Raw genomic sequence first — 72,089 nt, forward strand, 5'->3', positions numbered from 1 at the left:
CTCTTCTTCATTCATCCCAGCAAGTAACAGACAGTGCCGTGATCGTCACGTCAGTTTTATTTTCACTGCTGAAAAGAACGTTAATCATTTATTTTAATGCAAGAATTGACGATTCTTTGTCAAATAAATTAAGTTTACTCTAGCGACATCGCGTTGCTTAAAACCTGAACTACATTTGTCCTGATATCAATACGCCATCGGTACGTTATCATTTCAAGGTGTAAGTCGTGATCGCGAGTGGCATGCCGCACGTCCACGGCAACTTATGGAAAATCGGCAAGTCTCACGTGCGCATTGATTTCAGAAATTCAGTTGACTCATTTTCCAAGTATTGAAATCGGCGTTCAAATCCGCGTTATCAAGGAGGACAAAAATGAAACACTGGACGGACATTGTTACTATTTTTTGTGAAACCCTCACGTTAGTCAGACTTCAATTTCGGTAGTGGGTGAAATACTCTCCAATACTATTTATTAAAAAGTACAAGCCCAAGAGCAGATAGGTGTAAAGCACTTCCAACACAACGAAATTAATGACATACAGACGCGTGTTCCAATGATGTACGGCGACGTATCTTACGTCCTTTCTAAAATACGGGCAATATGTTCGACTGAAAAAACGTTCGGACTCGTACCTCGTGTTAGGAATGACTCGTTAGACCATCGAAATTTTTTTTCTCGAGTTATTAAGAATATTAATATTGAATGTAAAATAGATTGTCATTAAACTCAGTTTTGACTCGGTTTGAATAGCTTTGGGTTGTTTCTCTTCAAAGTGTGTAAATCAGGTAAAATTGAAGTCACATAAAAGTCTTTCTGTTAAATTTTACGTTTACATCGTTTACATGCGCGTTCAATGTAAAATAATAATAATAAATATGATTGTATTAAAAATAGATCGTACATTTTTTTGTTTTTCTTTAAAGTGATACACCATGTACCGGAGTAGACACTAACAGGGTTTATCAAATACACAATATGAGACAAACTATTGTTATTCTGATACTTACCTCCACATGGCGGTCCAATCAGTGATCCGATGGCGACGAAAAATGTTGTTATGCCAGCACCTGCTGTTAAGAAGTCAGAACCGACGATATCTCGGATTACTTGTGGTATCAGTCCGAAAAATGTGCCGACAGGAATTCCCAGAACGGATGCGTAGATCATGTAGGAGACGTAATTCTTCGCCAAGGGACTTGCAAGGTTACACAACCCGGCAAAACACAAGGTGAGCGCGTACACTTTAACCGTTGACATGCACTTTTGTGTGAAATGTAAAATCAGTGGAATCACAAGTCTTCCGATTATTCCCGCCAAACCCATCACTGAAACAATAAGGGCAATATCTGCACCGCTACCAAACTTTTTATTCTCTGCACGTGCCACAAGATGTGCCGGTAGTCCATAATAACCTATTCCAATTGATATGGTGCTGGCAACAGTAAACAGGACGAAGGTAGGGTACATTTTAAATATTCCAAAATCACAGGTGTCTGCGGTGCATGACAAGAGTAATTTAAGGCTTTTTGCTTCACCAGGTGTCTGTTCTGGTTCATCACTCTTGCTATTTTCCTCTTCTGGAGCTCTGAACAAGGCGGCAGATATTCCCATCTGGGCATTCAAGGCGGAGAACACAATGACAGATCCTCTCCAGCCGTAGTTGTCGATCAGTATTTGTAACAACGGAGGGAAGATGAACACAGCCAGTCCAGCTCCGCATCCAGCAAGCACATTTGCAACTGCGAATCTTTTACGTATGAAATATGCAATGATGCCAATGCATGCAGGTGTGATAAGTGCATAACCGAACCCTAGAGGAAAGAAAATAGTTCAGAAAGAATGTATCATAGTTATGTGATGACGTTACAACATCCAATGCAAGAATCTGAATCTCGTTTTCGATCGAACATAATCACATGTATTAACCAGCAGGTCATGTCAGTGACACCAAACATAATCTATTATTAAAAAGCTGATTTACTTCATATTTAAGTTTCGGTATTAGAGGACACAAGGTCCAATTACTTTGATGCGGATCAAAGTTGCTATACACCCTTGGCGAATCTCGCAAATACGCTAGGAATCATGGGGAAAGTTGGTGCGAAAAATCGCTAGGCGACTCCTATTTTCAGGCAAAAATGACCAAAATGTGAAAATGACCAAAATATCTTTCCAAAGAGAAATCACCAGGTACATTCATTGCACTTGCTGGGGTAAATTTTTGTGTGTATGATTTAGAACGCAATGCAGGCACTCATGAAATAACTTTTGGCACGGATGTGCGAGTTGGTCCTCGTAGTACCATGGCAGCCGCCCACCATATTAGGAGCGCTACTGTCAGGAAGGCCGGACGCTCCAGTATGCATCACTCGCTACTCACACTATTTCGACCGAGTGCAGATTTCACTGAAAGATGAACGAGTACAGTTTTAAATCGTACACACTAACACTAAACCCAGCAAGGCCTATGACGTACCAGTTGTTCGCATTCACTTCACATTTCGGTTATTTTTGCCTGCGAATTAGAAATTGTCTGGTGTCTTTCCATATTTCCTCGATCCCTAGAAACTTCGCGAGATTCGCAAAGTATGACTTGGACTCTATTTGACCTTTGACCTCATACCACCTTTACGTCAATATGGGGGGAAAAAGAGAGGATTTTACATATTTTACAAAAAGTATATATTTAAACATTCAGTACTTCATGGAGTGACGTCCAAAACGTTAGAGGGGGCGGGGGTGTTACCTAAATTGACATATAATTTCTCATTTGATCTTTGAACTTTTATGTATTGCGAATTTTGACCTTGCAGTATTGGGTTCCGGATGGGTATGATTGTGATTATTTTCAAAGAATACTTTTTAACCTTTACAAATAATCACTTTGATGAAATTCCAATATCATATTTGTTGTTCACATATACTCAAACGTTTATTAAAGCACAGATTTATCAAGTTTTGTACTGTAAAAAAAATCATAGTTTCTTCATAGACTACGAGGTATAGTGAATCACCATCGCGGTGAAATTCCAAAATCAAATTTCTTGCACACATATGCATTTTTAACACCCTAGTCTAATCAAGTACATTAATATCAATAAGCAAGCGTCTTTAAATGCACAGTTTTGGCTAATTTTGTATTGGAAAAAATTGTTAGTTTATACTCAGAGACTATAATGTATAGTGAATCAACATTTCGGTGAAATTTTTAAATCAAATTTATGAGCATGTACATGGTGCCAATATCTCATCTTACACTGATATACAGTCACTGGCACATCATTGTCCTCCGACTAGTGGATGAAGAGTTGACAGAATATAGACTGGCTTACCATCCATCAGTCAATACCTGACAGTCAGTCAAAGTTAGAAATCTTCTCAACACAGTATTTTCAAAAATTGGAGCTATTTTCCCAGTATTCAAAGTGTTATAAAAGTTATATTATGAACATGGCACGACACTTATTTCTCTTGGTCAACTTAAAAATTTTATTTTTGTGAACAAAAGTGCTCTTTTCTGCTTGTTATCACCTTTTCAGACAGAATAAAACCATGTTCGTATTCTGTTTTATATTCTTTTTGTCAATTCTGTTGAGTTTTGTGCCATAACTCTATACAAACATTCGTAAAATTTGACACCACCAATCATTGATTGTAAAATGTGATCCCCCTAAAAAGGTTTGTACAAGTCAACCTCCGTGATTTCAACCCACCATCTCCCTGTAAAAAACGAAAGCTCCCTTATCCATAAAGACACCTACCAACTGCAAGACCCAAACTGAAATAGAGGATTTCAATTCGATTGGCGAATGCACTCAAGAAGTAACCAGTCGACGAGATGATTGTACCCAACATTACAGTCATTCTGAAGCCAATCTTCTTCACGCATACATTTGACAGTGGACCTGAGCGAGAGAGAGAGAGAGAGAGAGAGAGAGAGAGAGAGAGAGAGAGAGAGAGAGAGAGAAAGAGAGAGAGAGAGAGAGAGAGAGAGAGAGAGAATTAATTGTACGTTTTGATAGTTAAAGTATGCTATTTTACCTGGTCATTCTTACGGTATTCGTATTAAATTGTATAAGTCCTATAAAATATGATTTTTGAGCTCATCCTGACTTGAAATATTCATTTCAATTAGCAAAACAAAATTTAGAATCATTATTTTCATTATACATGTAGTTCTTGGAATATTGTCTGCTTTTAACGATTCGTGCTCCAAGTTTGCGAACCACGTCCGTTTAACGAAAGGGCCAGGTAAGGCGGTCAGGGAATAATGGAGAGGGGCACACTTTCATGGGCACAAACTGCGCCCCACTTCTTGCAGACTTACTTTTGTATTCGTATGAAGCAGAGTTCGTGCAATCACTTCAGAAATCTGGGTGTAAAAGGATTGCCAAGCGATTTAACAACACCCACAGATATATTGATGATCTCATCAGTTTAACAATCCTGGTATATCCAATTATCTACACCACATCTACCCAGATGATTTAGAAATAAAAGAAACAACTGAAAGTGTGGACTCGGCATCATACCTAGATGTATTGTTTGAAATTAGACACAATACACTATATACTAAGCTGTATGACAAAAGAGACGATTTCAATTTTGAAATCATAAACTTTCCCTTTTTGTCGAGCAATATACCATCATCTCCAGCTTATGTTGTGTATATTTCACAACTCCTCAGATACAGTAGAGCATGCCATTCATATGAAGACTTTCGAGTTAGACACAGCCTATTAGCTCAAAAGTTATTGAGGCAATGATTCTCAGAAAGTAGATTAGTGAAATCATTTAAGAAGTTCTACGGTAGATACGGAGATGTTGTATCAAAATATGACCTGTCTGTTTCTCAAATGATGAGTGACAGCATACCAAATTTTGACTCACAAAAGTATTTTGGTGAATTCACCAAAAAACAATGAATTTGTCGCTTTGGGTCAATCTTGACGGGTGCGGCTAGCTGGCAGGGTACGCTTACCCATTCCGGACACCTGGTACCACCACTATTTCGTGGTTCAAGATGGCCCCATTGCCTTTGTCATCATCTATATGTTCCTTGGACCTGGTAAATTTCACAGTTTACCTTGAATGATAACGATTATTGGACCTGATTTGATGTCTATTTCAAAGAGCTTAATGGCGATACCGCATTGCATAATGTCTATACCTTTAGTTCTCGGATGCTCCCATTCTTTGTGATTGTATGATAAGCTTATGGATCGATTGATGGCTGGCCATTGTATTGGTGCGTGAGCATTACATAGGATATTTTTAGCTATTTTAGATACATCAGATAGTTTTTTGTACCAACTCTATGTAAACCTTAGAAACATTTTTAAAATGGCGACCAGAATATTGGCAAAACGAGGCGCCTTAACTTACCTAAGAGAAATTGAACAGAGATGAGAAATGCGAGTATCCATGATGTACGGGCCGAGCTCTCTTCGAAATGCCTTTGAACTACAACAAAAAGCGGGCCTATAGCTTGGATAACACCAAATACGAATAGATTGCATACGTGAGAGCCGAGAACAACCAACCATCCAATACAGCCACCGTCTCTGGTCTGGCCATCGAAAGCGGGATCTTCCGTATCAGTCGCAACGTCTCTTGTCGACAGCGAAGCCATCATGCCGCTGACAAAGAAGTGACAACTTTGACCTTCAATCGCATGCTTTGAGTCCTTATTTGCATATGTATCTGTGTGCTTCTTACATGGTCCATACAGTGGAACATTTGGTACTGCCGGAAGCCGTCACTTTCATTATGTCAAACTTTGCATACCACCCTTAGGGGATGGCAGTCATCGTCAACTTTGATGAGGCTTAACTGAATGACAGTTGGAAGGAATACGAAGTGCGATATAATTCCTGAATACAAAAAGGACGAGTACGGTATTTTCAGTGCAGAATTGAGTGAAAGAGAGCGTAAAGCGTGAAGAATACGATGGCGGACTGTATTATCCGTACAAAATGGCAATATTTTCACTACACAGGTGGGTGACATACTTTCACTGCAAAATAGGGCGAATGACAACGTTGTTAGACTGCGTTCACAAATAAAGGTGAGGGGGCCCGAAGGAATGGCGATTGAAATCTTATTTTTTCATATCCCTCCTCATACCCTCAAAATGTTTTCAAGTCCCCCGTCCATATGATCAAAATTTTTCGAGTCCCCTCCACAGCATATGGCAAGGAAGAAATATAAACATATATTGGGCAGCTCTGCCCGCAGATGTTGGACAATACCTGTTATTAGCAGATTGTAGAGAATGAAAAACTTGCTATATTTGTGCTTAGACAGACGTTGAATAATTAACATTATTGTACGTGATTAGAATATGATAGTTAAAGGTGCATATTATGCATACAAGAAATCTGATTTTGGAATTTCACTGAAAATGTCCATCCACTATACATGGCAGTCTGTGAGGAAACTATGAATGATTTTTTCAAATACAAAAAAATGGGTAAATCTGTGTATTTATGAACTGTCGATTATTAATATTAATGTACTTGATTAGACTAGTGTGGTTACAAATGGATATTTGTGCAAGAAATTGGATTTTGGAATTTCACCAAAATGTTGATTCGCTATACATTGGAGTCTATGAGAAAACTATGAATAATTTTTTTTACAACGCTAGACTAAATTAATTTGTGCTTTTATAGGTGTTTGATAATTGATACAAATGTACTTGATTCAAACAGTGTATTTGAAAGTTCAGATGTGGACAACAATTATGATATTGGAATTTCACCTAAAAGTATAATTTCACTTTCCATGGTCCTAGTAGTCTACAGGTAACTGTTTAATAATGTCCCTGACAAAACTTGCTATATCTCTAACATGTAAGTAATAGGAATAATTCCGAATTGTTCATTGCCTTCAGTGAGCTCGATTTACAATAAGACAAGCCTCAGAGTTCCCTAGTCAAGATGATTGTGACAGATAATTATATTTTGTTCAGATTTACAGTCAAATGACTTCAGAGAATGAAATCATGCAGCGAATCATTTCCATCTCTCAGAATATTTCTGAACACTGAAGCTGCTTTTTGACGGGACGGATACTTATGAAAATTAAGTGACCCCCCTCTGAGCTGTTTGAAAAATACATGACCCCCACTCTCTTTGCGGTTTTAAAATTTAAGGTGACCCACCCCCCCTGGATTTTGCCGGCCCATCCCCGGCCGTAATAACTGAACGCTCCCTAAAACCTCGAAGCTGCTCTGTGGTGGAGAACCACTACCACCGAGATGGTGGTACGTTTCGACTCTCCCCTGTTCGCTGGTCGGATGTGAGTGGAAATCGAAAACCACCAGATCACGGTGGAATGTTGTTCTCTTGCTTAAACTGCCATCCTCGACGGACTATAACACCGTGGCGAGGGAGCCTTGTCTATCACAAACACCAAATAGTGCAAAAATGTTCACATAAACGGATCAGGAAATTTGGATCACAAAACAATTTCGTCATCAATGGTAACCGTGCAGAATTGGAATACCCCTCTATCGAAATAAATCAAACTTATGGCAGATAATGATGCGTAACTGCCCAGGTTTGGGAATTAGTGTTCGGATAAGACTTCAAAAAATATTCTACGTCAATCAACCCAGTAAAAAACGAATAGTACATGGAATGTTGTAAATTGTGAAAGAATGAAACAAGAGTATCAAAGGCAAGAAGAATATTTACCTTCACACATTTTCACCGTCGCTGTACGGAATGACAAAATATGTGGCGTATGTTCACCAGTTAGTTTGAAAATTCGGTCGTTCTTTGTGAGTCTGTCAGCAACGATGTACAACATTATCCAAAATCGCGACAACACTCACGGTCGTCTGCCCGTGTACTCTGACCTGCTTGCTTTGTAGTTCAGTCCTTGTGTTACTCATCGTGCCATTGGATAATATTTTGCGTGGAAAGAATGGCTGTTTATCAGCCAATCAGAGATCGTGTAATATATACTGCAGCGTGGGACGATTTCTGAGAGTGTGGGATAGATTTTTCCAACATCGTCGATCCCACACTCCCAGTGACCAAGAATGTGAGAACATAGGGCGACAGTGGCAGCGATGAAACGTCTTCGTTGATTGCCGAGGCTGGCCAGCTGACAAGAAAGCAAACGGGACTGATCTGTATTTAGACGGCGACGCCGATAAATACTATCAACGCTTGTCTGATGCTATAAAGAACGACTTTATGGCTTTGGAAACTGCCTTCATTGAGCGGTTTGCAAAATGTGGTCCCTTGTGACTATACGGCCAGAAGCTCTACGTGTGTGTGTCTTTAAAGTTCGTTGTGCAATTGTTCCGTACAGTATATTGTTTTTAAGATTACATCTCGCGCTGTGAATATGTCATCGTCGGGGGTTTTTTGTACAGTTTCGAAATGATTTACTTGTTTATACCTGTTTCCTCGGTTTTCTGTAGACATTATGTAAAAATGAAATACTTGGTATATTCTTTGGTCACTATATTTACTCATATCTACAGAATTCTGCGCTTTAATGCCAAGTTGAGTCATTTTAAAGTAAACCTTTGCATTGTACATAAAAAACGGTTTATTGTCGAAAAGTGTAATCCGATTGAACCAAATTCGCTACAGTGTATCCTACTTCGTGGCCATCTAGTATTCCGTGTCACTAACGCGAGCTCCGTGGCGAGTTCCACTACCGATACTTCAACTTCTGCTACGGACGAGATATTCCACCAAGAAAATGGCTACTATATGTTCCAAGTGGCGTATGTTCACCAGTTAGCTTGAAAATTCAACCGTTTTTTGTGAGTCTGTCACCAACGATGTACAACATTATCCAAAATCGACAACGCTCACGGTCGTCTGCCCGTGTACTCTGACCTGCTTGCCTTGTAGTTCCAGTCCTTGTGTTACTCATCGTGCCATTGGATAATATTTTGCGTGGAACGAAAGGCTGTTTATCATCCAATCAGAGATAGTGTACATACTTGGTATATTCCTTTGGTCACTATATTTACCAATATCTACAGAATTCCGCGCTTTATTGCCAATTTGAATCATTTAAAAATAAACCTTTGCATTGTACATAAAAACGGTTTATTGTCGAAAAGTGCAATCCGATTGAACCAAAGTTTCTACAGTGTAAGATTAATTTAGGATCTGCCTACGTCCAGGTGCCTCACCTAGGGTCATGGTGGCACTACGAGAATTGAAATTGTCCCGCTCAGGGACACACTATTGCAGTCATTTCAAAAGTAATAAAGTTTCCTACTTTTGAATCAGAGAGGGGGTCACTCTGGCCGCTGCACGGTGATATTACAATATACTTCTTCATTTAATATTCATTTAAAGAAGGTTGCAACAGAAAAACATACTTACTTTTCCAATTCATCACATTTATATAACACTAATAATAGATAATATAAAAGCGAGCCACAGATACTTTCTAGTAATTTCCCCGTTTTTATTTCCAAATGAAAGTTTTGTAAATATATTTCTTGAATAACAGGTGCACATTAGAAGAGTACAGCAATGGTACAGCTGTTAGTATGCCTATCTTCAGCCAAAACATGCAACCTGTCATTTCCGCTTTGCTGATTAAAGCGTAGACAGTAGAGAAACTACTGTCTATGATTAAAGCTACGTTAAGGCAGAGTTTGTTTACTTCCCGAGACAAGATGCTGGAAGAAAGTAAATATTAAACGTTTATCGGACGTTAGTGTACCGACTTCAGAGATCTAAAACATGTAGAGAAACCTCATTGTTCAATAAACAAGGCTCATCTGTACTATGTGAAGAAGTCTTACTTACTCTGGCACTTTTCCAATTTCAGATAACCCCTGGGTTTTGCCTGGTGTAAAAACTGTAAGTTCCCCACGCAAAGAACTGTTTGTTCATTTCAAATGTTCCTGAACCTATTACGGAGCCATATACCGTTTGGCCATAAATAATTGAGCTGAATGAGAGATGTTTACTGGAAGCCGTCGCTGTAATGCATAAACGTTATTCAAACACGTGTATTATCGACTTTACACACACTGAAAAAATAAAATTATAAAGCTAACAATCAAATGGCAATCAGAGTAACATTGACTGACTTTGGCACAGGTGCAATGAATTAAGGTAGCGGTAAAGGCTAGAGCGTCAGTTATAAACTTCAATAAAACTATTAAAATATAAAAGTAGTCAACATTCTCTGTGGAATAAAAAACTAGACATTTGGGGTCATAGCATTGCAGAGTTATAGCCCGTTGAAACTTCTGAAAAACTCATGACCAAATAAGAGGAAGTTGGGGAGTCCTTAGTGTATTAACTATGGTAGAGGTCCCCTAGCTTTCAAAAAAATGTTTGAAAAGGGAAAGTCACTTTTTACTGTTTTTCAGGATAGTTTGACAAGGCAGTGCTTGCATTCAGAATGCGTTGCTGCTATTATAAATGCATTTTTAGATTCTTTGAGTATCAAAGAGGTGTCAAAAGTGAGATTAACGAAAAAGACTGCCTGTGACTTCAAAAGAGGGGTGCAAATATGACTTGTTTTCAACATTTTTGACAGGATAACAGTTTTCCTACATAATTTTATACCAATTTAATCCAACCTTTAAAATGAGACATGGACATGGAATTTTTACAGTCTATTAACAAGGTTACAGATAAGATTTGTACGGCACTTTTTCCTGTATTTGAAGTACTTTTTGAAAAATCACATTTTGAAATTTCTAAGAATTTTTAATAATTTTTTGATATGTAAACCAATGTAAAATCATAAAAACAAATTTTATTTACAAATCCTGCCGTACAAATCTTACAATTAATAGTGTCAACATATTTATAACTAATTTGGTAATATTAATACTATCCAATTATTATTAAATTCAAATATGTAAAAAAAAATATGAAAAATTAAATTTTAATATTGACTGGTGTCATATTTCAAAATCATGGCTACAAATATACAGTTTTTATATTTTTGGAGAAAGTATTAACTAAGGGAGTTATCCTGAAAATTTGAACTAAATATCTTGATTCTAACACTTGAAACTTGACATTAACTCTGAGAAAAGAATTGGTGCAAAAATAGCCTTTACCGCTACCTTAAGTTGCCCATTGTCCTTGCCATGTAGAAGGTTCGGTTGAAATTCTGCATACATGTTTGGTTAGTACAGACTGAATAACAGACGATGTACAGGAAAAGAAACAAGTTTATACGAACATCTGAAATTTGAAGAATGTTCTAAAGTGTGCAGAAATAAAATTGCGGACAATAGCAACTGCAAACAGCACAGAACAATCAGGAATTCACACCAGTTTGTGTTGCCACCTCGGCGACACATACTTTGTCCAGGTCAAGGTTACCCAAGGTCTGTCTTGTAGTGCTCTCAGCTTTCCGTTGGCGTCTTGTTGTGTAAGGCTCTAATATGATTATCATCAACCCTCCAACAGTAATGAGACTTCCATAGAAATAAAACGAGTTGTTGTAGTCGGTAGTGACGTCATATATGTAACCTAAAGGACGCAAACAAGGAAAACAATTTTGCTAAGTCAGCTACGTAATCCTTCTCGCCTCCTCTTCATTCATCCCAGCAAGTAACAGATAGCACAGTACTGTAGATTTCCCTTAATTCATTATGATTTGTATCCTCGGAGATCCCTGAGTGAAGTCTACCATGTCTCCCATGTGTAGACAAATTCACAGACTATTTATAAAATTTTTGAAAACGTACGTTTATGCACACAATTCTTCTTAATTCTCATTTTGAATAATTTGGAAAATTATGCATAATTGAGAGAGGAGATAGCATTTTTGTAAAATTTGCCAGAGATTGTGTCATCAGCCATACAGAATAATGTGATGGAAAGTAGGGAGACTAGTTGCACCTGTTTTATGAAACAAAAGGATATTGATTTTTTGCAATGGAAGTGACAAAAGAAATTTGCATGCTAAGTTTTCTCAGAGAATGACCCCTTCAGTTCGTCACAACTTGCTGCCCAAAAAGCGTGGCATTTGTAGTACCTAAAGAATGTGACTTTTATGGTTGTTTAGTGGTTATTTTCAAACTTTCACTTAAATATCTAAACGTACTTTTACTAGATATTATTTAAAAATTATTCTTATGCTGCACATTCTGAGTGCTTACATGCAGGCCTGAAAAAGTTTTTAGAAAAGTAACCTTCAAGGATACAAATCAAAGAGAATTGTGGGTAATTCATTGTACTGTGGATAGTGGCGTGATCGTTACGTCACTTATATTTTCCCTGCTAAAAACAACATTAATCACTTTAATGCAAGGATTCACGACTCTTTGTTATATAAATTAAGTTTACTCTAGCGACATCGCGTTGCTTAAAAGGATAAAGTCGCCCATTTTTTCATGAGTTTTGTTTGATACGAGATACTATTTATGTTGCTTGACATTTTGAAAGATGCTGAATGAATGGGTGACCATGCATATATTCGAGCCTGGTTTTAGTCAAATTAAATGAAACCATCACGAAAATGAATTAATGGTCATGACCATCAATTCTTTCCCGTGTTGGTTTCATGTCGCGTGTCTAAAACCAGTGTTGAATATATGCATGGTCACCCATTCATTCAGTTATCTTTCAACATGTCAAACAATATAAACTACATTTGTCCTGATATCAATACACCATCGGCATGTTATCACACATCATTTGATGGTGGTCGCGATCGCGAGTGGTATGCCTCCCGTTCACGGCAACTTATGGAAAATCGGCCATTCTCGCATTGATTTCAGAAATTCAGTTGACTCATTTTCCAAGTATTGAAATTGACTTTCAAATCCGCTTTATCATGGAGGACATTGTTACTATTTTTTGCGAAACCTTCATGTCAGTCAGACTTCAATTTCGGTAGCGGGAGAAATACTCTCCGATGCTATTTCTCGAAATCTACCAGCCATATAGCAGGTAGATATAAAAGAAGTTCCAACACAACGAAATTAATGACATACAGACGCGTGTTCTAATGATGTACGGCGACTTGAGAAGAAATCGTATCTTACGCCTTTTTGAAAATACGGGCAAATATGTTCGACTGAAAAAAGTGCAGACTCTTACCTCGTGTTAGGAATGACCCAGACAATCGAAAAAGTTTTATCTCGATTTACTTACGAACATTTAATGTAAAATCGATTGTCAATGAACTCAGTTTTGACTCGGTTTGAATAGCTTTCGGTTGTCTGTAAAGTCATTCAGATAGTGTTCTGATCAATTTTCTCTTGAAAGTGAGGAAATCAGCTAAAATCGAAGTCACATTTGTGTCTTTCTGATAAACTCTACATTTACAGACGTGTTGAATGATAATTGATAATAATAATAATAATAAATATGATTGTATTCAAAATAGATCGGACATTTTTGTAATTCTAAATTTTCTTTAAAGTGATCCACAATGTTTGGGAGTAGACACCAAGAGGCTTTCTCAAGTACAAGTAGAATGGAATTAAAAACAGAGCATGAGACAATTTATTGTAGTTCCGATACTTTACCTCCACATGGCGGTCCAATCAATGATCCGATGGCGGCGAAAACTGACGCTATGCCAGCACCTGCTGTTAAGAAGTCAGGACCAACGATATCTAGGATTACTTGTGGCATCAGTCCGAAAAATGTGCCGACAGGAATTCCAAGAACGGATGCGTAGACCATGTAGGAGACGTAGGTCTTTGCCAAGGGACTTGCCAGGTTACACACCCCGGCAAAACACAAAGTGAGAGCGTACACTTTAACCGTTGACATGCACCTTTTCGTGAAATGTAGAATCACTGGAATCAAAAGTCTTCCGATTATTCCCGCCAAACCCATCACTGAGACAATCAAGGAAATATCTCCACCGCTTCCCAAATTTTTATCTTCTGCACGTGCCACAAGGTGTGCTGGTAGACCATTATAGCCCATTCCAATTGATATGGTGATAGCAAAATTAAACAGGACGAAGGTGGGGTACAGTTTAAATAGCCTCAAATCACAGATGTCTGCGGTGCGTGACAAGAGCAATTTTAAACCTTTGGATTCACCAGGTGTCTGTTCTGATTCATCACTTTTGCTATTTTCCTCTTCTGGAGCTCTGAACAAGGCGGCAGATATTCCCATCTGGGCATTCAAGGCGGAGAACACAATGACAGATCCTCTCCAGCCGTAGTTGTCGATCAATGCTTGCAACAACGGAGGGAAAATGAACACGGCCAGTCCAGCTCCGCATCCAGCAAGCACATTTGCAACTGCGATTTTTTTTCGTATGAAAAATGCAATGATGCCAACGCATGCAGGTGTGATAAGTGCATAACCGAACCCTAGTGGAAAGAAAATAGTTCAGTAAGAATGTATCATGGGAATGTGATGACGTTACAACATCCAATGCAAGAATCTAAATCTCGTTTTCGATCGAACAAAATAACATATTGGAGATAAGTATTAACCAGGACATGTCAGTGACACCATACATAATCTTATTATACACCTGGGTTACGTCGTACAGTAAGTTTCGGTATGAAAGGGCGCAGAGCGCAATAACTTTGACGCGGAGTAAAGTTGCTAAACAGCCTTTGCGAATCTCGCAAAGACGCTAAGAACTTTGGGAAATTTGGTGCGGAAAATAGCTAGCTATTTTTCACGCAAAAATGGCCAAAGTATGAAATGAAGACGTATGTTACAAACAGAGACAGCTATGTAATTTCATGGCACTTGCTGGGGTAAGTGTTTCTGAGTTTCATTAAGAATGAAATTCAGACATTCATGAAATAACTTTTGGCACGGACGTGTGAGTTGGTCCTGCGGGCCGCCCACCTTATTGACAGCGCTACTGTCAGGAAGAACGCGGGATCAAGTACCCGTCACTCGCTACTCACAAAATCGGACCAAGTGCAGATTTCTCTGAAAGATGAACTAGTGCAGTCTTAAATCGTACATGCACACAAACACTTACCCCCGCAAGGCCTATGAATTACCAGTTGTTCGCATTCATTTCACATTTCCTTTTTTTGTGCGTAATAATTAGAAATTATCATATACCTATGCCCTGTATTGTGTCTGTACTGAGTTCAGTGACATGATTTATCATGTTGATTTGCATGTCAAAAAAGTGATACGCCTTGTTGATTTGCATATGAAAGGAATGATCAGCGCGTCTTTCTTTTATTCAACTGAATATTTGCACATGAAAAAGTGATACGACCTGTTGATTTACATAACAAAGCCTGATACGGCCTGTTGATTTGCATACCGGACTACTTACATGGTGGCGCCCTAATCAAAACAAACCATCTATTGCCCGTCTATTATTTTGACTTTGACTACGATATCAAGTCCGATCTCAAAAAGTGGCAGGGTTTTGAAGCATTTGGAAATGCGGGGTATCTAAATAAAACACATGTGTCGATATCGGATTAACCTGCTAGTAGTGCTACCAATTTGAACAAATTAAAGAGCAGAGCATCACACCGTACGGGCACTGACAGATCGATGACAGACCAGCTGTTCCGTCCGTGCATAAGCACAGACGCGCAGACGACAAGTAAAAGTGCTATCGGACATGTCGGAGGACCGGCAAATTCAAAAGCACAACTTTCAAAAATATCATGTATTCATGGTAAATGCGTTCTGGAAAATAATACCAAACACAACACTTGCATGTACCGTACCGATTCGGTAGATATCCTACATGTTTGATGACAGAGTTCAAGCATTTCTCTGCTCAACCGTAAAATAATTGTCATTGAGCCAGCTGATAGATTACGTCAGACGCTAGTATATCAATCCGCCTTAGCAAGATGACGCAAACAAATGTAGTCCATCAAGAAAAACCACAGTGAAACGTATAATATTTTAATATACGAGATTGATTCATTCAATAACGTGGGCATAGGTATATGATAAAGAGGTTATCCCTCGATATCACCTCTTGGTGGGGTCGTATTGCTGCTCGTGCGGTTGTGGGCCGCATCACACTCGTCTTCGACACGTGTGATGCGGCCCACAACCACACTCGCAGCAATACGACCCCACCAAGAGGTGATATCAAGGGATAACCTCATATTGTGTTTTTCGGCACCAAATTTCCCTTTATTTCTGGTGACTTCGCGAGATTCACTAAGGATGTATTGGACGCTATTTGACCTTTGTTTTCATAACGCCTTTAAGTCAATACGAGGGAAAAAGAGAGGGTTTTACATTTGTTACGAAAAATATAATTCATATAGTCCCTATTTAAATATTTAGTGCTTCACGGAGTGATGGTCAGATCAAAACCTGTGAATGTGGGTGAAATTATGTTGCTTAACTGCACTTTCTACCACGTCACTGCGCCGCACTGGTTGAAGTTTCGTCCTGTGCACTTGGAGGACGCGCTGAGCGCGTTTCCAGACTTTTCGCGATCGCGCACGGCACTGAAAACGCTTCATCTTCGACTTTTTCTAGTAAAATTTGACTAAAAAAGGAGTATAATAAAACAAGGTTATTTACAAAATACCAGGATTTATGTCCTTGTACATCGTAGGCTTCGGTATTGTCCTGGACCCTCTGTGTCTCACCTTAACTGTACTGCCAGTGTGTACTCTGACATAAATTCCGGTATTTCGTGAATAACTTTACATAATAGATGTGGCAGTCTTACTGAGTAGCAGTCTAGACACATAATGACAATAATTCAACAGTAACTCCATCCAAGTAACACGCAGGTACGATCACATCGGGATAATTGAAAATGAAAGTTATGGAGCATTCGTTTTTAAGGGGAAGGGGGGGGGGGGGGTTGGAACTTAAGCTACAAATCAAATTCAAAAAGCGACCCCTTCCAAATTGAATTTCTAAAATTTAGCCCCCAATAGATCAATTGTAAAATGTGACCCCCACTCTTTCATCTGATTTGATTGATTAACCTTTTCACCCAATGGCCCTGGGGTGGAGTTGACATTTGGAAGTACCATGTGACAGGACTTCTGATTCTGAAAAGATCAAAGATTGTCCCCTGGGGGAAGAGTCGGTGTTTTTCAAAATGACGCTTCACGAAACATAGTGACCCTTCAAAAGTGTTCGGAGGAAAATGAATGACCCTTTCCAATTTTCTTGCCCAAAAAATGATATCTTAATTGACATGTAATTTCTCATTTGAGTTTCAAACGAATTTGACGTGGTATTATTGGAGTCCGGATGGCTATGATTATGATTATTTTTCAAAGAATGCTTTTTACCTTTACAAATAATAACTTGGGTGAAATTCCAATATCATATTTGATGGTCACATCTGCTCTTTCAGAGACCCTATTGTCATCAGTACATTATATCAATTGTCAAACATTTAATAAAAGCACAAATTTAGCAAGTTTTGTATTGTAAAAATATCATTCATAGTTTCTCCATAGACTACAATGTATAATGAATCATCATTTCGGTAAAATTCCAAAATCAAACTTCTTGGACACACATGCACTTGTAACCACCCTAGTCTAATTAAGTACATAAATATCAATAATTGAGCGTCTTTAAATGCACAGATTTGGGTAGTTTTGTATTTTAAAAAATATTCATAGTTTCCTCATAGACTACTATGTACAGTGAATCAATATTTCGGCGAAATTCCAAAAACAAATTTATGAACATCTACACGGTGCCAATATCTCATCTTATACTTATATACAGTCACTGGCACACCATTGTCCCCCGACTGGTGAATGAATAATTGACAGAAAATAGACTGGCTTACCATCCATCAGTCAAAATGGCTCATCAGAACCGAGTAGTAAGTTGAAAATCTATCGAACACCATTTTTCCAAAATTGGAGCTATTTTTCCCAGTTTTCAAAGAGTTATAAAAGTTATACCATGAACATGGCATGGCATGATACTTGTTTCTCTTGGTCAACTTGAAGATTTTAGTTTTTTAAACGAAATGCTCTTTTCTATTTGCCATAAGTCCATACAAACCTTCGTAAAATTTGACCTCACCAATCATTGATTTTAAAAATTGACCCCCTAAAAAGATTTTGTTCAAGTCAACCCCCTTTTTTCCACCGACCTCCTCCCTGTAAGAAAAAACGAAAGCTCCCTTATCCATAAAGACACCTACCAACTACAAGACCCAAACTGAAATAGAGGATTTCAATTTCATTGGCGAATGCACTCAAGAAGTAACCAGTCGACGAGATAATTGTTCCCAACATTACAGTCATTCTGAAGCCAATCTTCTTCACGCACACATTTGACAGTGGACCTGAGCGAGCGAACGAGAGAGAGAGAGAGAGAGAGAGAGAGAGAGAGAGAGAGAGAGAGAGAGAGAGAGATCATAAATTGTACGCTTTGATAGTTAACGTGTGCTATGTTACCTGATCATTCGAACAATATTTGTATTAAACAGCACAAGTCTTAGAAAATATTGCTTTTGAACTCGACCTGGCTTGAAATATTAATTTGCAAAACAAAATTTCGAATCATTCTTTTCACACTTCTTTGAATATCTTCTGCTTTTAACGATTCTTGCTCAAATTCGCGAACCACGTCTTGTTTTTCTAAAGGGTCAGGTAACGAGGTCAGAAAATAAAGGTGAGGGACACATTTTCAAAGAGCTTAATGGCGATGCCACATTGAATAACAGCATAGTTGTACCTATTTGTCCTCGAATGCTCCCTGTCCTTGGGATTTTTTTGAATTCTGTTATATGGATTGATGACTGGCCATTGTATTATTTTGTACAGGGGTATTTACATAAGATATTTTTAGGCTATTTTAGCTACATAGGATATTTTGTACCAATTCTATGTAAGGCTTACTAAAGAAATACTTTTAAAAATGGCGACCAGAATAATGGCAAAACAAGGCGCTATAACTTACCTAAGAGAAATTGAACAGAGATGAGAAATGCTAGTATCCATGAGGTACGGGCCGAACTCTCTCCGAAATGCCTTTGAACAACAACAAACAGCGGGCCTATGGCTTGGCTGACGCCAAATACGAACAGATTGCATACGTGAGAGCCAAGAACAACCAACCATCCAATACAGCCACCGTCTCTGGTCTGGCCATCGGAAGCGGGACCTTCCGCATCGGTCGCCACGTTTCCTGTTGATAGTGAAGCCTCCATGCCCGGGGGGTCACTTCCATTACTTGCCTATATGTATACGTGCCGCCCAATGGGGTGGGTATTTCAGCAACTTGGTCTAAAATGGGGGTATCAATTCCACTGTAAACCAAGGTCTAAAATGGGGTTGATTTTTGAGTGCCACACAAGAACAAATTTCAACCGTCTGTTCCCGTCTCGCTCGCAGGGTTCTGAGCTGCACTTTATAAGCATCGATATCTTTTTCTGTGGCAGGGGAACCATTAAAGAGACCCCCTGGCTTACGCCAAAGTAAATATCGACTTGGTTGTCAAACACTGTCACTGATTGGTCAGAACTCCATATATGGAAGATTTTTGCCCAATAGAAAATACCCAAACAAAGTGGCTCCTAGTATTGATCATGACAGACAGGTCAACCATGGCCACATTAAGTAGTGTTGCTTTACCGATAAACAGCGAGGTTTGTTGTGAATTGCAATTTCAAAAAACCCACTAGTTAGACTGTAACTGCAGATAATTGATAATTTGTAGAAGCTTGACCAAAATTCGGTGAGGGTGAAAGACAAAATTTTCTTTCATCAAATTTTTTTGGTATTTCCTTTTGGAAATCATGGTTTGGCCAGCAACAACATAGTCCTAAACGCGGTACAGTGGTAGGCTTTGCCGGGGCAAATACTTGCTTTTTCCATTTTAAAAATTTTGACGCTTTGACTTTTGACCTGGGTCAAAGGTCATAAAGGTCTAAAATGGGGTCCTAAAATAACGGGATGTTAGGTCTAAAATGGGCCCTTGGTTTTATACCTGCGGCCGCACACCCCTACCACTTCTCTGAACAGGTACCCCCCCCCGGGCCTCCATGTCGCAGACAAACAATCAAGTGACAACTTTGGCCTTCAATCGCATGATATCAGTCCCCATTTGTACATAGTATCCGTGTGCATCAAAATTGTCCACACAGTGAAAAATGTGGTACTGCCGGAAACCGTCCCTTTAATTATGTATATAGGTCAAGCTTTGTGTACAACCGTCCGAGAATGAAATTCGTCGGTACACCAACCTTGTATCAGGGTAAACCGAAGGACTACGAACGACTACGACGGACTACGAAGGACTGTATTCCTGAATACAGAACGATGAGAACGGTATATTCAGTGCAGAATTGAGTGAAAGAAAGCCTAGTGAATGAAGATTAGGATGGTGACTGTAGATGTGAACTGAATGTGCTCATGTGTTATACAACAGGTTCATTAATAGTAGTACGCTTCACAGAACAATTATATCACTATATGTAGCAGGTTTTTCTCGAGGGTCTATGGTTTTATCAACTTCTCACAGTACTCTAAGAGTTAAATCACTATTTACAAAACTTTATTGAATATGCAAATGAGCTGTTAATTATATTGACACTGCTCAATGCTTCATGGGACAATTAGATATCCATCAGATCAACATTTGTAATGCTGTAATTTTAGAGTAATATCACCAATTACAAAATTCATTAAATATGCAAATGAGCCCTTAATTAACTTGACACTGTTCAATGTTTCTAACATTACGGAAAGGCTACGCTAATTCATGTACCTTGCTAAACCCGACCAGCTCTTTGTCGGTCTCGGGTATTAAATATTGACGTTTGATCTACTAATCTGTGTACACTTGATCAGTCCTAATCAAGATATTGTGGGATACGAACTGATGCCTGTGACTAATCACTCATGCAAAAGCTTGCACAGAGAACTATACACCCTGGGTTGGGCAGAAAATTGGCCTAAATGATATAAAAATAAGTCATCTTTCTTAAAATAATTGTGTATTATTAATCAATGGCAATTATAGGGAATATAGCATGATGATAATTTTGATGTATGATAATCTTCACACTCTGGTGATCGACCTCTTCACTGCGCATAGTTATACATATTTGACCTTTGACCACTTGTAATTCAGCTTCAAATACAACAGCATGGGCAGCCAGTTACCAAGTGTGTCTTAACAGAAGGCACACTCACTTATACTCTTCGCAAAATATTGTTTAGTCTCCCTTACAACGCATTTATTGCTAGTGTTTTCGTCAACTATACCAGTATGGCCACTTTCACATATACTTACGAGGGGAAATGATCGAGGCAATCGATCATGCTTATCGATGGCAGGTTGCTCGAGTTTTGGACCTAACAAATGACAGAAGAGATATTTATGTAACGTTTCCTGGCTGGAGCAACAAGTTAAACCTTGCGCTTTCTCCAGACATGGTTCTACAAACAACCATTGCAGTATTTCCGACAGTAAGTATATATTTCTGTATTTTTTGTATTTTCGTGTTGATTTATCTGACACCAACATGTGGATGGGACATTCACTCGACCCCAGCTGACTAAAGCTGACCCTGACAATAGTATTAGTAGCCTGCTTTGTGACTGTAATCACATCAAACCTTGCCTGGTAGGATTGTGCATGTTTACAAAGATACACGGCTGGTTAGTAAATGTAGTAAGTATTGAAATGCAAAATTGCCTACAGTTTTCGCCTAGTGTGTTGATCCTAAGCATTGATGTTTGACTAGTTATGTAATCAGTGTGGCAATGTTGAATTTTGCGCCTAGCGGTTGCAGTTTGCCTTTCAAAACTCATATACTGGTTATTTTAATCACAGTATTCTTGACCTAAGTAGAAAACCTTCATCCCCAAACTGACTGCCGTAAGTGTAGTGACAATGTAAAGAATGTGTTGGCAATCTTATTTATTCAATGGTAGTTTGACGTTCAACAGTGGGCTAGTACCATTTTCTTAGAGGCTGGAGGTGGTTAAAATTTCTGGGAGGGGATGTGTTTAATTTCATATAAGCTTATTTCTAACTGGTATGATTCAATTTACTATAAATTACTTTGAGTCACCTCTTTTTTTTTTTTGGGGGGGGGCGTTATTATTGCATAATTAGTCATTCTCATCAAACATTACAATATTTCATCATAAATTTTTACCTTTTATGCTATACCTATATATCTTAGTGGAACTGCACCAGCCCTCGCTAAGTTGACCTGAAAACTTTTGTCTTGATGAAACAAACATATACACTACCTGTATACATGAAGAGCATACTTGTCGGAGCAATATGTACTGGTGGCAAGTTTTTCAGACCCGACATGTAGAGTACTAGACTTGCTTGTTGATAGAATGACCCAGAACATCACTCCATATTAATCTCTGTGTTTGATATTTATGAAAATAAACACCTATAGTACTTGCAATACTGGCTTACATACTGTATGACCGTACAATTCTAATTGTTTATGATCAATAACAATTTCTGTACACTTTACAATTTGCAGTTACTGCGGAGCAACTGACCCAAAAGAAAGCATCTGATGTTTTTCCAAGCACAGAGCTGTATGGAAGAACATTGCAAATCAGTTTCCTGAGGTCACAGAGGTCATCCAAGATGGTCTAATCTTGGAGGCAGTAATCAATGAAAATGGCACAGTGATCAAGTGTGGCAAGCTCTACACTACGGTAGGAATTACATTCCATGTAATAGTATCAAGACCGGGAAAGATGACCCTTCCTGTTCTGGATAACGTCTACCATCACAACTCCAGAGTCAACAGTTGCTTTATCATCATACAACTGCTAACAGCAAACACAATATTGCTGCGGAAATCAAGAAAGATGAATGGAAGAATGTAATAGCAGCTTTGCAAGTAGAAACTGATAAAAACTTCTCCATATTTGTTAGGAGTTCATGCATCTTAAAAAAAGTACAATATGGATAGCTCTCCAATGTACAAGAAAAACATTTCAAATATAAGTTTTAAATGATTGAGTGGTATGATAGCAAAAAAGGAACAATTCAGTTATGGTAGCAACATGGAAGCACACACCTTTTCAAAATTTGACAATTTTATCACGCCAATGTTTCTGTACAATATAAAAGACATGCTTTGTGTGCTTACCAGTTATGTTGCCTACACTGTTTTAACTTGATAGCACTAAGTAATATAGCGAGATTGTACTATGCAGTCTGCTTCTATTTCAAAGTATTATTTACTCTTGTTTGTGCAATTTATCTCAGGTTTTAAATCTAAGGTTTTGTTTCTTCGTTCATTGTTCAGTGTGCTTTTTGGGAGTGTTACAGGGTGTGTTGTATTTTGTAACACTTCATTATTTTTCATATCCATTTTAGGATGTATTTTTAATATTATTTGTTGAACATTAATGATCAACATTGTCATTACTATTTTGTCTAACATGTTTGCATTGTATTTCTACATCATCATCACCAAACATGTTCTTACATTTATTTTCCTGATTTTAATTTTGATACCTAAGGCTAGAAGACTGCTGTAATTTTGCTATCTTTTCAGCAGTTCTGATGTAGGTGTAGATTGGTTGAGGTTTAGTGGCTTTTGTAGTCTAAAAGTTAGTTCTATTTTCCTATATTGTCAAAGTCCCAATTTTTTAACTTGATCAACGTCTTCTGCGTAAAATTTACAGATTTTGAATGTACAATTAAAGTGATTCACATTCACAGCTTAGTGCTATCAAGGTAAACCACCTAAATTTTGTTCTCAGCATTTTCAGTGCTTAACAATCAGCTACCTCTTTCTTAACTCAGGATTTTCAATGCTTGACACTAAAAAATGCCTCCCTTTTTAACTCGGCATTTTTAATATGTAACAACTGATATGCTGTCTTTTGTACTCTTCTTTGTCAGTACATAACAAGCAACAAGCTGTTCCTTTGTTTAACTGAAGATTTTCAGTGGTTAACATAAAATTACCTTTTACTCAGCATTTTCAGTATTTAACAACTGACAAACTGCCATTTTTGTACTCTGAATATTCAGTATTTAACAACCAAAACTCTATCGCTATTTTGGATTCAGGATTTTCAGTACTCAAGTCAAATTTTGCAACAATTTCAAAGTTGCATGTTTTAATGAATTGAAATAAACATGGCTTAAAATGAAGCACATGCTTGGTCTTTTGTTGCACGGAGAATGTGTTGATTGGTATTCTCACTGTGAAAGGAGAACCTAAGCAGTAGTTCTTTTGTCATACTGAAAAGATTGATTTAGGAGATCACTGTCCCTCCACTACATCTCTAGTGACACAATGGCACACCAGTGTACAGGATGTGAGTGAGTCACAGATAATCACCTTGAAAATAGTCCGGTCCTTGAGAGAACTGTGTACTCTATAGATAGTGTAGATGACCACTATCAAGATATGAGATATAATCCCCTGATAATTTGCTGATATCCGAGCGCTGAAAAGCAGGCACAGTTTTTAATGTAGCCTTTCCGTCATGAGTATAATAGCACAATTAAATATTTATCAGATCAATATCTGTAGCAGGTTTCATCAAATTTGGTGCCGTAATTTCAGAGTTATATACCTAATTACAAAGTTTATTAAATATGCAAATGAACCCTTAATTAACTTCACACTACTAAATGCTTTACAACACAGTCAGATATCTGTCAGATCAGAATATGCAGCAGTTTTCATCACATTTAATGCAGTTATGTCGGAGTTATATGACTAATTATAAACTTCATAAAATATGCAAATGAGCTATTTATTAACTTCACATTGCCAAATGTTTCTCAGTACTATTAGATATTTATCAGATCAATATCTGTACCAGATTTCACTGATTTGGGTGCCGTACTTTCAGAGTTATATACCTAATTACAAAGTTCATGAAATATGCAAATTAACCCTTAATTAACGCCACACGAAAAAAGGCTTTACACCACAGTTAGATATCAGTCGGATCAGTACCTGCAGCAGATTTCATCACATTTGGTGCAGTTATATAGGAGTTATATGACTTATTACAAAACTTCATAATATATGCAAATGAGCTATTTATTTACCTGACACTGCCCAATGCTTCTAAGAATAATTATCTATATATATATATATATATATGTATATATATATATATATATATATATATATATATATATATATATATATTATATATATATATATATATTATTATATCTTTATTTCGGACTTGAGCGTCCATATAAAAGTCAAATTAGGCAATAGTATGAAAATTCAGTTACAAAATTAAATTATGCTTGAAAAGATACTTTATATATATATATATATATATATATATATATATATATATATATATATATATATATATATATATATATATATATATATATATAAGATCAATATTTGTTGCACGTGTCATCAAGTTTGGTGCAGGAGTTATATCACTTTGTTTTGTTACACGATGACTGAAAAACGCTTGAACAGATTCAAGTAAGATTTGGTAGACAGGTACCATATGCTACTTGCAAGAAGTGATTATATTTTGGTTAGTGTGGCTTGCATATTAATGAAGTATTGCAATGTTATTTTTGTTCGTATCATGGTTTTCCTATGGAGACAGTAATGTCAGTGTCGTCATATATAAAGAAATGCTGCACAAAATTTCATGAAAGTTTTCACAGATAACAATCTCAGGAGATTATGATGATACTGTGAGTGTCATGTCAATTATCTGCTCATTTGTATATTTAATGAACTTTTGTAATTAGTGAAATAACTCTGAAATTCCTGCACCAAATTTGATTTATACATGCAATAAATGTTGATATGATATCTAATTGTACTTAGAAGCATTGGGCAGTGTCAAGTTAATAAATAGCTCATTTGCATATTTTATGAAGTTTTGTAATTAGTCATAAATCTTATTCCTGGCTAAATTAAACCAAAATACAAGACATATGTGACTTAGATGGTACGCACAATTGACAATTCGGTAAGGTTAAAACATTCCATTAAATAAACGTTTTAATCTTTGAAAGTTTTGGTGTAATAATGGCAAATTTGGTGAAAAATGAATAATTCCACTTAGTCACACATTTTTACATTTAAATTAGTCTTTACTGTTCAAGGTTTTACTTTTGTGTTATTTTGCCATGAGAATGTGAACGTTTAGAAAATCAAGCATGTTGACCTCATCTTTTTTCTTTAATATTTGATTTTTTTTCATATGCCAGAATTCAAAAATCCCTGGTTACTTTCAAGTCTCCTGGTCTTCCATGTGTTGTGCTCCGGCCTGATCTTGTGTACAATTACGTTTCACTGTCATGAGCGTCATTTGACCCAAACTCTTATTCAACTACATCAAAGTCAGAGCTATCTCTGTCACTACCGGTATGCAGCGACAGTGACCTGTAGCAAGGCAGTAGCAGTATTAACTTGATAATTTTGTCAATATTTTTGTTTAGCTTATACAACTCCGTCCTTGTTCTAGTCCCTGCAACGTGTTGAACTGAGCCGTATTCAGCTTGCCAATACAGCCTGTGTATGTGTACTGAGCATTTGTATCGTTGACAAGTGACTTTCAGTCTTGACTCCAATTGAATTATCACCCACTATTTATATATACAGGCTAATTGTGTATTTCAACATGCTGTAGTGAGACAGCAAGAAGCTGTATTTGATATATTGCTTATAAATATTGAAAGAAAAATTATCAAGAGTCGCAGCTTCTGTCCTGTTACTATGCCCGCTTGTTTCCTTTATGAAAAATCATAAATGTTTCGAGATAATCATGAAAGGTGACAAAATGTGGTTCTAGACTTTGTTTAATTATTACTAACGTGAGAACAATTCGGTGACTTCTGCCGCCTGCGCCGCCATGGGGCGGCCGGAAGAGAGCCCCTCAGAGCAGTCTTGGTAACCGAGACTAACCAAATCTTAGAATCGGAACTTGTAAAAAAAGTTAAAGTGAACCAAAACATTTCAGGTCCCCCTATAGGCAGAGCATAACTACCCCCAAAATTTTCGATTGCCCCGGAATTCCTCCAGTCCCCCTTACCTTTTTTGCTCACGTGTTTACACACGTGAGCATATGTCGCAGCGATGTCTGTCAGTCTGTCTGTCTGTCTGTCTGTCTGTCTGTCCGTCCGTGTGTCTGTCTGTCTGTCTGTTGGTCCGATATCTCAAAAACGGCTTATCAGATCAGAATCAAATCTGGTACATATATTCAGTTAGCAAATGGCAAGAACTAATTAGTTTTTGGTGGGTGTGGCTTGCATACTTTTTGCTCTTTTGCATAATTAATGATTTTAGAAAAAAACATATATATTAAAAATGACTACACACAATTTGATGAGATTTGCTACAAATGGTGATCACACCAAGATATATCAGCAGTGGGAACCATTAAGGGGTGACATGAGAGATAAATGCTAATTTGCATATTTAATGAACTTTCCTAACTAGGGATATATGTCTGATTTGCCTCGATCAAAGTTAACCAAACTTGGTATGTATATTAAAGATACTATGATTTAACATTATTGAAAGTCATTAAGCGTTTTAACTTCAGCCAATTCCTGATTTGCATATTTCATGAACTTTGTTAATTAGGAATATATATTTGAAATGACTGGACCAAAGTTGATGAAACTTGCTACATGTATTGAAGCCACTATGATACAACATTTTTGAAAGTCATTAAGCATTTTTACTTCAGCCAATTCCGAATTTGCATATTTAATGAACTTTCCCAATTAGGGATATATATCTGAATTAACTTGATTCTAGTTGTTGAAATTTGCCATATTCACTGTGAAGGTCGAAGGACATAGACTGAAAGATCCGTCGCTCGAGGGCGCTCTCTACGCTCAAGAAAGGGAGCGTTGGGAGCGCCCTCAATCGATGGATCTTTCAGGAGCATGTTCACAACTATATGAAGGACCATGTCCACGACAAAGTGTCCTTCCTTTTAGTTTTTGCTGGAACCATAAATAAACATTATGTATAGGCTACGACCAAGCATTTGAGCGAAAACGAACACCTGTCTTGCTAGGAATGGGACCGCGGTGCCTTTCTAGCATATTTATGCATGAACTTTTTAGCATGAACTGTCAAGGACAAGGTCGTATGTTTTTTCTTTGCAATGGGTTTCTTGACTCCATGAACTGAGATGCGTGCACGTAACGTTTACATCGAATTTTGACGAAAATGTGTCATTCATAATGAACGACATACGCACATTTGCCGCGTGTTCAAGAGCATTGCTAAGGCAGGATATTGTGGAATAGACTGGCAAAAACGTCTAATTAATGATCGATTGACACTTGATGCCATTCCCAGGACTGTAATTAAACCATAGACCTTCACAGAAGTTTGTGTTTAATAACTTGAAAATGTAAGTTCTTCGTTGGAACCGACAAAGTGAAAGAAGACAATATTTACATCCCACGTTTGCCAAAGGAAACCATTGAGTTCACTGAGGACTCTATGCTGGGTTTATGTTGCAATGTAAATTGATACGTGTACAATCCTCATTTTACACAAGGTCAGTCGGTAGTTTGATCTTTTCAAAGCCATTGTTATGAGACTGGACACAATACGAAGTCAGACTGGTATTGCCACTGTGTTTTTGTAACAACAGGCCCTGTAGACTGATTATGTTCCCTATTCGATGAGATTTAATGCACAGCATAAAACCGCGGCAGCTGCTCTGTGATGGAGAACCACCAACACCGACGTGGTGGTCCGTTTCGAATTCTCCATGTTCGCTGGTCGAATGTGAGTGAAAATCGAAAACCACCAGGTGGATGTTGTTCTTTTGCAAACAATCCTCGGCGGACAATTGCGGCATGGTATCCTTGTTTATCACGAACACCAAATAATGCAAAAGTGTTCACATTAACAAATCAGGAAATTTGAATCACAAAACAATTTCGTCATCAATGGTTGCAGAATCGGAATATCATTATGTCAAAATAAATCTAACTTATGGCAGATAATGATGCGAAACTCCCCAGGTTAATGAATTAGTGTTCGAATAAGACTTCAAAAAATATTCTACGTCAATTAAACGTGTAAAAACATTATATGCAATATTGTAAATTGTGAAAGGAACGAAACAAGAGTATCGAAGGCAAGAAGAATATTTAGCTACGCGCACATTGGACCGTCGCTGTACGGTATGACAAAATATCGAACTTTCGTGCACATACGAAACGTATTGAAACACGTTTTTCGCGTGATGCAGTTTCCCAAATTTACAATGACGTCTTGACTTAACCATGGAAACGGATTTGCCAGTGCAAAATATGGCACGTATCATTGATAATTACACGACACCACAGGCGATTTTAACGATTGCACTCCCCTTCTTCTTCCTCTTTCATGACTCAAACATCGTTCACGCATATGCACATTTAGCGGTCGTCGTCAATCAAAGAGACCTGATGATAGTTGCCATCTCGGTCTTATGACAAAATCTACGGCACCATGCTGGTTTTGCAAAATTGGGTCACGATGCTGGCCGTGACAGTGCGTCTTTGCAAGGAAGCTGGTCTCCCTGACTTTCAAACGATACGCCAGTTAACAGTGACTCTCATAAAAATATCAGACGACCTGATCGAGTAAGGCTTCCATTGCAAATGGACGACTGAGTCAATGTGTACAAAATGACAGTGGTACAAAACCGCAAACGTATCAAAAATTGCCCCTTTGCTTTGATGATTCAATGACCTCTAGACAAAATGGATTTTCTCCTTTGTCGATTTGCTTTCCTGCGACAAAATAAACATTGCCAAAATGTAAGGGAAAACTGCTATCCCTATCTTTGCGAAAGTACCCATAATTAATATTTCATTTCAGTATGCATGATGAGAGTCGAGCACTAACTTGATTGTTTTTTGTACAGACTGTAAAATGTTTCACTGAAAGTGTAATCTTGTCTGGCTGCAGGCAGACTTGATATTGTGCACAGTTGACTACTATATTCCAGCATATTTTAAGAAGTCAAGCAACACAAACTACTTTTCGTATCATTCACGGAAAAGCTCAAAAAAGAGCGACTTTGCCCCTCTAATATAACAATCATATGATCAAGTTTGAATAGGACTGCAATTATCCTGTGGTAGTTCTAACCCCCTCCCCAAGTAATTTTCAAACTAGCGCTGGTAATTCTCGAAATACAAAGGACTCTATTATCTACCTGTGCGAGCTGGTTGTTCTCCGTTGAGTAAACGTGTTTTCGTTTGAACAGTGTGACGACATAATTTCAAACATGTTTACAATTCAAAGTTCATTCACCTGTGCTTACACAAAACACGGGGCCGACTCGCAGCGATTTCGAAGCTGTTATCCAATTGGTTGGCAGAATCTTACCGTTATAATGAAATAATACAAATAAACTCCCTAAGTTGCTGTGAATAGTGACAATCGACCAATCAGACATAACCTTGCAAACACGCTGCGAGTCAGCCGCACAAAACACGTAGGACGCAATGCATTTCATAAATGCAAATATTCTACCCTGTAGTTCAGCAAAGTGTTAGTCCAGTGCGTCTTTCTTTAATCGCAGTATTATACTCGAAAGACAAGTTATTTTACATAAGCATAATTAAACGTTGAAGTTTTATTTGAAAAACAAATGATTGGTACAAATATATGTATTGGATAGCCGTGAGCCAAAGCCTTGATTGCATAGAAGGGCGATATGCATGGATTTTATATTCCTACGTTTCAGGGCAAAATTTCAAACTGCAACACAATTTTGGCCATATTATTAGAACAACACTATTTCTTGTCATCTTTGATAAAGTTTATGCCAGGACGAAAAGTTATGCCCTTTCCCCAAAAATTCTGGTACGAAAAATGAAACGATTTCCCTGAAAAACGTCAGCCATTCCCTGATCATTCCGTTCGGCCACTATACGTAAACCCTAATGACTTCAAAATTATAGTCCCCGACTACACATACTCGATCACAGTGCAATTCAAACTCCGGTTTGCGTTGCTGCCTCAACGACACACTCTTCGTACCGCCGGGGGTCAGCCAAGGTCACACTCGTGGCGTCGCCTGTGGTTCTCTGCAGCCTCGTCGTGTAAGGTTCCAATACGAATATCATCGTACCTCCAGTGGTGAGCATGCTTCCGTAGAAGTAAAAGGAGTTGTTGTAGTCGCCAGTGATGTCGTATATATATCCTTTTTAAGGAGAAGACATATTGAATTAATGTATGAGAGACTTTTACTTTTTACTTTTGTCATGTAAGATTGTTTATTGTTAAATTTAAGCATGAAAGAGTCTATCAAACTCTACGTTTCCCCATTGCTAACGAAGTTCTCACTGCATTTCGAACACTTTTTTGTCCTCCAGTTTCTATTTGAAGTTAACAAAAGTCATGAAAGTTTACTTCTTTCCTTTATTTCAAACTTCACGAGAGGACAGAATTTCACATGTACCTGGAAGCCCATAGTGTCAATATTTAAGCAGACCTTATGAACGTCACTATCTATCCGTATCCGTAGAAAGGACTATGGTACTGTAATCTGCGCCTTGACTTCATCGATCCTTGTTCCGTGGTTTACAAATTTCACATTTGGTGCCATGTGAGCAACATCAATCAAATTAACATGCAAGGCGTTTTGAATAAATAACGAAGTTTGTTCGCCAAGCCTTCGTCACGATGTCGATATGACTCAATACAGAAAAATAAGAATTGATGCCAAAGTAGTGATTTTAAATAACCTAGGCATCGACGACAAATTTTAAAGTCACTGTTTTGAAAACTGTTTTGTAGACTGTATCATCAAGACAGTATCAGCAGTGTTTGTTAAGGTAGAATGCGCCTCACTCTTTTGTTGTCACACTTTTAATATAATATTTATTTAAGGTGACATGGGCCTCGAAAGTGAAAGACTTAAACTTTTGCTCAAACTTTCCTCAGGAATCTTTCAACCATTCTCTTTGAAAATCAAGAATAAAAATAGGGAGTCACCGTGCAAATTTTGGAACTGGAGAAACAAATAACCCAAGATTTACCGATATTAGAAATTCAAAATGGCCGCCATCCCTGTGTTAACTCTATGGGGTAAAAATTGAATTTTGGATTTTCGAAAAACTAAGACGGTGAAAGTTTTTCTTTCCCCAAGAGCTTTAAAATGAGCCCCAACAAGTTGAAGATCAGAAAAAAATTGTATAAATTTGAGAGTCCGAATATCTGTCCCCGAAGCGCGTTCTACCTTAGGGACTGGTCAGTTTCTTCGGCCTGGGGGGGGGGGGGGGCGGTGGATTATTTTTTGCCGACGTCAAAAAGTGGCTGACCCCCCCTATTCCAAATTTCTAAAACAGGGTGACCCCCCCCCGGCGCGACAAAGGTAAAACAAAAGATGGACATAAATTATATATATATATATATATATATATATATATATATATATATATATATATATATATATATATATATATATATATATATATTATATTTTACATTTTACATATATTTATATTTTAATAGTCATTCTATGTTTAGTGAAATTGTTGACATGTCAGTTGTAAGATAGGAATTTCAAAGTGTCAATCTTAAAGTTTAAATACAGTACATTTTGAATGAGCTGTATTTTGAATGAGCTGTGAATGTATTTCACACTTTCTCTGCTTAACCAGATGTCCTGAACTGTTGTACAGAAATGGATGTCAATCATTAATATCAAAGAGGAAAAAGCAGTGAATCAAAAACTTTGATGGGTGTTAAGACTTGCCAACCATCCAATTAAATCTACTGAGGAGCCATAGAGAGCTTTTTTAGCCAAATCTGATGTGTACAGTGTCTAAGAGGACCTTTTCTTTTGTAACATTGAAACCATAAAAGCACAGCTAATAATGACAAAAACTGCCTTTTTTAACTGTTATTTTGTTCATAAAAAAGCATCTTTCTACAGAAAACCTATGAAACAAAGGAAAATAATTGCATCAATGAGAAGGAAAGATATCTTGTCATTTTTCTATCTCTAAAATAAGTCACTGTATCAAATATATATTGTGAAATATTTGTGCATGTTGCTTTTTCATACTGAATTCTCACAGCGAGAACAGAAAAGTATCAGGAATTTGTCATCCTTTTCATATGAAATGCAGATTTCATAATGGTACACTTTCACTTAGCAAACATCAAGATATCTCTGAAAGTATGGCGCCCGAAGGGCGCGCCAAAAAATATGAAACATCCTGATATCTCTGATATAGATGCCTTGTATATTAAAGTCATGCACCTGAAGGGCATGCTGAAAGATGTATGATATATTAAAGTAATGAGCTTGAAGAGCACGCTGAAAAATATTGAACATACAGATATCTCTGATGTATGTATGCTTGATATGTTAAAGTTGGGCGTGCTGAAAAATATGACTGATTATTAAAGTTACGCGCCCGAAGGGCGCGCCGAAAAATACAACTGAATGATGAATTTTGTGGCTGACAATAGCATTTTAGGCAATGATGAGCCTGTGTCAAAATTCAAAAACACACTGACCCCCCTATTGGGCATTTCAAAAACATGGTGACCCCCCCTATCACCAAAGTCAAAAACAGGGTGACACCCCCCCCCCCCATGAATCCACCGCCCCCCCCCAGGCTGAAGAAACTGACCAGTCCCTTACTAGCGGTCGAAGGCCCAACCCTCTCTGACGTCTACCTGTGGCTAACCTTTACAAGCAATATATAGGAAGATAAGGATAAATAATTTGATACCTTACCTGCAAACGGCGGTCCAATTAAAGATCCAAAAGCGGTTAATAATACTACCATACCTACAGCCGCTGTCAATAGTTCTGGACCGACGATGTCCCGGGCTATCACAGTTTTAGTTCCCATGCAAATGCCCACTGAAACTCCAAGAACAGATGAATACGTCATGTACGATACGTAGTCTTTTGCAAAGGCACTCGCAAGGTTGCACAGCCCGGTGACACAAAGGGCGAATGCGTACACGTTAAGGTTCGCCGTGCATTTCTTTGTAAAATACAGAATCGTTGGCACGAGAAGCCTGCCGATTATTCCCGCTAACCCGAAGGCGGATACAATCAAAGAAATGTCTGTACTGCTCCCCAAACGTTTGTTCTCTGCACGTGCTAACATGTGAGCTGGTAGACTCTGAAGGCCAATGCCAACTGATATAGCGCTGGCACACATATACATGACGAAGGTAGGATATTTCCTGAACAGTCCAAAATCACATGTGTTCACCATACGTTTCCAGTACCCTGTTAGACCCTTTGCTTCAGTCACGCTGTTTTTCGAAGTTCTCCCCGTATTGACAGTTCCTCTTCTTGGCGCTCTGAACAAGGCGGCAGATATTCCCATCTGGGCATTCAAGGCCGAGAACACTATAAAAGATCCTCTCCAGCCGTAGTTGTCGATCAGTGTCTGCAGCAAAGGAGGGAAAATAAACACAGCCAACCCAGCTCCCGTTGCAGTGAGGGAATTAGCGATCGTAAACCTCTCCTGTATAAAATATGCGATGACACTCATCGACATGGGTAAGATCAGCGCGTAGCCAAATCCTTGGTGCGTAAATAATAAAAAGGGGAAAAAGTTATGTTTACTTTTTTCTGAAAGTTTCGATGACCAATAACCAGATCAAACAATAGAAGAAAATATAAAGGGAGAACCGTTTGATTTCGGGGAGGGGGGCTAGAGGAAATGGATAGGGTAGCAATTTTTCCCTTCACTGTGGCAGCAATTTGTTTCCTATTGTCTATCCTGCATCAATTTTTTTCCACATGTGGAAGCAATGCAATTTATTTTCGTGATTACCAGTTTCTTTAATATGTGGTTCTTGAGTTAATTACATGTCATTTATTCTAACTGCACATCTAAAAATAATGACTTGTATTCTATGTGAGCATTGTAATAAAGTGAAAGTGGTTTCACACATCATCCATCCTATCTTCTATATCCTTTAATGTGTTTTATGTCCATCTTGGTTTTTTTTGTAGTTAGTGTGAAAATTAACAACTGGGCAGTTAATTTAAAATAGGCCATAGCGAGACATGGGCGTCACCGAGCGCGTCTGAGACAACCGTGACCCTTTGACCCCACGTTTCGAAATCAGTTCGGTCTCTTCCTCAGTCGCTTATATATATAAGAATACGTAGCATACAACTAAAACCATTTGTGGAACAAGTTTTGACCTAACATTTATTGTGTGTTTATATCACTAATACTGGCAAAACATTGGACTTCCTCATGTATTTTGAAAATGTTAGCCGGCGGCGCACCTCCACAGAATTATAGAATGACAGTCCGATTTCCCAAATTTTGTGATTTATTTCCATTGGTCTGCTATGATCACTTTTTTCCTCGAGACATTACTGGATCAATTTTTTTCTGTTTCTCCTACACCTACCGACAATTTTTTTCCAAAAATCCTCCGTTCCCCTCTCCCCGAAATCAAATGGTATTCCCCTATCTTGGTGGCTATACGATACACCAGCCGAGGTATACCATTCAATTCTTCATGATTGACGATGAGTCATTACTATCGGATAAAGTAACATACTGTCGATGAAATTATTAAAGTAGCGGGTGCGATGCCACAAACTAACAAACTGACAATCAATTCTAGAAAAAAAACAAATTACATGATCATGAAAAGTTGTAGAAAAAAGTAGAGTGTAATGCTTCAAGTGAAAAGTCAATTCATCCATACTGTCGATTGTGCTTCGTTTTTTGGAAGGTGTGTGGGGGTAGTTATCGATAGTAGTCTTTCTTTGAAACAGCATATCGACTAGATTCATCATATGAAAATTAGCTAATTAACTTCTGCATTTTTACAAATTACGTTACGTAATGCCGCAATCGACACTTGTATTTTATATAATGCCTTTATTCTCCCCCACCTTACGTACTGTCTTGAGGTATGGGGTAACACCCATTCAACGTATTTAACTGGAATCCTTATAATTCAAAAGGAGGTGATTCATACCCAGTGTCAGTGAACGGACAGCACACACAGCACCACTAAATTTTTAAGAAACTTGGAATACTACATATTTACAAACAGCATAAGTTACAATTTGCGGTTTTTGTTCATGATGCTCTCCATGCTAGACTTGCATGTTCTCAGTACTTTTTACCCCCCCCCCCCCCATTTTGTATTCATATAGCACTCGACAAAAAGATCGAACTTGCCCTGATTCACGTAAAGCAAAGCATCTAGTGGGTAAATTTACAGTAAAATACGCAGAGACAAAGGCTGGGAATAGCATACCGAACGCGAACGTCATACGGAACATAACAAGTAGAGCCCATTTTAAATCCGAATCAGTCTGTTTAGAATCTTTACCATTCTCTTTAATTTCCATTTTACGTTTTGTCTCCTTTGATGCAAATTTTGTAACATAGCTCTGTTAATGATACTGTATTTCTCATAATTTGTTTTCTTTTTTTCTCTCTAGTGATTGTATGCATGTTAGCGAAGGACAACTTGCCCAGAATTTTCAAAAGATGGATTATCAACGTGTCTGGAGGTAGACTCGATTAGTTGCTATCCTCTCTGCTAGGTGACTTGGTGTCGTACGTATACATTATGAGTACGAACCCGATCGAAAATTTACCGTCTTTCATGTACTTCAAATTACTGTATTAATTCCTGTTTCTTTGAATTTTTGTTTGGGAATAATCATTATTACAATGATACTCATATTAAGTACACTCACGTAAGAGAATGATTCACTTTGTTGCATTTAAAGAAATATTTGTCCAGCTCTTACCATTATTTCATGGGAAGATAAACAGCGAAGTTATTTGTATATCGAGGATTGTGGCATTCCGTGAATCCGCCATTTTATATTTTCTTATATTATATATGATATATCATAACTTTGTCAATACCAGTGAATTTGTGACTTCATACCCTCAGATTATTACTGATAATGTATCCGATTATCTAGAATTGTGGTCGCATATGTTTATCTACCTCTACAAATTCACTGGCATCGCCGAAACTATAAATTAATAGCAATTATGTACCCTTTCCCAGCCCATAATCGGACGAAAGCAAACTTTGCACTCCTTAATGTACTTCAACCGGTACATTATGTCGTGCAAAGTTTGCTTTCGTCAGTTATGGGCCGGAAAGGGAGTACATCATATCTAAGGTATGGAATAAATCTCTTTCGATGACGGTATAAGAGACTGAAAAGTCTTGCCGGAGGGTCAGAATTACCTACCCACCGCAAGCCCAATGGTCAAGTAAAGGATTTCTATTCGGTGAGCAAATGCGCTCATGAAGTAGCCAATTGATGAAATTGTCGTTCCGACCAGCACTGTCATTCGGAAACCGATCTTCTTTATGCATACATTTGAAAGGGGTGCTAGAGAGAGAGAGAGAGAGAGAGAGAGAGAGAGAGAGAGAGAGAGAGAGAGAGAGAGAGAGAATGTTTAGAGTAAAATGTTATTTTGAAGTATATGCATCAGAACATACGAACACATACTATGTATGTTGGTCTGATAACTTAAACATGTGTGTATGTATGGATATATTGAAAAATTTAATTTCGACACTTAATTTTACCTCAGTTTCTTTTAAATGTTTCCTTTGAAACCGATTGGTTTCCCCTCCTATTGTTTCTCAAAAAGACATTATATTGATTGTGAAATGTTATGGACTTTGACTATAAAGCACTTTGCACGTAGATTTACAGACTTGCCAATTCAGCCCATGCAGTGTGTGATGTGCGGTGTAAGAGATAGATTCGTACCAACTGGACCTACATGTAGGCTGTTTCTCCTGCCTTCTAGATATTAACATTGAACGTGCTTCAACGGCTTCATTGGTTATCTTTTAAGCCATCCTTTTTAGAGGCATGTATGAGCGCTTTCTGGTCGCTGATGTCTTCGCTAGGAGAATTATTCCGGAGGCTATCCGAAGCCTAGTTTAGCGGCGAATTTATTGCTTTGATTGAATTAGTGTGCAATTAGCGGTCAGAAAATTGGGACAACTTACGTCTATTGTTGAACCGCCGTGTTTGCATTTTTGGATTTAGCCGAGTGGTTTTGACTGGTGATGTCTTCGCTAGGTAACTGGGTGCGTATACGTAGGTTCAGTGTGAGTGTGAATCCGAACGGGAATATACTGATTTTTTTCTTGTCTATTCTCGCTTTGCGTGCACTGATCACACTGATTGTCAACAAAATTTGCATACGTGTTACATACATGGGGATGTAGAATTTCTACCGACGTCTTCCAAGCAATGCAGGTGATAGAGGACGATGTCTTGATGGACAGTGAAATTGCCTGGCAGAAAATGTAGTGCACTTCCAAGACGAACATTATTTTACTTACCTAATCCCATCGTGACAAAAACAAGAATGCAATAATCCATGAGGTTCGGGCCGAAGTTTCTTCGAAATGTCTTTGAATGACGACGAACAGTGGGCCAATGGCTTGATGCGATCCGAATACGAATAGCTGGCATATATGGGCGCCAAGGACAACTAGCCACCCGACGCAACCACCGTCTTTTGCCTCAATACCGAAAGTTGGCGCCTCTACATTTGTTGTCGTCTGCACGACTCCGTCTGACTGTTTCTGTGCCATTCTCAATAACAGCTATACACAACCGTTTGCCCAATACTGTCTCCAAGCAGACCGACTGGTATAGGCAATGAATAAGCAATATCTGAGGTCAGCGCGACCTACATGAACAATGTGTTTCTGAATGGTGAAGAAGTTCCCCCTTGTACATTAACCATATTTTGCTGCCAAGGGAATCTGAATGATAAATCTTTTCAGGTTCACTTTAATAGGGATCATTGAACACCCTTTGTCATCGATGTGTGGAACTCTAATATACGCTGCACACTCTTTGCATATCTGCATACCTTAGCGAAAGGGTAGTCACACATGACAAAATATGGTAACAACAACGACAGTGTGACCGTGAACGAAAAGGTAGAACGGCTCGCAAAGATACAATCACAACTCGGAGGTCGTAAGACTACTTGCCCTGATTCTCAATCCCTGGAGTCGTCCCTGATATGCTGCACGCCGTCGAACTATCAACGGAAAGGTTTGTCATCACTGTGGAAGAAGTTTGTTATTGACATAGTATGATCGCAAAAGAACACCTTCGATGGAAGGAAACCAGATACCTCGCACTAAGTGCTATGTCCCTATCGTTGACAGAGGTGGTCAGGCTGAATTTACATACTTTTAACTCTTTAATCTTAGCGTTTCTCGTCCCCAAACTCCAGTCATGCAGCACGCTTGGACAATGATTGAAGACTTGCCATCAACAAAGTAGGTTACGTAGAGTTGCCTTCGTATAGTATTATTGATGCTCTAGAACATATCATAACAGAACTCCATGACCTTGCCTTGACGTTTGTGTGGTACGGAAGTTATTTTCACGTGTGATGCGGTGTATCCTGCGGCCGTATTTTTCACGAGCGAAGCGATGCGGTGTCTCGTGATGCGGTGTATCCTTGCTGTATTTTCACTCGCTTCGCTCGTGAAAATACGGCCGCAGGATACACCGCATCACTCGTGAAAATAACTTCCGTACCACACAAACGTCAGGGCAAGGTCATGGAGTTCTGTTATTATTACATGTGTTCCAAAATTACACACGTTGGTAACTTCGTCGAGCAAGTAAATTCTTGGGTCGGCGGATGGATATTACTTAACCTATAGAGTTATTCGCCCCTCAGCTGATACACTCAAACAACGTCACTCACACACACAGTGACACTGCAAAATGTTTTCAAGTGAAACCATTCGTATTTTAGGGAGCCTTCAGTAATTACAGGGGGGTGGGCCGGGGGAATTGGAGGGAGGGTAACTTTTTAGAAAACAGTTCAAGGGGGAGGGTCACTTTTTTAAACCTATCTTGGAGGGAGGGTCACTTTTGACAGAATCTGATATTATGGCCAAAACTTTGATTGTCCGTGTGATATTTCCTGAATAGGAAATCACCAACAATGTACGCACACACTTATAGACCGCCATGCACAGTGAATTGACATTTGGTGAGATTCCAAAATCAAATTTCTTACACAACCATAGACTTGTAACCACTCTAGTCTAATCAAGAACAATAATCTTAATAATCAAGCATACATAAATGCACAGAAATAATCTAATTTTGCACTGAAAAAAAATTATTCATGGTTTCATCATAGACCCCTATGCATAGTGAATCGACATTTTGGTGAAATTCCAAAATCAAATTTCTTGCACAACCATGGACTTGCAACCATTCTAGTCTTATCGAGAACAATAATGTGAATAATCAAGCATACATAAATGAACAGATTTATCTAATTTTGTACTGAAAAAAAATTATTCATACTTTCATCATAGACCCCTATGCATAGTGCCGGGATCGACATTTTGGTGAAATTCCAAAATCAAATTTCTTGCACAACCATGGACTTGTAACCATTCTATTCTTATCAAGAACAATAATGTGAATAATCAAGCATGCGTAAATGCACAGATTTATCTAATTTTGTACTGAAAAAAAATTATTCATAGTTTCATCATAGACCCCAATGCATAGTGAATCGACATTTTGGTGAAATTCCAAAATCAAATTTCTTGCACAACCATGGACTTGTAACCACTCTAGTCTAATCAAGAACAATAATGTGAATAATCAAGCATGCATAAATGCACAGATTTATCTAATTTTGTACTAAAAAAAATTATTCATAGTTTCATCATATACCCCAATGCATAGTGTATTGAATGACATTTGGTGAAATTCCAAAATCAAATTTCTTACACAACCATAGACTTGTAACCACTCTAGTCTAATCAAGCAAATTAATATCAATAATCAAGAGTACACAAATGCAAAGATTTACCTATTTTTGTATTGGAAAAACTATTCATAATTTCATCATAAACACCATGGATAGTGAACCAAATTTTTAGATGAAATTCAGAAATCAATTTCTTGTACACAAATGCACATTTTACTTCCCTATTCAAGCAAAGTACACTTAAATACATTATCAAACATATATAAAATACAGATATAGCATGTTTTGTGGGGGTAAATTGTCAATAATTTGCCTGATAGACTCCATGTATTATGATTTGATATTTTTGGATGAAGCACTAAATCAGCTACATCTTGCCTTCTTATAGTTGCACAAAATATGGTGACCCTCCCTAAACTGTATGAAATACCATATCTCTTCAAAAATCCTTGCGTGATAAATTGCGACTGTCCCTCCAAAAACACCAGCCCTCCCCTCTGTAATTTGTACCTAAAATAACAATTGAACCAATTGTTATGTAAATTAGCTGATACTTTTTTAATTATTCCCGGGGAGAATACCGCAGTAGTGGGGGGAGGGGGGGTCAAGTTTTAGAATGTCTGACAAGGGGGAGGGTCACATTTTAGACAGGAGGATAGGGGGAGGGTCACATTTTACGGTACTGGTGTTCGCGAAATTCCCCCGGCCCACCCCCCTGTAATTACTGAAAGCTCCCTTATATCATTATAATCGAAATTCATGTACACTGGAACAAGAACAATGAGCAAAACTTCAAAACGAGAAAGTGTAATTATGTTATCGGTTGAATCATTCAATCTGAGTCGGAATCGGAGTAGATCACTGAAGGTCGGCGACGTTTGGAGGCGATGCAACGACGTCGCGTGATATACAGGCCAAGACTGTTGAGATAGGGAATTATTTCCGGTGATGTTGAAGGTAAAGTTGAACGATCCACCACTGATTTGTGCATTTGAGAACATCCCTGGTAGTTGCGGAAACTGATGGAGGGCATTTTGATGCATTGACGACAAGGGACCTCGAATAGCATACGAAGGACGGCCACCGGTCGCGGTGTATGTTCTGCCGGCATCAGGCTTGTACTTCCGGTCGCGGTCGATTGCGGATCAATGCAGGTTGTATACCGGCGAGTATGTTGCTCATCTGACGCTGCTGGTCTGCACTGGCCATAGAATAGCGGTTGAGTAATGTTGGATTTTTGTGCCCGCTTTAATAGCTTAGTTGTGAAGCCACAGTTGGTGGAACGCCGGCATCGAGCAGTCGTTGTACGCAGGCTTTACCGTACGAGCGCTGTCAGTGAGTCCCGTCGCTCAGAAAAAAACGGGCTAGCAATTGATCTAACTCAGGTGGTGGAATGTTCAGAACTTCGCAAGTTTCTTCTGTCATGGTGTGAAGCCATTCCTTGAAAAGTGCCACTTCGCGTCTTGTTTTCATTTCCGTGTTTTGGTTTTCTGCGGTGCAACTTTCGACATGTCAGCTGTGTTGACACGGGCACATCTCCCTGTGCAGTCCCAGACGGCACTGTCAACGACGCTACCGTCGCGTTATCCTTGGAAAATACTTGTTTCTCAAGTGTCACAAGGTGTTTCCATTGTGTCTCCGTAATAAATTCACTTTCGAAATGATCAACATATTCGCAATTTTGCCAGTCGTAATGCTGGTCCTCAATCGAGCTGGTTTCAATATACAGTAGACGACAATTTTTACCAATTTGAAAGTATAAAGTAGTCCGCCAAATTTGATACTCATTTGCATAATTTAGCGTGAAAATACCGAAAAATTATTGAATGGGCACGTGACTAATTTGCATAGTTATTTGATGGCTTGTGATATTCTCCTTCAATCTGTAAGTACGTTTTTAGCTGTTTGACAAGGAGTTTATTGTTAACATTTTGTATTATTATGATAAAATTAATAAAGTGTAGGAAGCAACTGTGGTCAATATGATATGCAATTTATCTTGCCAAAAAGGAACTATTTTTCTCATATGCACATTACTGAGATTCAATACCAACTTTATGTGGTGGGGCACAATAGAATAATCTGCAGTACATATGTAATAATATCATATTTGGTGACACAGTTTGTACGCTACTCTTCTTGTCTGTATTCTTTATTGATTGCGTCATTGTTCAGTATCACGTCGACAAGTACGGTTTGAAAACCTATCGTTTTATCAAGTTCTACTTTGTTATTTTTATAGCTGTTTCCGCCAATTGTAGTTTTAATTTTTTTGTTTCTTCTGTTGTGTGTAATACAGCACAGAGTAAATATGTGTAAAGGGTTTGAATTTAGAAGTAGTCGTAGTAATAATAATAATAGACAAACTTGTTCAGTGTACAGGTATAGGGGCTTCTTCAATGATGACCGGACGAGAAATGATAATGATCTTTCCAGTTCACGATGTTATAAACATTGAATATTCTGTTTTCATGACAATATATGCTCGATCTACATCATTAGCAAAGATGCTCCATTTGATGTAGCCATTCCCGAGATCAAGATTTGTGTTTCGGCCATTACTGAGAAAAATAATTATCATATTTGGTGCAGCCACTAAAGAAATAAGAGTAAAACTTTTAAACTTTGTTAAAATATGCAACTTAATTATCGGTTTTTTTTGCCATGAAACAGAAATGTGGTTTTCAGTTTATCAATATGTTACCTTTAGCAAAATCTGTACTAAGTTCAATCAAAGTATAGTTCCATCACCTTTGATATATAGCTTCAGTTAAAAGTATCACTAAATATTCAAATTAGCAATTAGCTCACATCAATATTCCACCTGTGTGTCAGTTTTGTCATATATTTCTACGTTAACTACATATGACAAGTTTCAAGTTTGCCGGAGTCGTTCAAGAAAAGTACGCCCTCATTGTGAAAGTATGTTGATGCGCTAAGTACCGATTAATTTATAAAACTGAAATATAATTTAATTCGCTAGGATGAGCAATTTCTATTGTAATTACGGATAAAGTAGGTGTTCAGCTTGTCTCTTTTGATACATAACTTCAATCAAAGTATTACGAAATATGTAAATTAACTGACGAAAACTGATACATGTCTTACCCACTTTCATGTTTTTGCATGTGAAATATATGTGACAGGTTTTGTTTAAGTTTTGCCAACTGAGTCGATATATATATATATATATATATATATATATATATATATATATATATATAAACTTTCAAAGATTGTTAAATATGTAAATTATATCACATCACATCTGATGCAGTTATGCGGAGAATATCCTACGTCTGGATAAATAATCATGCAAATTAAAATCAATTACGCCAACAAAAAACTTGTCACTTCTCTGCTGTTTGTAAACAAGAATTCATACATCAGCTGTTATTTTGATCCGATCAACCGTTCTTGAGATATAGATGAGACAGACAGCATACAGCGCGCAAGCACACAGACATCTTAGTATTGCTGTCTGTCTGTATATCCCTTTGTGTTTACAAACATTTTACATGTATGTATGTATGTATGTATGTATGTATGTATGTATGTATGTATGTATGTATGTATGTATGTATGTACGCGCTACTGATTTAAAACTAGAACGTTAAATTACGCCAACTAGTATGATTTAGTTTTGCAATTGGCCCTACATGTCACTCACAGACGATCTTCAATAGAGCGATGTCTGATGAAGATGTAGGTGGGGTAGTACTGTAACTGTGAGTAGGTCTACCTCAGCTGTGATGATTGTCTGAAAAGAACTGTCCAGGTCATATAGGTCTCCATGGAGTGCGTCGGCAAATCGCAGAGAGAATGCTATTAAAAGTGTATCCTACTTTGGTTTTATGACGCTCACCAAAGGCTGGTTTATTCCGACACGCACATGGCATTGAGCTAACATTGTAACAAGTAACAACAGCGTGGCAAAGCTTATCATCAAAGAATATCATGTCTACAGATTTGCAGTTCTCAGCGCATATACTCAAGTGATGAACGCTAGAGAAAACAGCAAGTAATTAGAACAAGGTGGCTAGAGTAATATGAACGGGAAACATGGAGAACTCTGGCCGGGACGAAACACAATAATTGTCATTGGCTGGGAATTTCTGTCTATTGATCCGACTCTCTAAGATAAACTTACTTCAGTTCACATTTCAACTTCTCTAAACTAGCATTTGAAGGGAAAATATTTTTTGTCTCCATGCATGTCGATTCAAGGACCAGTTTGTGTCGCCATTTCAGCGACGTACACGCGGTGCCTGTCGGGGTCACCCAAGGTCACATTAGTAGCCTTCCCTGCCGTCCCTCGGTGTCTCGTCGTGTACGGTTCCAATACGAATATCATAAGCCCTCCAAAGGCAAGGAGACATCCGTAGAAATAAAATGAGTTGTCGTAGTCATCAGTGACGTCATAAATGTAACCTTGTAAGAGAAAAAAGAAAATGGGATTAAGCTTATCTGTCTTTATGATTTCCTTACTCGGCTCGATAAGATACTAGTACATTAAGTACACAATAATATTGAACCTGAAAACGAAACGCTTTCGTATTTTTTACTCTTGCGTTTAGCACTATTGCGTACTTGCATGGGGAGGTGTTTCATGACGGCAGATCAATCAAGTTATTACAAAACGTTCTTAGGCTTCCCGGGAAAGCAGCTCTACTTTACGTAAGACCGTCAAGAACTATTTTTGAACAAGTAGTGTTCATTTATTACAGGCCGATGACTGTAAAATATCACTCCTTTTTTGCGGACAAGCAATGTATAATATTTATGATAGAAATAAAAAGTACTTTCTGTTTAAAGACAAAACCTTTCGTGTAGTTTTACTTTCATGTGACAACTCATTGCAGCTGACCACACGTCGCAGCTTTATGGCATTATCCGCTATTTTAATATCAAAAAACTCAATTGCTCTGATCTGTCCCGTTGACTGAACTGATCCTCTGTTCCCTTATTAGTCCTACACTTCATGCAGTGGTTGCGTTCTGCAAAGAATCGTACAACCAACACGGGACATGTCCAACACGTCACAACAACGCCGCATGAACATTTCTCTGCCTCACGTCACAATGGGATGCTTTACACTATTGCATCCGTCAGAGTATCGCTCCCAATTCTCTACTGTGTTTCTGGCAGTGTCTCTTAAGCTTGTAGCTTATTGGTTGGTTGAATAATAGACCATTTCAAAACAGCCAATGAGCTGCATAACAGCCTTTTAAGTTAGTTTCAGACTCATCAAGTTGCTATAGAAAACTACAATCTCCCGGCTTGCTATGACCTGCCCGACCGAACCGCTTCAGAATTTGGCCCTCGTTTTACGAAACTATAGTTCATCACAACATTTTTGCAAGTTGTAGCTGTGGTACATATTAGCCTCTGTTAAAGTGCCATCACTGATTTGGGTTTATAGTTGTCAGTGATTCGCGGTGTGCAAATGTCGTTGCTCTGCACAGAGTGACAAACAACAAGGTGGCAAAGTTCGTTCATTGCTCTTTAATGCTTATAAGAATGACACGACACATCCATGCACGACTTCAAAAGCGATAGAACTGAGAGTTTGAACAGAAGTAAACGGCAATGCGCTGACATTGTGGTATGTGATCACTTTAGGTATAGTATTGCATGAGGTATGGTAGTAGTATATGTGGTATTGCGTGTGGCATGATATCGTACGGTCTGGTATGGTACGGTGTGGTGTGGTGTGGTGTGATGGAACATAGTATCATGGGTTGGATTTGTATGGCGTCATGGTATAGAATTAGATGGTAATGGTAATGATTGAAATTGCACTTGCAGTTGCAGCCAGAAGATATATGAACTACCAGCACAAGTAGGCGTAGACTTTGTTTTACACTGTGGATGTGAAGTCTGTACTCCAAAGACAAAAAAGAGATTTCTGACACACTGTAAGCTCTGATTTTGTCGTATGTGGTCAAAATTTGATTAGTATACATAAACCGCCTTTTCTTTTCTCACTAAGTCTACCCACCGAAGGAAAAGAAAAACTGTATCTTCATACATTACCTGCACATGGTGGACCAATTAGCGATCCAATAGCAAGGAAAAATCCTACTATTCCACAAGCCGCTGTCATCGATTCAGTACCGACAATGTCTCTTACTATCACTGTCATCATTGACAAGAAAATGCCAGCAGAAATTCCTAGGAGAGATGCGTAGGCAATGTATGACGTGTAGTCGGTTGCGAGTGGACTCATTAGGTTGCACGCGCCAGCAAAGCATAGGGAGAATGCGTACACATTGATATTCCTCGTGCATTTCTTCGTGAAATGCAGAATCAATGGATGCACAAGTCTTCCGACTATTCCCGCCAATCCAAAGATGGAGACGATCAAGGAAGTATCTGTACTACTTCCCAGACGTTTATCCTCCGCGCGTGCCAGCAGGTGTACCGCCAAGCTCTGATAGCCTATCCCGATTGATAAAGTGCTGGCGAATGTGAACACACTGAAGCTAGGATGTCTGGCGAAGAGCCTGAAATCGCACATCTCGACCGTACCCGTTAAACACTTCGGCGATCTTTTAGCGTCATCGTCCCCCACCTCCGGCGTGCCCTCATTTCGAATTCCCTCTTCCGGTGCTCTGAACAAGGCGGCAGATATTCCCATCTGGGCATTCAAGGCGGAGAACACAATGAGAGATCCTCTCCAGCCGTAGTTGTCAATCAACGTTTGCAACAAGGGAGGGAAAATGAATACAGCCAAACTCGCTGCAACGGTGGCAAGGGCATTTGCAACTTCAAACTTTTTCTGTATGTAGTACGCGATGATGCTCATTGATGGAGGCATGATTAGGGCATAACCAAATCCTTCAGAAAATAGAAATTAGAGGAGAAATATGATGATTAGCTTATCGTCAAATATCTAAGCTGCACGTTATGATCAAACCACAGACGAAACATCTAAAGTGTCACAGTGAGATTCATGAATGGTAAATTAGGGGATAGATGAGTGGTTTTAAACGCCTACCCTTGACGAACCGTGCAAAATTAAACAGTACCCATATTGTTCTGGCACATGTCTTTAAGACTTGGACAGAATTAAATGGTGGGGGCGCTATTGTAATTGCAGGAGGGTCACCATTCCGTTCAAACGACGCTAAGCCTTGTGGCCCTATTCGTCTGCCGATCAGCTGGATGTGAACGACTTTGATTGATACAGTATGATCGCGTGCGATTTTTACTGGCATGCCCTGCGATGGTGATATATGCACGGTAACTCTAACCCCAACCCTCCTCACAGAATAACCTCAATATATGGAACAAGGCGAAGGTACGATGCGAAAATTGCACTTATTACCATAGGCAAGACAGCCCATTTTGATGTCATCACATTCCTGGCCTGTTGGTTCCAGCCAGAATTCGTAAGTCGCTGCTCACTGCTTCACCGCTTTTTGCGCACTTCGTTCGCCGAGCGCAGATCCAGGTTCCGAAATCCGACAAGCGAGATCAATCCTTTGATATGCCTGTATAGGGCATCAGATTGTCAACTTTCATCTAAAACATGTTGATTGGAACAGAGCCTTTTCGAAGAATCTGGCCAACCGTAATAAAAGTACCTACCTACAGTGAGACCAATGCTCAAATAAAGGAATTCTATTTCGTGAGCGAAGGCACTAACGCAGTAACCAGTAGATGAAATTATAGTTCCAATAAAGACTGTCATTCGAAATCCAATCTTCTTTACAAATATATTTGACAATGGACCTGTAAAAGAAGGATACAGAGACAAGAGTGTGAGATATTTGGCGTTGTCATTGTGCTCCGGTATACTGGCTTGATGTGTTTCCATAATGTAATGTAATGTAATGTAATGAAATGTAATGTAATGTAATGTAATGTAATGTAATGTAATGTAATGTAATGTAATGTAATGTAAGGTAATGAGTTTGTTGTGTAGTATTTATCTCAGGAGGACAAGACAACTGGTTTGATAAAACTGTAATCATAATTACATGCTAACGAACCTTTCACTAAAAGAAATTGTTTATATTATCCTGGACAAAATCTACCACACGTGCTTGACATGTTGATATGTGTACCTCAGATATAGTTTTGTTACTGTGAATTTTCAGGGGTAGAGCCTAGGTAAGTGAGGCAATCTTCAAGAAATAACCGTAACATTACCATAATATTGTTTTTGATCTAATCTTGACCAAAGCTGTATCCTTTCTTTAGCTTGATATTTCGAAAGCATCGTTTACAGACAACCAGAGACAATAGATCTCGTTCCTTGCACTGTCTATTAAACAAGTGACACATCACATAGTAGTATATCTGAATTCATGGCTATCTATAACTTCAATCTCGGATATTTGAATTTTGAGAGATTTAGGGGGGGGGGAGCAAACGTGTTTTCAAGTGATCAATTAACCCAATGCACATGGCATGTGCTTATTGAATCGTCTGACCGGCATCGCTGCTTCAATGGTGTAAGTGTATTTATGGGACGGGACGTCGTCCAGTTGAAGGTTTACCGCGCTGCGTCTTTACGTGTGTGTGCACTCAGTGCCTCTGCGTCATTAGGGAGCTGTCATTATTTACGGCCTGGGGGTCGGAGGAATGTTGGGGGGGGGGGGTCAATAAAATATTAAAAACTACAAGGGGTTGCTCAAAATGTGGAGAGAAAGAAGGGGAGGTTATTCAATTTTTGGTGCAAAATGAATTGAAACTCCTCTCAGTTTGCACCATTTCACACATCAATTTCTCAAAATTTTCGATGCGAGAGGGGGGACACCCCCCTCTCGCGCTCTCCCCTTTGCGTACGTGTTCTCACAGTTTTACTTAGTAAAATTACAAATAGTATTGAAAACACCTCTCATATTGCACCAGACTGCACGATTGCACACATCAATTTCTCATTTTTTTGACGCAAGAGAGAGATTACAACCTCCTCTGACACTTTCCCCTTCAGCCTCTCAATTCTCTCCGCTTTACTTTCAAATTCTGCCTTGTCAGATGTCTTAGTGAAAACCCTGTCATGATACCCATCCAAATCAAATAATACTATACGGCTGGATACTGGTTATAGCTTAAGCTTTAATATCTACATTTTATTGTGACTTTGAATTTCATTTTGTTGGTTTCACCTTTTTTCAACTGTCATGAGATAGCCGATGATAATCTAGCCGGGTATACCAGGATTGGAAAGGTCTTTACTATTGCTGTATTTTTTGTAAATTTTACAAATACATGTCTTGATATCTAACTTCTCTAAATAGGGGGGGTCAGTCAAAATTTCTGTGTTGGAGAGGGGGGTTACTCAAATTCATCAGGGTTGGCAGGGGGTGTTTACTCGAAATTTCAGAGTTTCCGATGAAATTCCTCCGACCCCTAGGCCGTAAATAATGAAGGCTCCCTTAGCTTCTCATGAGCACAACGATGCAACTTACAGTGACAGCAAATTCACTCGAGAACACTGATCCAAAATGGAGGCTATTTTTCAATTAATACAGTTGTTCAAGCATCAAAGTATTGTCGAAAACGGAATCTTTTTTAGCGGTATGGTCTCACACAGTTCTACGTCCGAGCCAAGAGCGACCCCGGAGATCGGGTCATGTGTTGACTGTCAGGACTTACCCAAACCCGATGCAACGGATGCAAGGAGTGCAATTATCCACGATGTGCGGGCTGAGGTCTCCTCGAAATGTCTCTGAATGACAACAAACAGTGGGCCTATGGCTTGGTATGCACCGAATACGAATAGTTGGCATATATGGGCGCCAAGAACGACAAGCCACCCGAAACAACCACCGTCCCTGGTCGGTTCGTCGAGCGAGGGTACTACCGAACCAGTAGCAGTCGTCACGTCTCCTGCCGCCTGTGACATTTTCATCTTCGGCGGTAAACTTACAAGCCCAACAACTGCACGATGGCAAATCAGCTCAGCAACTCTTGAGTACAACTTCAGTCGAAGAATGGATTCTACACAATGCACCTACCCGTGTGTTCCATTGAACATTGTTCCATCACATATACGAGGATGTGACCACATGTCCTGTAAACATCGGTACATAGACAATGTTACATTGCTCGCACTGTCGACCTGTTTGTGATTAATCGATCCAAGGGAAAAGTAGGTTGTGCTGCCGTACTGTAACCTGAAGTTGAAATTTCAATTTAATAGCTTAAAATTCAGTTTGTGTTGTTCAATCAGATGTAATATCCATTCACCTTAAAAAGTACAGAAGCCCATTGCGGCCAGAAAGGGAATATAGACTCACCTAAAATTGACCTTTTACAGGAGGATATTCATTGTTAGGCAATCTCATTCAGTCGGGAGCCACATATCTAGACACAGTCTTTTTCTATGCACATATTTTACTTTTGTCCAAATGTCTTGGCCCGGGGGGGGGGGTGTTAACCTGTTTTCTTTTTGTTTCAGATGCGTAAAAATGTCCGACAACAAATATATTAATGCCAGTGTTATAAGTGATAAGGAGAGTGGACGCGATAACATACAAGTCCGGTGAAACATGACCAGCATGTGCAACAATTTAGGCAAAAGGAAAAATCTTAACCTTCCCCCTGGTCTTTCTGAAGGGTGAATTGGAGGTCGGCCCAAAGGAGAAACATTTGTTAAGACCCCAGACACGTCTCTGACCTCAACAATGTCCCAGTACTAAAAGAGTAGTAAGATAGGGGGTTAAAGTCGTGTATGACAATACCTACCCTATGGACGCTCTTAATGGACAAGTTTAGACTCATACTAGTCAGGCCATTTAACTCCTCAAGCTGGATACTAAAATGCAAGATTGGAGCTTGGAAAACAATGAACAAAGGCAAGGGCTATTTTTTTTAAATATACTTACTCTCAAATAAAATGCCGTTGAGGACATACACATTTCGAAGTAATCCTATTTGGATATAAAAATCTTGACCAGGGCTCTAAACATAATTATTTGTCAAAATATACCTAATCCTAAAATTAAGGGACACATTTGAAGTCATATCAATGTTTTGGAGTCATAATGATTGCTGCCATATAAAACTTCAAGTTTGTTACAGAAATAGAAGATTAGGGAATGGAACAGAATGAATAAAGGGAAGGCTTATGTTTTCCAAAAAATATACCTTCCCCATAGAGAGGTGCTGTTGAAGACAGGCACATTTATGAAGTTATATTGATTGGGACTTTTAATAGGGCCCGAGATTAAAGTTAGTGTCGATTTGAAGTCATACTTATGTTTGAAGTAGTATATTTAATAATCAAAATTTGAATTTAAGATTAAAAGATAAGGGAAGGGTACAAAATTAACAAACGGGTTGGCTAGTGTTTCTAAACATAACCTACCCCATACAGCGATGCTGTTGAAGATATGCACATTTTTGAAAACCTATACTAGTTGCTGCTATTTAATTCTTCACGTTTGGTAAAAAATACATAATTAGGGCTTTGGAGAAAATTAATAGAGGGGAGGGCTTGTGTTTTTTAAAAATGTACCTACCCTTATAAAGAGATGCCGGTGAAGACGCACAATTTTGAAGTCATATTGATTGCTATCGGTTAATACTTCAAGTTCGATATAAAAGTACAAGATTAGGGCATGGGACGGAAATAATAGGGACTTGTGTTTTCAAATATATACCTCCCCTTTGAAGTCATACTTCTTGTCACTATTTAAGTACTTCAAGTTGCATACGATTAGGGATGGGGACAAATATAACAAGGTTTAATTAAGGCCGTTGTTTTTCGAAATAATACATTGCCTATAAAATAAAACTTTTAAATGACATGGAAATTTTGAAGTCACACTTATTAGTGCTACTTAATAATTCAAATTGGTATAAAGATTAAGGCTTGTGACAGAAATAACACAATGGGGGCCAAGTAGTTTTCAAAAGTACACACTTTTGGAGCCTAACAAGTTGCTTCGATCAAAGAAAAGTACTTTCATACAGCGGTGGAAGCATATAATCGTCATAATTATCAGCGGATACTTTATGGGTCATCGGGGACCCTTTTGAAGTCAAATGTATTTTTTTCAACTCAATGATTGGCACCAAAGCAAGACTAGCAAGGGGCACTTTAGAGGTCACGGGGACAATTTTGGAGTCAAAGTATTTGTTTGAATTTTATATTGTAATGAGACTAGCAAGGGACACTTTAGAGGTCACTGGGAACACTTTTGGAGTCAAACTATTTGTTTGAATGTTATGCTGCTAGTCTATATGTAGTTGTTGAAGCATATAATCATCAGATACATGTAAGTAACGGACACTTAAGAGGGACTGGCCATCTGGAAACTTTTGAGGTCAATCATTGTTTCCATCGAATACTAGTTGTTTGTTGAAGTACTGGGTATAGTGATCAGATCAGCAATGGCAAATTTAGAGGGCACCTGGGTTATTTCACAGGGAAAGATGTCAGTCCCCCTGGGACGGGGAGAGTGGGGTTTATTGTGCAATGGTTTATTTTGTTTTACGTTATTTATTTTACTTTGATATTTCACACATTGTAAAATATTTTTCGTGATACTATGTCTGTGATCTTCACCCCTTGTCTTGTTTATTATGATGGTTTCGATTTTGAGATATAAATTATCTCCACTTGTCAAGTAATATTCCGTCTGCACCTGCTTGGTGTGTACGTGTCTCATCTTCTCAGATATTGTAAAGCTTGTGATTCCAACGCTGATTTTAGAATGAGACACAGCTCATTGGCATCAAAACTAGTGGGACATGGATACACATCAAAAAGACTCGTTAGGACTTTCAAAAAGTTCTGTGTATCGATATGACGACATTGTGGCCAAATACCACACTCGGCCATTCAAATGTTTCGAGACAGCATTCCCGGCTTTTAACTATTATAGTGATTCATATACTGTATCACTTTATACAATATTTAGACAATTTTGGGACCAATCCTGACGGGTGTAGCATGCTAGCAGGGCACGCTTACCCATTCCGGACACCTGGTACCACCACTAACTATCAATGGTTCAGGATTGTCCTTCTTAACTTAGTAAATCATAAATGTCCTATGGACTTGGTAATGTATTACCTTGAATGAAAAGCATTATTGGACCAGACTCAATCAATTAATCCGCTGATACGGACAGCCGATTAGCAATGTTTGCAATGTGTGTACACAGGTTGGAGAGGAGATAAGGATTTGTAGGTAATAAAGAAAGCAGTCAGACGGTTTGGAGTAGAAATCTTTATTTGAAATATCACAGTCAAAACTAATAAAATAAAATAAAATAAACCGTTGCACAAAGAACCCCACCCAAGGGGATAGACATCTTTTCCCTGTGGTTATTTTTGTCGTTTTGAAGCTAAAAAATGCTTTAATTTGACAAAAGTAGTTTGATATAGCGGTGGTATTTTTATTTTTATTTATTTTCTTTTATTTATTAAGATTTATCCAACAAAAACCATAAAAAGTGTCTACATAGGATTGGGTGACCAAAACAGTGCAAAACACATACAAAGTCAGTCATCCATAACACACTACACAACGAGCAAAAGAAAAAGCTGACGTAAAATATACAACAGTTTGAATTAAATATGAAACAATGAAAAACATTTTTTAAAAAACAACCAAATTTACATAGGTCTACATTTACTACAAAAGCAGTGGATTGTCCATGTACAAGTGTTCTGAGGATCAAATGAACTATGAAATTTGCTCAAATACCATTTTGTTATTGCCTGATTAAATGTAAGCGTTGAATTAATGGTTCTCAATGCCCTGAGATGCACTATAGAGCTCAGCTTAAGATATGAAAGATTTAAACTTTTGCTCAAACTTTCCTCAATCAAACTTTACGCGATTCTCTTCCAAAATCAAGAATAAAAGATGGTGGGTGACAGTGCAAAAGTTTGACACAAGAAATTTTATGAAACAAATTATCAAATATTTACCAATATTTGAACTTAAAAATGGCCACCATCCCTGTGTTAACTCCATTGACAAAAAATATAATTTTCGCAAAAATGACCTTCAAATAAATGAGCCCCCCCCCCCCCACACACACACACAAATGGAGACCAAAAGAATATTGTAAAAGTTTGAGAGTCCGAATATCTATCCCAGAGGCACATTCTACCTTTTGGCGAAAATCTTAACACTGCTCTGTTGTGCTCAAAAAAACTATAATTGTTTTCTCACCCTTGGTAATAATGATTGTATTGTAAACTGTAGGCGTGTGGTGTTGCCCTGCTTTACTATTATTTAAGCGAGTCTGAAAATCGGGAGAGGTGAAATATATTTTCCAATCCAATACCACAGACAAGTTCTCCTTGTCTGTGCCAATACATAACCATTTGTTTAAAACTCAGGAACTTCATGTTATACACGTTATGGTAGATTATGAAATCTCATCTTTCACGATTTCTTCCAAAACGTTTAAAGACAGAAAAATAATTTATCTCGAGAACGTTACTTTTGGGAGAGTATTATCACATTATACTGTGTGACACCGTTGCTTTGGCGTCTCCACATACACAGCGCCATCTACGTTGTACCGAATCGTATCACTACAATCGCTTACCCTTAAGCTGGGCAAATCGTGTAACCAACATCCAACCCTTACATGCCCTACGTAAATAAAACATAAATCATTTATTAGTCAAAACCACATGATGATGCTGCGCAGTCTCTATGGACCTCGTCGTCATGGATACAGTCTGAGGACCTGCAGGTGGCTTTGCACATTCGGATGCTGTGAAGATAGTTATCTGGTACGGCAAGTTCTTTGCGAAATAATTATTCTTGTACTGCACAGAAATGTTTCAATCACAATTTTGCGTGGAGGGACGACGATCTAATAATATATTTTATATACAAGGCTTGTGTCGCAAATTGTTCGAAAGATGAAAAAAAACTATTTTTGAACATCGGTGTTTGCTATTTTAAATAGTCATGAATTATGAACTTAAATCATGCAATTCTCCGCAATCTCATTGGCATTATTATTTCATTACGATTAAGGTTTGCTTTTCTGTCTCTCCGGTATGATGGCTATTTATTGTCTTATTTGCAAATGAAATCCATGCCGTAAGTGATAAATATTACAATAGCAAGGAATACATCGACATGTACCACCTTCAATTCTCTCGATGCAAGTAAGTGCTGTTTCCTTGAAACAAGATAGATAAAATGAATAGGCTTCAGCAATACAATCTACATTCAGTTTAAAGCAACATTTCGTGTACCCTGTGATCGAAAGAGATCGAACCGGTCTGTGTTCATGCTTTCCGCGGGAAACGAAGAAACTCAGCTCGCATGTTTATTACAGCAACGACACACATAGCACACTTTGTGGCCCATATATGGGATATTGGGATAGGGGTCAGTCTTAACTGTTTGCTATGATAAAGATGATCACTAAAGGTCGTGTTTGTTGGGGTCGCGCCCGGGTTAACTCGGGAAACCTTGAGATTTGAACCTGAATGGATACGTTCCGCGTAAATAAATCGTCTGTGCAGTATAATACAGAGGAGCAAAACTAGTTTGAGCAAAGATTTAGGAACTATCACGTAGAGAGAAGACTTGGGCGTTACACTGAAGCGAGCTGCGCATAACTGCTGAGGCTGAGATAAGGGACGCCAAGACAGTGAACGCTGATATTTCCAAGCCTTCGAGTTGGCTGTGAGATTGATGATTGACTTGCAGTAAGGTAAGTGTATTGCAGCAGAAAGTTTGAGTCGCTCGTGAAGCTTCCGGTAGTGTAGATGAAATGACGGTAGTGCAAGATTCATGGAGCTGTGCATCATGGCATACCCAATACCACAACGGTACTTTTAGTGTCTTCCTGAAAGATTTTCTGACTGCAAGCAAATACTTGTGAGGTATTGTGAACATACATGGTGACAGTCATTAATATATATATATATATATATATATATATATATATATATATATATATATATATATATATATATTTATATATTTTTATATATATATATTATATATATCAAAAGGGACTATGTGCCCGACGGCAGGTGAACATTTACCCTCGTCAGGAGGGCGTATGGCTCCTGCCTGGAGGGTACGTTTATAGTCTCAGTGTTTTTGGAGCGGTGATGTGCTCCTAACATGCCTCTCCTGAATAACTTTATACAAAGGCTTTCTAGGTTGGAGATTCAAATCAATGGGATACTTTATTTTGATGGAACGCCTCGAAAAATATGCCGACATTTGTCATTGAAACCGGATTCCTATGTGTAAACATGTAATTTCATCTCTTTTTTAAATCCCGAAGATTTAAAGTTGGAAGGAGATATACGGGTCATTGTCAGTCAAATGCTAACTACGCAACTCGCTACGTCATCATAACTTACCATTAAATCCAATGAAAGGCGCGCCAAGTTCTATTTATGAGAAATGTAACAAAGTGATTTTATTACCCCGGTTCTCAAACTTGTCAGGATACGCACGTCTGTGGCATAAAGACTGTACACTATACTCAGCAGCGGGCGACAAAAATCCAAGAACACTAATTTGTTTACTCGGAACGACTGTCGAAATCCTTGCGTTATTAAACTGAAAGGCTATGGATCATTAAGCTGCCAGTATTTATCGGTCACACGTCAAACAAGACTTTTCAAGAATGGCGATCACCTGCGAGTCCCACAGCTACCTTTAAGTCAACTCGGTCAGTTAATATCATTGCTTTCATACTCATGCGTGTCTCGCGCCTCTTAATATCGTCTGACTCTTTTATGAATAGATATCTTCGGAGAATTTCTTTCCTTACAATTGCTGTTGTAGTTTTCAGATTGGAAATTGACCACAAAAGGATTTGCACTGTGTCTCCGCGCCGTGAGAGAAGGCAAGTGGTAATTAAAGCTCTGATTTTCCACAAAACCATACATATCAAACAGACATGAATGAATGATATAAACATACAAACAATCAAATAAACAAACAAATAAACAAACAAACAAACAATGCAGCAACACACAGGAAAAAATTAGAAACAATTTTTTGTAATATGATCTCCGGATATAAGGTAGGTCGGTAGAGCTTTGTTTATTTTGAAGGGGTCATACGACACAAGAACAAAGACAAAATTCGCAAAAATACTACCTGATCGAACTTTCGTGCGACAAAAAATGTTCAGGTCAGATTTTTTCAGCCTATACATGCCTATCGCCTAATTTATTGAAACATCGGCGGTCTTCACTTCCTGAATGGGAAATATGCATTCAATGAAGCGATTATGTGATTTCCAATGATAATGGAGGGAAGATATCCGTCTGTCTTTTGAGGGCTGAAATTATTGGGTTTCCTCTAATCGATTGCATATTGAAGGAAGATGTCAAATTACTCGCAGTGAAGCCTTGTGCGGCAGTTTGCTTTCACAAGTTGTGCAACTAATACCGTTTATCCGAGATGAGCAAGTGACTAAAAGATGACATAATGTGACTGTGTAGTCATTTTGGCTAAGTACCCAGGTGGCTTGTTCGTAATTTTCCACAGCATCTTACATTAATGTGCCACAGAAATAGATTTGATATTTGGGAAGTTTGCCTGAGTTAACATGAATGAGATGGCGGCAATTAGCACCGTTTTGCATTCATCCAGTGGATGTCAATGATTAAATTGCCACGTTAATACATGAGCGTACCTGCACACACTTTGAATGCTAAAATAGACGGCTACCTCACTGTGAACTACACTATCTTAAAGCAGATATCGGGCCTCATGGTGGGATGCGCGCTGACACAGATCTAAAACCTATAGCTGATTAGCCATTACAGCGGCTTCAAATTGACACGTCGGGTTGATCACGTCCGCCGGCCTTTCATTTTGACTGGCAGACTTTCACGGGTGATCTTCGCAATGTCTTAACAAGAGAAACTCGTAGTTCATGAAGCTTGTGACCTGTCAGTCATAATTTAGTAACTGTGCTGTGGCAGCTCTTGCTTCTTGATTTCATTCCAAGGCCCACTTTCGGGGTGCTGCGAACGCCGACCGCGAAAGACTTCGCAATAACTCTTGGGACGGCGTCCATCCGATTCGATTACGATAATTTTCGAGTGATCTTTTGGCCTTTGGGGCTCTCGGGTCGCTGGTTGACGTCCGCTTTGACTGCAAATGAGGTTGCCGTGAACCTCGTTTACGTAATTTTTCGTCGTGTAGCATATTTAATCTCCAGTCATTTAAGCCCTCACACTTGACTCACGCCTCGTCCTCGTCCAGCGCAATGATAGTGCCGACACGTTCTCAAGAAAGGACCCCCGCTTTCCACGAGGGTCTAGATGCACGCATGCGCATGTCGCCTTTTACGGCTTTATGTAGTATTCGTTTAAAGTTGGGGGTCCGTCATGAATAACTTGTTTTTGACAAAACTTCCGGAGACGTAAAGCGTAAATATTTGAGGTAAGCAGGCAAGAACTACAGGATCTCACAGCTCATGCATGTTTGGAAGAAATCATATAATGCATTATTGGGATCAATAACTAAAACAATATCGACTATAGCCGACGCCGAAATTGTACCAGCCAACACATACGATATCAAAAAAACTACCAGCAAGGTACATGAAAACCCTACTGTCGCTTATTTTGTTAACTTCTTGTTTTATTTATTCATCCAAAAATGCATTATATGATTTCTTCCAAACATACATGAGCTGTAAGTTCAACTTCAATGATCGACCAAGTTTTATTTCACAAATACAAACTCGTAGAAGAAGCTCACCGTATCTTTCGGAAAGGCCTCGTAGATAGGAACGACTATAAGTTTGCGATGGTGTGTATGATACAACGCATTTTGATAAACAGGCTCCTCAACTTTACATCCCACGTACACTTATTTTGGCAAATAAAACTTTGAAACAAAGCATATACTGAGGACAGTCTTGTACATTTTAACCCTTTTGCCTTCGATTATGACAGCGTTGAAGGCTGCCCTTCTAGGTTAAAAACTGCTGGTTAATTTCTGCAGAAACGAATTATTTGCCGACGACGAATATCTTTCGATTTTTTTTTCAGGTTACTATTCTCAAACAGAGTGACCTCGAAGTTGTGAGATGTTGTTCTGTAAGGACCGCTTTAGAGTAAAAATCAGAGGTGCACACTGGACCGGAGACTGATGGCAAACCTATGCATTCATCTTGCGTTGCAGTGTACATGTCACTCCACATATCATACATAGTTCGTTGCTCCCTCTGTCCACCGCTGTAGTCGTATGCCTGACAGCATAATTAACGTGCACGTATAGTTGGCGACACTGCCGGAAGGAGAGGTCGTTTTATGAAATTACCAAGCTTTTATTTCCCCTGGTAGTAAAGTGATTTATGAAACTTGCAGCCGAATGACAGGAGACATGGATTAAAGTATTCACCGTAAACAATTCCGTGTTTTTTCGTCAAAATTATCCGCAAAATTTTCTCTGTTCCCTTTGCCCTTGACCGTTGATTCTTTATAATTACTTACCCCTTCTAATTAGTTAAGATCTGTTTAATGGTTATGTTTCTTTCAAAATCCCTTTGAAGTTAACAACAAAAGCCTTTTTTGAGGCATTGTTATATTCATTATATAAATTATTGAAGATTCGATATAGAAGAATTTTACAACCGGCTTTGTTGTAAATATAAAATTGATTTCATTAATTCATTGCTGCGATGTAAAAATACTCGAACGTTGTTGCCCCCAGCCCCCGATAAGAGGGCAGAGTATGATGTCTTGAAACGTAGACGAGAAGATGAACGTAGAGGACAGAGTGACGAGATAATTTAATAATCGTACGGTAAACGGCCATAATTGATTTCGATCGAAGCGCCGGTGCACGGCGGGGTCAAAGATGCGGGGGCCCTTTTATTTTTGACAACTGCACTGCGATAGACACTCGCTCTCGCTGTGATGAGGAGGTCCTGGTTTCTGTACTTATTACACGATGTCAGACAAAAACACACATTTTACTGAACAGTTTGAGGCTAGGGATTGCCTTCCCCACAAATTGTTGAATCACATGGATCATCGCTTCGTGTCTGTCGTCTCCCAACTTTTAAAAGGAAAAGCCACAAGCAAGAACGATGCAAGGGGGAAATGACGTTTCTCATTTTGTGTACACATAAGTTTCCGGCGTGTTCCTCATGATGTTTGCGATTCTGCGCTATTGTAAAGTGGCATGTCAATATACGAACTACTCCACAATGTTTTTTTTTTAAAGTAGTCGGATGGAGAACCTCTTTCAAGGCCCCCTTTTTGTATTCTATCATGGCAAAGACTCGCAATCATCTCAGCTTTGCATAATTTACACTCAATGTTGTAAATTAATTTTTTTGTCTGCAAGTCGGGTCCTTTGAAGTGCCGTAAAGGGGTAACGAAATTGCACTGTCGTAAACCACCTGTTCAACTGAGCAGTAAACTTGTGAGCACCAATATCAAAGTTTTACACTTTTGCTCATATTATTGTCTAAGAAGGCGGTAAACCATTCGCCTCAACCAATAAGAAGAATGATGAGGCTACATGATGCAAAAGTTATATCAAAAGAAACAATTACAACAAATTCATTTATATTTGATATTTAATATAATGGATTTATTTCCCTCGGTGAGGCGACTTGACTTTAAGCTGTTTAATAGTAGTGGCCTGCAAACTTATTTTTTTTTAATTTTCATATGAAGTCCCCGAGACTGCATTTAGCACAGGTGGGACTATTTGGAAAGCTTAAATATTTCTGCAAATTTGTCCCGAGATGCATTATGGGTACGTAAAACAGATGTTTCATTACTTTCTCAACCATAGTTGCTGCAAACGGTTATTGAAAAACAGCATTCAACATCGAATACAACTTAATGACAATAAAATCAATTCAAAAATTACTACATATTTATTTAAAAAAAAAACATTTTGTGGTGACAGTGATAGCCGTCACGGTCGACGATTTACGTTATGCTACCGCCCTCAACGTTTAGGTTGTAGCACGTAATTTCCGCGAGAATAAAAAAAATACGCTAAAAATCATGTTAGAAAAAACAATTGTTTCATATGTTTTCTGATGAAGAAAAATTGACTCTTTTTTAGAAACTTCATCCTTTATTGATCACCATTAACAATGACGACGACCTCGACAACGACGATGACAAAGTCAATGGCATCAATCTTGATCGTTATTATAGTGATGTGGTTATGTTAATTATCTAAAAATGGACACAGTTTACTCGACCATGTGTGAATCGGTTTGAATGGTCTGTCTTCCGCTAGAAACCGCAAATTTTAGAAGTGACTCGTCTGGTGACAGGTAACAGTCCGCCGTTCTTTTCGAACCGCCTGATATGTTTATTGATTCGAAAAAAAAACCAAAAGCAATTATACAAAGTCGTCATTTCTTTAAAGAGTTGGTATTACATTACCCTGAATTATTTATCTTCATTGCTGACGTCATCGCTTGCAACTTTATGACATTCTATTCCCCGTGCACCGGCGTTCCACAGCCCATGGTAAATAGAAAAACCCTAGATATCAGTGGGGCACCCAACTGAGTCAATAATTCCTTTTTAAAGAGTGAGCGATATTCACCGAACACCCCTCTCTTCTCCAATTCAGTTAGCAACGAAGCCCCCGAAACGCCCTCATTATTTATTTACCTCATTCATTTATTTACCTATTTATTTAGAGAAGGCGAGAGGACTCAAAGATGCGAGGACTCGCCTGATATCAATCTAGCAAATCGACTGATAACACCCATGTCACGTGGAGGTACCACGTGGGTAGATCATACATATTCATATCTCAGGTGTCGCGGCGACGGTGTGACAGGTGAAATTACACGGTCGGATCGCCATGCGATGTGACGTTGCCATGGGGATTCTGGATTTAATCAGTTGACAAAATGCAATAACAAGACGGGGAAAGGTGTCAATCGGAATTCGAGCTTCAATAAAACATTGAGTTGAATGAGCAACCACCCGGCGACCGCCCAGCTTTCACAGACGATAATTTGAACAATTATATCAGGTAGTACAACGACCGTGGTCGGGGGGGGGGGGGAGGTGGCGCTTGCCGCGCTGACCAATCATTCACATTCTTGTTGTCTCCTGTACATGATAGACAGAGCTGCGCAAAGGGAAAAATTATCAAACCAGTTTTAATAGTTTATCCGTTACCATGATCTAGTAAATTGCTTCCTGTTCTTATCTTTGACATTGAGTCCCCTCTAACTGAAACATTCGTTACGTCATCACTTTGACGACAGTGGCAGGATCAATACGATCACGTCACAAGAGATATAAAAAGTGAACTTGTCTTGTATATATTTGTGTAGCGCCTAACCTTCGGAGGTAAACCCTGGTTCTGGTTTTCGCCCTTCTTAACAGTGTAGTGTAAATCACGGACAAGGAGTAAAATATGTATAAACCGACATCGGAAAATGACATTTTAAGGAAAAATTCACCCGGAGGCGCAGAGATATTTTTTGAAGTGAATACTTTGTCCGCTATCTCAGCGTTTAGAAATTGAATTTTAATATTACATGACCATCTTTGGACTTATCATGTTATGGCTACGCTGGTACGGCTCTACTTTTTCATAGCTTGCATTTATAAAAAACTGTTTATAAGGTCAGCAAATAATATACATTTAAATATGCATTTGAAACTCATGTAGCGCTGTGTTAATTTCGAAGACAGTTAAAGTTAATGAACTGACGATGATGACGATGACGACAACTACGATGATAACGATAACGATGGTGTTGAGGATAATCATCATTACGTCAAATAGCCATCGTCATTTTCGTCGTCATCTTTATCACCATTTTCGTCGTTATCATCATCATCATCATCATCATCATCATCATCATCATCATCATCATCATCATCATCGTCACGTCGTTATCATCATCATCATCATCATCATCATCATCATCATCATCATCATCATCATCAGTCATCGTCACCTCTGCTTTAATCATCACGTGTATTTCTGTACAAAGATTAACCGAAGGGACAAGTCAATATTTCTGAACACATTCCACAATTCCCCGGTAAAACCCCACTCAGTTCCCCTGATTAGTGTCAGCCTCAAATAAAAAATTCGTCAATTTCGCCGATGTCGATTTCTTCGGGTTGTAGTCGGGGATTAAATTCCCCGATGTACAGACGATAAGGTTACTGCACGGGCTTTGATGTTCTTATTGAGTGCTGTAAGCGGTCGTTAAAAACTAGCGATGGTCCATAATCTACGCTAGATTCCTAGAGAGAGCAGCACTGGGTTGTCAGGGCTACGATAATGATTGCAATAACATGGCGTGCTACACTACGGAAAGATGAAACGGGAAGAGCATTCGAATGGTTTTTAGAATGACCGATGCATTTTAGACATAAATGCTGCCACTTTTTCTTAGAAAAGTTGTGATGTGGTGAAGTGAGAATTACAGATATCATAAAAGGATGATCAGTGGTTGGTCAAAATTGCATTTTTACTGAAAAAAGCATTTGTGACCTTCCACCTTAAAGTCGAGCTTTTTTCGTATATTATTTATTTTTGCTAGTGGTTTTCACGTATATGATTATATTCTGTTCTAGCTGTGGGGTAACTATGATGACTTGTCAGGGAATATATTACATTAACAGCAAGGTCGCCCGATTAGCTTGGCTTGTACGAATTATAAATGCTCTCGGCTCAATCAGCGAGATTAGTTTTACAAATTTGTAACTTGTCAACTTTCCTCGTTGGTGTCAAGTGGACCCGAACACATTCATTTTCACTTTTTGAACATTTTAATTCATATTGATGGGTTCCTAAATTGACCAAGGTCTGATACATAGGCATTGAAAAAAATCAGTTACGTATAGTTTGGGGGTCGTTGTATCATTTCTGCAGACTCTAAGGAACCATATGTGTCTATTAAAGCACGGGTTATTTATTCTACTAGTTGTATCTTATGTGAAGTCACTGGGCGACACCGTTGTCGTTCTCATAGCTTTTCCACAGTCGAAGAGAACAGTCAGCGAGTTTGTCTTGTCCGGTCCGAGCGAACGATGCCCCTTTTGCGGTGAAATCTATACATCCCACCATCACCGTGACGCCTTCTGCGAAGACCCTCCGAACCCTATTCAAATTTCTTCCGTCGCTTGAAGCAAAAGTCAACGAAGGGACTTATTTTCACCGTTCTCTCTCTTGTTTGATGTCTTCGATGTATTAGCAAACCTAGTATACCTGAACTCTTGGCGTGTGAACCTCGCTCGAAGATGGCCGTTACGTTGGTTTATGTATGCTCACTCTAATATTTATAAAATTTGATTAAAACTCCGACCCCGTCAGCAATTCAATGGTTTTCAACCTCACATGATTTCAAGTTTAATATTAAATAGCCACATACTGCAAACTGATTGAGTGACATCTATGATATATTAAATTGCATGGTGAAATTACTGAAGTTCGCATTTCAATTTATTTATTTATTTTACACATTTACTTGTTTGTTTCCTTGTTTACTCAGTAGCTCGCGCTGAAATAGATGTCGAAAATGCTGTGGCCATCGGCGGAAAAAAAATCAAATTACCCGGGGTTTGCTGAATCGGCAGGCCGAGGCAAATGGCACACAATGATGATATGGCGTTTCCGGCTAGTGTTTCCGACATTTCGCGACATTTCGTCCGCATCGAAGAGAAAGAATAACCTGAAACAGCTCGCCGCATACTCGCATGAGACGTGTAAATGTCAATACCATTGATTATTCATGAACACTAGATAAGGTTTAAATGGAAATAGAATTTAAAATGGAATGGTTTATGAGACTGGGGGCTTCCGAAAGGTGATGATGATATTTCAAATTAATTGACCTACTTCGGATGAAGACTCAAATGACAATACAAAAGCAATGATTAACGATGCAATCATTGACGTTGCTTTTGAAATTGACTGACTATTCAAAGTTGCAAAGTTGCGTGGAAATGATGCATAAGTCTAAAGATACCATGTGTGGTGTCACCATATACACTCTGCCACCCTCTTTTCTTGGCATTTTTTCCCGGCATTTTTCACTAAGTTTTGCCACGCCTTGAAAGAGACACTCAGAAAATGGAGTCTCGACAGCTTGTAATCTTCTAGGCTGTTTATTCGCGTCTATACTCCTTGAGAAACTGGGGCAGGACGCTCACTACTTTGTCTTATTTTGTTGGAGAGCAGCAACAGAGGGTACAGATAGGCATTGCGTTTTATTCCGAACGTTGGGTGATTTTTTAAAATTTGATTCCCTACACTGACTCCTTAAGTCCGCTCCGTCACGTATTGACTTTTAATTTTGTTATTAAAGCTAGAAATTTAAAGCTTCTTTAAGCAAGACATAAAACATTTGGTTTCAAATTTGCATTTTCCCCTCATACGCACCCTCTGTGCTTTTTTAAAATATCGATTTATTTTAATTGCATTCAATTTGCACTCCGACTTAACCATCGCATACAAAAGTCGGTCATTGATGCATTCAGCGTGCCAATTTTGCAAAGTACGTTTTGGATTTAACTGTCTTTTCATGAACACATCAATACCTGTTACGAATGCGTTCGTGATAGCCATTCATGATGTCCACCCCCTCAACGTATCCATGTAAGACACCCTGTTTGTATTCAGATGTGAAAAAAAACTTCATCTCAGAAGAAAGGGGAAATGCAGACACGCGTATAACCATGTAATTTTAATGCTACCAATGCTGTAATGAAAGGTATAATTTGGTTGTACATAGTTTGTTTCGTTCCTTGAAAGTGTCGTCTTCCCTCGACCTGTCTGCCCACGATGCTTACAGAGTGCCTCGTTTTTCAATTCCTACATCACTTGAGTATTGCATGCGTGTAATTCTCATTAAACTGACAGATTCTCGTAATTTCTCTATCGGAAATTTATTCGTTGATCCCTCCTTGTTATCTACACTCCAGAGTACGCTGTCTTTGCACAAGGCTGAAATTCAAATGAAATTCAAAGCTGAATTTCACCTTTGAGTTTAATTGACATTAGGATTGGCAAAAAATTGACTGACATAAATGTTTCTAATATTTCTAAATGATCACTCGAGAATGCGCCCATGGAGACAGACACACCGCAGAGCTTCCGTTAACGCAAAATCCTGCGTATTTCACGCATAGTTTCTCTGAAGTACGCAAACGAGATTGACATCTGCGTAATCCGATAAGCATTGAAAAACCACAGTCTCCGTAACATAGACATGAGCACATGTGGTCTCCCTCCAATGCATAGTTTATCCGTGACTGAAAATAAAATGTTTGCTGAAAAAATGTTCATTATTTTGAAATATTTTGTCCTACATCTTGTCAATCACGACGCGTAAATTGTTTTCTTCACGTCGAATGTCAACAATTTAAGCTAATGCTCCGCGGACTTAGAAATAATTGTTTTGTTGCGGTCTGCACGCTTTTTGCGAATATCGTTAACTTTTTCCGAATATTGCAGTTGGCCATAATCGCAGCCATGATTCCAGTCTCATCTGTCTCACGTGAAAGTTGGTTCAGTACCCAAAACAGGATTAAAACATCGAAACATAGTTGTCTGAGTGAAGATGTCATAAATGATCTGATGGTTATAACCATGGAAGGCCCAAGACTTGGCGAATTTGACTTAAGAGCAGCGATGATAGAGTTCAGGCAGCAAAGACATCGTCGGAAGTAGTAGACAGAAAAAGTAAAGAAATGAATACCGTCGACAGAGAATATAACAGAACAGTATTAAAGACTGTAAAACTCATCAAAGTAAAAACATTGTCACTGCTGATATTTATTGAACACTTTATTCATTGACTTTTGAACCAGTTTTCGATATCGCGTATACAGCTATTTTATAGGTACTCACATGTAATTGTCAATGTACGCATTTTTGAGACATTACAGCCTTAAGCAGGTTTGAAAATCCTAACGAAAGCTCTGCATACCATACATTTTGGAACCCGACCACTGTTTGGGGCTCATTTTGAAGCTCTTGGGGTAAATAAAGTTTTCGCCGGATGACTTTTTTGGAATCGAAAATTTGATTATTCCCAAAAGTTGATACAGGGATGGCGGCCATTTTGAATTTTCAAATATCGGCAAATATTGGGTAATTTGCCACTCAAGTGCCAAATTTGCTCGGTGAGCCCTGATTTTATTCTTGATAACGAAAGGGAACGGTTTAGAGCGCCCTTGAGGAAAGTTTGAGCCAAATTTTTAAGGCCTTTCTATTTCGAGGTGCAAACTACCGTAATGTAACTCCAACAAAGCAGACGACAATTTCCTCAGTGGTGCTCTAAACCGTTCCCTCTCGAAATCAAGAATTAAATCAGGGCTCACCGATCAAATTTGGTACTAGAGTGGCAAATTACCCAATATTTGCCGACATTTGAAAATTCAAAATGGCCGCCATCCCTGTATCAACTTTGGGGAATAATTAAATGCTGAAACATCACTATTTATGCATCATGGGATAGGAATAGTACAACATAACGACCTTTTTATGATCTACAGATGTCAGACGAAGGACGTCGACAATTTTCACCTTAAGGTTCGTACGTGCTTCGAAACTGATTTTTTAAAGTTATTGCTCTAACTGTCCCCGAGGAAATTTTCACGATCCTCTTTCAAAATCAAAAATCAAAATAAGGGTTACGACAGAAACGACGTATGTTAAACTTACTAAGATTTGAAATTCAAAATGGCCGCTGATCGATTTTCACGGAAACAGAGCAGAGAAATCTTCGTTTTCTCCGCAGGCTGCAAATAATCAATACACTCAAGCAACACACTGGCAAATTGTTGAAGGATAATATCTGTCCCCGAGGCACATTGTATCTGAAATGTTGTTTTTAACTAATGTTCATTCTGTGCATATCCTAATATGACAAAGTAATACAGGTTGACAAACTATACAGGTTGTACGTTTTTAACCTTAACAATAAGACTGTTGGTCAGACTCAATTTTGGCACTCAGCTTTGCACGCATGAGAGATTAAATATAAAATAAAAATAGAAAAATAATGATTACTCAGCAAGTAGTTTATTCTTAACACTTTGATTCTAAGTCGAGTACTTAAAAGAAATTAAAACAAACATTATGCAATGTAACACGACATGATGACGGTGCAGATTGATACATAGAAGATTATACTTATCGAAGATTGTTATTCAAGTAATTCATTTTATTTATGTTGAAGTAATGCTGATTTTACCAGACATGGTTTCTCTTGCGTTATCTGTATTAAAAAGTAACAGGCTTCATCATTTGTCGACCCTTTGATAACTTGTAGTTAAAGGTATACAGTCACCTGTAATCTTAATATGTCCATATATGGTCAAAGGGACGTTCCTTGGTATTCAAAATGCCCGTGTGAGGGCGCTGTGTTTTAAAAGCGGCCACCCGCTTAAAATCTGTGATTGGTTAGATTTTCTCTTTCCATGGTAACTGTGGCAAAATTCGTACAGGTGACAGTATACCTTTAAAGTTAAGAAAATTCATAATGTATGAAATCTCGCCATTTTCACTGCTTTTAGTTCCTTGTATTTACTGTGGTAGACACAAAGCAAAACAAATCAGCCTTGAAACTTCTCCGAAATACGCAAACCACTTCAACCTTATGTCTTTCACAATCAGCCTGTTTCACAATTATCTGAACTTCATCTCCCCATTAATATTCAATGAGTTATATCTACATCTTTGTTCACCCGACCGATGATGTCTGTCAGCATCCGAACGTTGCCGATTTTGTCTTACTAGGCAACCATAAAAGACTCGTCAGTTTGTCGTTCGTTTCGTTCAGTTGGTTGTCCACTATACTGACTACTTTGATGCTAAAAATATAACCGGGTTGAAGTTACACTATTCTCTACCAATGGACACCCAAACCCTTTATTCTTAGGTGCTTCCTGTTTATTTTCAAAAGCTGTGGTCACATTACATTTCATGGCTTGGTGCGCATGTGCAAGGAACTCAATCAACTGTGCTACATTTTTTTCCCTTTTCTGTGAATGTTTTCTTCTTCGCCCAGACATTAATCAATCTTTAAAACTGACATACTCAGCGCTATGGATACTTCTTATAGGTGAGGGGAAAAAAAGCTCTAACGTTACGGTAATCTTTCACCGAGGGATTAATAACTGCCCACTAGATGTCTGCATCACGGAACATAAAATGAACACATAAACACAAAAAGATGAATAATTTAGCGCAGATTAAACACATACCTGATAGCAACGTGATAGCGAGGCCTGGCTAGTATCGTCATTACTGCTCGTTTAAAAGGCCACCAGTCCGTTGTTCAACACATCTGAGCCGTCTAGTCGAATAATAAAACATACTATAGCTTTGGTATAGCGATGACTTAAATTTAGATTTATTGCTGTACAGGTTTTTAATAGGCTGTGGGTGAATTCTTGAATTAAAGGATGCTGTTTGGGATTTTTTTGGGCACTGTATCATATTGAGTAGTTAATTTCGATTCGCGAGATTGGATATGAAGGCAATCATTCTTTAAAACTAGGTCCAGACTCCGTATTCATTTAGTCGTACATACAAGGTATGTTTCCAACCTTCTGTAAGTATGTTTTACCTATCTTTCACTCTTACGCGATAATATTAAAAGTAAAATTAAAAATATCTTTAAATTAAAGCTATTAAGAACGTGGGAATTAATTTTTCGCTGGCGTTGCCATGGCGATCACGGAAGCAAGGCACGAAGACAATTTACATTCTCTTCCTTTGAGATTAATTTACATACGGAGATGACAAATTGATGAACTGTGGAATACAAGGTTGAACGCTCATTAACACTGACCTTGAGTAATGAGCCCGTGTTAATGGAGACCGCGCCTCCCTAGACAAACTACAATAATGTTACTTAAAGGGGCTCGTGAGCTATCGATCTGCAGTGAAGCATTCTGACAGCGTAAATATCGGTATACTCGTTGCCCTGATTTCTCGATCCTATTTACCGATCGGCGGCATTGAGAAATCCAAGCAGAATTCAGTTTCTCGTCTTTTTTGCTATGCATATGCTCAGCAAAGATGACTTGGGTGATGACCTAAATGCATAATAATCAAGCATTGAAAGCAAATATTCACTTGAGATGAGGCTGAGTATTCAGAAATGTTATACGCATGCGCGTTTGCTTGAGGATTGTCGAGATAATGTTTATGGACGCTTCTTGACTCTAACCCTTGTTTGACATACGTGCTGATTTTCAGAGATGATAGTTTTCCTTTTTTTCTGATAGGGTCAAGTGACATAAACTGAACTCGAGGCCAACTTGTTCTACTTAAGATGCCTGCGTGTAAAAAAAAAATGTTATCGTACAGCCACTGGTGGCGTCGATGACCCCTGTGAGTGTTCGGAGCAAATACAAAGCGTACAGGTAGCGTGATGGAATTAATTTTTGATAAAGAGATAGAATTTACGTCTTAATTATTCATGATTGTTCTGGTTATATAGCTGAACAAATAGTAATTGAAAATTTGAATAAAAGGAAATTCGGTTCATCGAAAATGCGACTACAGGTCGAAATCGATCGAAATTGTTGTTGTATCGGCACAGCAAGGTGCAATTCCTAAGAGACAGTGTTTTGGTTCCATAATAATAATACACATTGACTGTAATAGAAGCTATCCGTAGCGCGGTTAACATCTGTTGGCTATTCTAAGAACACGTCGTGACTATAACAGCATAAATACCAGACAGAATCAGTTCTTAATGGCATCACCTATAAGCAGACTGTTACCCACTATTTATCCCGCATTATTATCGGTATGGCATAATGACCGTCGCGTATCTCATCTTGAGAATACTTGAAAATCATACCATAATATATAAACACTATATCGTTAAATTAATCATTCTTTCAGCTTGTATTGAAGAGTGTAATAATATAATATAATATAATACAATATGATATAATATAATATAATATAATATAATATAATATTATATAATATAATATAATATAATATAATATAATATAATATAATATAATATAATATAATATAATATAATATAATATAATATAATATAATATGAGATAATATAATATAATATAATATGAGATAATATAATATAATATGAGATATATAATATAATATAATGTAATATAATATGATATAAAATAATATAATATAATATAATATAATATAATATAATATAATATAATATAATATAATATAATATAATATAGGATAATAATTATTATCATTGTAGCACTGTTTGTATTATTTAAATATTATTATTGTTATTATTAATGAATGAATGAATGAATTTTTAGTTAATTAAACAATTTATTTAGTTGTTTATCATTGATAAAGCGTTATTATCTACAAGAGTGCAATCGATGACGTCGGTTGAAATGTACTTATCGATAAACGTTGATAATTTTCAATGAAAGCAGGTCCAATAATTAGAATTAGAAGAAGTTCGTATTCCAAATACCCGCAGAGCAGAAAGAGCATGACCCTTGACCTGTGGTACTGTTGAACTTTGGAAGACGTAAACGTGATTAGCAGGACGAGTGTTTTGGGGGTCATATT

The 72,089-nt window shown here is 38.3% G+C and overlaps 4 protein-coding genes across 5 annotated transcripts in view; all 4 read right to left on the bottom strand.

The window, feature by feature from the left end:
- The window catches only part of LOC139147802 (monocarboxylate transporter 12-like), a 5,020-nt gene extending 1,111 nt beyond the window's left edge, over positions 1 to 3,909 (bottom strand). Inside the window, exons 1-2 of the mRNA XM_070719007.1 lie at positions 3,764 to 3,909; positions 1,010 to 1,813 (exon numbers count right to left, since the gene is read on the bottom strand). Coding sequence (XP_070575108.1) covers positions 1,010 to 1,813; positions 3,764 to 3,866 — 907 coding nt within the window. The 5' untranslated portion in view covers positions 3,867 to 3,909. The remainder of the gene's footprint in view (positions 1 to 1,009; positions 1,814 to 3,763) is intronic.
- Positions 3,910 to 9,236: 5,327 nt separating this feature from the next.
- On the bottom strand, positions 9,237 to 19,494 carry LOC139147803 (monocarboxylate transporter 13-like). The gene is made up of 4 exons (XM_070719008.1): positions 18,830 to 19,494; positions 18,069 to 18,212; positions 13,495 to 14,298; positions 9,237 to 11,488 (listed from the first exon to the last, which is right to left on the bottom strand). Exons 1-4 carry the CDS (start codon positions 19,077 to 19,079, stop codon positions 11,274 to 11,276), a joined length of 1,413 nt encoding a protein of 470 aa, XP_070575109.1. The 5' UTR covers positions 19,080 to 19,494; the 3' UTR covers positions 9,237 to 11,273.
- A 10,893-nt stretch (positions 19,495 to 30,387) lies between these two features.
- Positions 30,388 to 39,371, bottom strand: LOC139147804 (monocarboxylate transporter 4-like). 2 transcript variants are annotated; one of them, XM_070719009.1, is made up of 5 exons: positions 39,052 to 39,370; positions 38,184 to 38,493; positions 37,069 to 37,212; positions 33,592 to 34,398; positions 30,388 to 31,041 (listed from the first exon to the last, which is right to left on the bottom strand). In XM_070719009.1, exons 2-5 carry the CDS (start codon positions 38,314 to 38,316, stop codon positions 30,833 to 30,835), a joined length of 1,293 nt encoding a protein of 430 aa, XP_070575110.1. In that variant the 5' UTR covers positions 38,317 to 38,493; positions 39,052 to 39,370; the 3' UTR covers positions 30,388 to 30,832. The 2 variants fall into 2 exon arrangements, with proteins under 2 accessions (XP_070575110.1, XP_070575111.1); XM_070719010.1 differs by having other exon boundaries at positions 37,073 to 37,212; positions 38,184 to 39,371.
- Positions 39,372 to 44,460: 5,089 nt separating this feature from the next.
- Positions 44,461 to 50,622, bottom strand: LOC139147806 (monocarboxylate transporter 13-like). The gene is made up of 4 exons (XM_070719011.1): positions 50,216 to 50,622; positions 48,200 to 48,343; positions 46,643 to 47,446; positions 44,461 to 45,037 (listed from the first exon to the last, which is right to left on the bottom strand). The coding sequence occupies exons 1-4, from the start codon at positions 50,469 to 50,471 to the stop codon at positions 44,829 to 44,831; spliced, it is 1,413 nt and encodes a 470-aa protein (XP_070575112.1). The 5' UTR covers positions 50,472 to 50,622; the 3' UTR covers positions 44,461 to 44,828.
- Between the last annotated feature and the right edge of the window lie 21,467 nt (positions 50,623 to 72,089).

The sequence above is a fragment of the Ptychodera flava genome, chromosome 13 (assembly GCF_041260155.1).
Source record: "Ptychodera flava strain L36383 chromosome 13, AS_Pfla_20210202, whole genome shotgun sequence".
Taxonomy (NCBI): Eukaryota; Metazoa; Hemichordata; class Enteropneusta; family Ptychoderidae; genus Ptychodera; species Ptychodera flava.

What these genes read in the sequence shown, in the direction of transcription:
- LOC139147803 (XM_070719008.1), bottom strand. Translation starts at nt 19,079, where the DNA reads ATGGAGGCTTCACTATCAACAGGAAACGTGGCGACCGATGCGGAAGGT. An exon ending in CTCTGTTCAATTTCTCTTAG is followed by an intron (nt 18,213 to 18,829) that starts GTAAGTTATAGC and finishes TCGCTCGCTCAG; the next exon opens with GTCCACTGTCAAATGTGTGC. An exon ending in GATTGGACCGCCATGTGGAG is followed by an intron (nt 11,489 to 13,494) that starts GTAAAGTATCGG and finishes TGCGTCCTTTAG; the next exon opens with GTTACATATATGACGTCACT.
- LOC139147804 (XM_070719009.1), bottom strand. Translation starts at nt 38,316, where the DNA reads ATGCCAGCTATTCGTATTCGGATCGCATCAAGCCATTGGCCCACTGTT. An exon ending in TTTTGTCACGATGGGATTAG is followed by an intron (nt 37,213 to 38,183) that starts GTAAGTAAAATA and finishes CTCTCTCTCTAG; the next exon opens with CACCCCTTTCAAATGTATGC. An exon ending in GACCATTGGGCTTGCGGTGG is followed by an intron (nt 34,399 to 37,068) that starts GTAGGTAATTCT and finishes TTACGCACCAAG; the next exon opens with GATTTGGCTACGCGCTGATC.
- LOC139147806 (XM_070719011.1), bottom strand. Translation starts at nt 50,471, where the DNA reads ATGAAAATGTCACAGGCGGCAGGAGACGTGACGACTGCTACTGGTTCG. An exon ending in ATCCGTTGCATCGGGTTTGG is followed by an intron (nt 48,344 to 50,215) that starts GTAAGTCCTGAC and finishes CTTCTTTTACAG; the next exon opens with GTCCATTGTCAAATATATTT. An exon ending in AATTGGTCCACCATGTGCAG is followed by an intron (nt 45,038 to 46,642) that starts GTAATGTATGAA and finishes TTCTCTTACAAG; the next exon opens with GTTACATTTATGACGTCACT.